Raw genomic sequence first — 54,975 nt, 5'->3', positions numbered from 1 at the left:
GTGTACGTTAGCGTTTGTGTGTATGCACATGAATGTGAGTGTATATACGTGAACGTGAATATATGTACGTGTCTGTGCATATGTGCATGCGTACATGTGGGTGTGTATATGAGGATATGTATATGCATACATGTGTGTGTATGTGCGTGCGTACATGTGGGTGTGTATATGTGAGCAAAAACATGTTTGGTTGGTTGGTTGGTTATTTTTGTTTTACGGCATATCAACCCTTTTCGGGTTATTTAATGCTGAATCCAAAGATTTTGAAGAAAAATTTTTTTAATAGAATATATTTGTTGTTTTCACGTCGGTTTCTATTTAACCCATAGTTGGGACCCTAACAGGTACTACCACTCCGGGTCAGAGTGGACCTGGGAGCAATGGTAATTAAAGGGTTGCTCCACACTCCCCAAAGCCCACAAGCTGGGGCCTCACCACTGGATATAGTTTAAGGTCATATCCAGGACCCCCATTGAGGGACTTTTACCCTCTGCAGGGGGGCAGTCGGCGTATTCTAATGCCCCACCGACAGGGCCCAAAAACATGTTTGAACAATATATAAGATAATCATGTTGGCACACCAGTTCTGGTTAGATCACCAAAATTAAGCAACGTTGAGCCTGGTCAGTACTAAAATGACTTTTTGGGAATTCCAGGTGCTGTATGTGCTCTCTGCTTATCTCGGCATTGTTTCCAGTTGCCTGGATTTCTCCTTGCCACTGGACTCAAACAGTGCCAATTCAGGAAAGGTACGGTTGGAAATTGTGCAACCTCATAATTACACGCATAGCTACTCTTATAGGGGGTATCCATTGTCTCTTGAGACTGGACCGAGACATCGAATTGAGCTAATTGCAACAACCATTAGAAAATGTTGGAAAGTAACATATTTATTAGTTTACAGTGCTAAGAAGAAAAGAAACTTATACATGCAATGAAGGTACACACTTATGAAAACATGAAATTTGATCATCCCCGCCCCCAACAAATTATTTGCCGTTTCTACTCCCAAGGAATTAATCATTTTTTTTTTTTTTTCTAAATTTTTGATATTGTACATCCAGGGCAACACCAGTCAAGAAAATATAAATTTTGTGTGTGCCTGTTTTGGGTTTTGAAAGTTTTAGCTGAACATACCAACACACAAACATATGCACATACAAACACACAGACATATGCACATACAAACACACAGACAACTGTATAATATAATAGATGCTCTATCATTCTAGTTATTCCATTTTATTCCAACTTAACTATGAATAGTCTTTGTCACTTGGTTATGTGGTTTGGTCTCTGCACTCTAGGACTTTTTTTAATCATTATTGTTACACTCTTCAATCGTTACCAGTAGTGTTTCACTGGTAGTTTTCCCTTGAAGTATAGCAACAAGTCTTCCCAGATTTTCAGAATTCTCTATTCCTATCAACTACCATTGTAATTCACTTGGTGTTCTTGCATCAGCCATTTACCAATGAATTTTCACTAATAATGATTGATTTTCCCTGTAATTTGAGTGACAATAAGTCAATGCAGGATTTCAGTACTCTCTACCTATCCAGTTAAGGTCTGGATGGTATTATTTCTTCCCAGTCTTGCCATCCTCTACGACTCCTGGTGGTCATTTTCCGTAGTACAAACTCGTGTTGGTGTCACTATGTTTTTTTTTTTGGGGGGGGGAATATTTTTCGTATATATTTAACAATTAAAGAAAAGCTCTACTGTTGGCCATGCTTGCAGTTTTACCTAAAATCTGGTTGACTATAGACAGATGTAGATTATAGCATTTATATAAAAAAAAAAAAAAAAAATGAACGAAAATAAAGTTCGTTTTTAATCTAGCAGCCATTTAAACAATTAAAAATACTTAAAAATAATTAGTTTATGTGACTTCATAATTACTATTAGTAAATCTTACAAAGGGAAAGGCATAAGAAATTAATTGAGGAAACCGAGTTAGTAAATGCTGTATTATATTTTTTGCACAGTATTACCACCACCACCACCACCACCACCACCACCACCATCATCATCATCGGTTTAGCATTGGTTTTATCTGTTGGACTTCAAAACTAATCTATCTCTGACCAGATCCTTATTTATCCCTTTTTCTCAAGTCCATCCTTATCTCTTCCACCCTGCAACTTTTTTACATCTACTAACCCAAGAGCTTTTATCCATTCTTTCAATGTGACCATATCATCAAAGTCTCCTGTTCTACACCCATCTCCTTATCCTGTTCACATTTAATCTCTCTTTGCGCTCATTAGTTCTAAGCCTGCAATACTCACATTACATGGCCATTGTATCATTCTCATATCAGTTCTCTCTATACAACGCATGTCCTCAATCCTCACTGACCAGGTGAGAAGTGACAGTGGCTCACTCGGGTTAATGGTGCAGACTGACAACCTGGGTGTACCAAGTTTGAGTCCAGTTCATTCCACAAAAAACACTTTCAATTAGGGATGTTGGCAATCTTCATGTGGTCTCTCCTGTGAATACCAGACATCATTTTAGAAAGAATTCTAACTAGAAAGATATCAGTGATACCAATGCCAACAACAGACTCATGATTCATATGAAATGAATGAACTTACTAGGTTTCACTTCCATGCATTATCACACTGGATACACATGCCTGATAGATTTTCTTTTTTTGTTTTTTAATGTTATTTCACCCCAAACAAGACACAGTGCCACTAAGTCGTATTTGGGACCAGATTTTTTTGGATACTATCTAGGGAGTTGGGCAGTGAGATGTCTGTTTATATTACACTTGAACTTCTACATGTCAGTAAAATCAGGAAAGCAGGAGCCCGAAAAGAACTTCCAAAGTTTAACAGTCGAGAGAAGTTATTTGAGTATAAGGCTCTTTGGCATCTACGGGTCACTAAAGGTGGGATTTCGCTGCTTGTCAGGTTTGTCAGGAGTACTTATGTCAAGGGGATACTAATCAGTGTTGGGAGGATTAATTGGAATCAGAATCAGGAATCGGAAAAATCAGAGCTTTTTGGTATATCGGAATCGGTATGGGAATCTGAAAAATTTTAGCCTATTTTCTGATGCCAAAAACCGATTCCTTAAATTATTACTTTTATTTGATTTTGGTTTAAGAAACATATTCCACTGCTTGTAATAATAAAATAATATTTATTTATTGATTTAAACCTCCAGCAAGACTAAAATCTCTAGATCACACTCTCACAAGTGTGTTTTTACGTTTGAAAAAATAGAGGCACATTTAAGATGTGTTTTTACGGTAATCGGGACAAAATAACAATTTTATGGTTAAATATTTAGAGAATTTATAAAGAAATCGGAATCAGAATAGGGAAAAATATTGGAATCGTCCCATCACTAGTATCAATGCTTTTAGTTTGTCAGAGTTTTTTCCAGTAAAGTATTTGTAAAACAGGTACAGTAGTACCACATTTCGATGATGGGACAGAAGTTGGAGTTTTGCTAACAGTGTGAGATCTCTTGGGTTGGCAACTTTTTTTTAACCTTGTCTAAGAGCAGAACTAGTGGTATATATGCACCAGCCCAGACGTGGCAACAATACTCAATGCATGGGCAAATAGTTGCTCAGGATACTATCAGACGTGAGTAACCTTTTAGCACAATAAAAAGCCCACCTTCCTCGCAGCAACGCTTGGTTTCCCTTAGTCAATGAAGTAGTTATAACGGCAAATTAATGAACCAACATATAAAAAACTTACAGAAAGAAAGGATTCATATATTTTAATTTTATTTGTGGAAGCAGTAGTTTGCCCTCTATGGCATAAAATGAAAATATTCAAAATTGTCTGTGTTCACGTGGCTCTGTGCATAGATCCACCAAAATTAACAAAAATAGATAAATATATTTTGAGACAATCAGAAGCGTCTCTCTGAAACTGTTGAATTTTCTTATTGAATCCACATTGAGCACATATAAAGACTGATTTTTCTTCAATCAATAAGCTTGAGCCAAAATCCAAGACTATATTACACTCAGCTTCAGTCGCTTCCTGGTGGGCTTTGGAAAGCTAAATTCAATTTTCAAGTCACACACATAGTTATACATATACACATTCTAACAAAAATGCAACACACGTATATGTCTTATTCTCTCATACTAACACATGCTGATATATACTCACTAAACACACACACACACACACACACACACACACACATGCATGTATACATATATATAAAAACATAACAGTATAGCTACATTCCAAGATCCAAATATTTATTTTTTTCATACAAAATAGCTCCTCCAGCATGTTAAACTTTCGGTACATTTTTTACAGATCTGTTTCAGAATGTAATTATACTCTTATTCTTTTATATATGCTCTGTTATATTTAACATACATTGAGCTTCCAATCAAAAAGGATTGGTATACACAAATTGAAATAAAATTGAAAAAACATTTTACCCCCCAAAAAAAGAAACACACACATACACACACACACATATATATATATATATATATATATATATATATATATATATATGATTTTCAGAATGTGAGAGATTGTATATAATAAATTCCACAGCCAAACAACGTCGCAGCCCACAAGAGCCATGACAGTCAAAGAACCGGAAGTTTAAGACTCGAGTTTTGTCCTCATTTGGGCTCATCAGTTAGACAAATCCGATGATAACTGATGAGCCCAAATGAGGGCGAAACTCGAGTCTTGGACTTCCGGTTCTTTGACTGTCAGGGCTCTTGTGGGCTGCGACGTTGTTTGGCTGTGGAATTTATTATATATATATATATATATATATATATATATATATATATTTACACACACACAGACACACTTATGAGGCGAAGTAGCCACGAAAAAGCATACACACATGCACTCCCACACAAGAAAGAGGAAAAATAAATAAAAAGAAAAAATGGAAAACAAATAACACCTACACACGCATGACACCAATTCTTACTCAATGATCCTGAACTGGCCCTAGCAAAACCAGGAGAGGCGTGAAACACACTTTAGTTTGAAAATGTTTAGGAACACATCCCATTTTTACTCCTTGGGAAGTGTGCTTATCCCCAAAATGGAATTTTCAAATCATCTAATTTTATAAAATTTCTGGAGAGAACTTTTAAAAAGACATAAGATCATCTGGAACTCATTAAAATTATTTCAATAATTTTAAAAATTTAAATATCAAATAATAAAACAAGTATATATAAAAAAAAATTGTTGTTGACCCCACTCATATATATATATATATATATATATATATATATATATATATATATATATATATATATATATATATATATATATATTTAAAGGAGATTAGAACAATAGTCTAAAGAGCTGAGTGTATTTCAATGTAACAGTGAAATTACTAGTTTAATTAAAATACAGGAAAGAGAAAGTGCTCTTGTAATTTAGATATATAATAAGCTCGATAGGTAAATATCCTAGAGCTAATTCAATATTAAGTAATGTGATTGATAATTTAAAATTTAAAAATCAAATTATAATTAAATTAAAAATCCGTTTCATAAGAAGGAACAACAACAAAATCAATTATCTGTACGATCGTTTCGGAAAACAGTGCTTTTTATTATGGTAGACAATTTATAAAACTCACCATATCTGTCTGTCGCCATATTTTCAAACTATCTCTTCCAAAACTAAAAGTCGTAGAGTGGCACTAGGGGCCTCAAATGATTGGATTTTCATTGACCATTCTTTTATAGGTCTTTAGGTATTAAAATAGTTTAAGGGGTGAAAAAGAGGTCAAAATTGAAAAAAATCGTTATACATTTTGTACATTCATCTTAGTTTATTTTTAATCAGCTAATATGAGTGTCACATTGGTACAGTTACGACGTCACCAGCTTTGAATGCTACAGTTTTGCTTTCCATTTCAATTCTAGCTGATGGCTCTCAAATACTTATTTTGTTACTTTTGAAATCACGACTATAATAATATATAAGAAATGTGGACAAATTAAAATGTCATATTCAAGTGTATTCTATGACCGGGCAAAGCTGCCCCACCCTCCCTGCTAGTAATTTATATAATTGAGCGGAGAATTTTGATTACGATTTCCTGACCTATGTAACACACAGCTCTTAAGCGATCCAGACTTCTTCGATATCTCAACTAATGAACACCCCTTATTTTTACAAGAACTTTAAAAATATTCATGAACATTCTATGTTTTTCTTACTGCTGTAAACTTCCATTTTAAAGATATATAAAATATCTCTTTTGTGAACATAATCCTTTTTGAACTCATTATTTTGTTTTGTTTATTGTATAACATGTCTCATTTCCTCACATCTAATTATAAAACCTGAAAAACCTTTTTCAATAAAGATATTTCTTCAAAATCTGCTCATCCCAAAAATATCTTGCCCAAATTAAAACCCCTAAAAAAAAATCGCTAAAACCAGAACACCTCCAAATCCCATTTTAAATCTATAAATATAAAAGCGAAAATGTATGTATGTATGTGTGTTCGCTTTTTCTGTGTGTCTACAAAAGGATTCTTTCAGAGAAGCGGTCGCTCGCTTCACAACTTCTTAAAACTTTTTATATCACATATAAATATCTCACAGTTAACAACGAAGCTCGCCTGTCTATTTAATTTGCTCAATTTCGGGAAGATAAATATTCAATATTTGTCGCTCGCAGCATGTGGGTTAGTCTTTTTCCTATAACATCTTGGGGGGGGGGGAAGCGTTCGTCAGTAAATGAAATCCCGCAGTCAAACTTGACCTCATTAACTCATTAAAACGAGCACCTGCTAAATCCAAGTAATTAAATAAATTCAAACGTGATTCTGTAAGCATGTTGTGGTGGGGCAATGGTTAACATTGCACTTTTTTTTTTTTCACAACTTTGCCTCAAGGGTTCAGGTTCGATCCTCATACTTACTTTTTTTTAACCCCCCCCCACACACACACCTCCAAACACCCGGGCAATGCTGGGTACCCCTCGCTAGTATATTATAAAATATCTCTTTTGTAAATTTGTGCTTTTGCATTTATTATTTTGTGTTTACCATATAAAAATGATATATGGTAAACACAAAATAATGAATTCAAAAGCAGAAATAAACTATACTGGGTTACATCGTGAAAATTTACCCAGTAATAAGTGTTACGAAAGACAAGATAATAGTACCTTCTCTGCATAAGCATCCAAATTTTCTAAGAAAGCAAGAATGTTGTCTTGATCAGCCATATTTAAATAAATGGAAACTCAATCCGAACTAACAAGATTCAAATAAGCGTTGTAATGGCTACGATTTACTATTAAAATCGCTAAAAATTGTAAAAAAATATTTTCTATATAAAAAAACTACTTGATCAATTTATATGATTTTTGGAATATGACATCTTCGTTATTGACAGTTATGTACATCATAAAGATTTTCTGCAATTTAGTTTTTGGTGCTTGACCAAAGAAAAGTGACTGATAGATTTAAAAAAAAAAAAAAAAAAGAGATTGCAGAAACAGGGGACATAACTCAGATTACTTATTTTAGAAAGTATTTTATATTACTTTCAAGTTTTGCTTATTGTTCATTAGCCTAAAACTATTTTCCTAAAAATATTTCTTTTAAATTGTCTCTCCCAAAAGTGATCTAAGTAGTGATTCCCTTGAAAAACATCCATCACATATACATTTTTGTTTGAAATTAAAGTGTCAAGAAAGTTAATGAAGTTGTAGTGTGGCGTCGTCCCTGACCTTGGTTGGACCATTTTAGATGACATTAACTTCTTTGGGTATTATCAAAAACCACACAACATTTAATATAACTTGGGTATAAAAGTTATGTTTAAATGGAAACAAATAAACATTGAGAGAGCAGAAGGGTCACCAGTTAGCAAGTGCTAACCAAAACATAAACATAGTTTTGTAAATGCAAAAATTGGGAAAGACAATATTTTATAACAAAACATTTTTAGACAAGAGATAAGAATATAAGTTATTTTCAGTCATTTATGCAAATTCATGTTTGGTGAAGAAAGTTGAGTACAAAGTAAGAAGAAAAAGTTTGGTAAAGAAAGTTGTAGTGTGAATAATATACTTAAGTAATATAATAATATATGTACATGAGTATTTGGCAGCGTGGCATTGTGTATGTGTGTGTGTTGGTTTACCTTGTTCTTGTTATTGCATGTAAAGCTGTGAGTAGTAATTCGTATTGCGCTATTGTGAGTAGCAATTTGTTTCTTTTCGCTTGATTGTCATCAGTGTGTGCTAGATGAAAAAAAGTTGGTATGTGAGTTGTTGAGTTCTTTGCGACTTGTCTTCCCCCCCCCCCAGCCAAAGCTACAGGGGGAAGGTTGTAAGAATATGTTCTTGGGGTCCTGTTCGATACGGCTAACTGGTGAAATCTGGAGAAAACTGATTTTGTTGATGCCATCTTATGTTAGAAATTATTTGGAAGGTTATTTCCAAATTGTACGGTAAAGGCAAAAACATTTTTGTTTAAGAAAAATCATCTTTGTTTTTGGATAAATTTAGTGACAAACTAAACAGGCAATTATTGCATTCAATCAAATATATATTACAATTCCAAATGCAACAAAGAGATACTTAGTCGGTTTATTGTGTGATTTCCAACAAACGGTTGTTCTGGAATGTGTTTTCCTTGTTTGAGAAAGTCAGTCTAGCAGAGGTGAGCTGCTCTTCTCTCTCTTTCTTTTTTTTAAATCAAAATTAACTTCCTCTAATATTTGAGAGTTCTATGGTGGTTACCATAATGTAACTTTTGTTGGGTAGGTCATCATTTCGGTGGGTCCCGCTCTTGGGGAGTCATTGAAATTAATAAGAAGATGGGAGTGTCGGAATGGTCTACAAACAGACCTGGGGATAATAATAACAAAGAAACAAAGCATTTCAAAAACGAAGCAGATTTATATGCGTTTCAGCATCCAAAGTTACAGTAAGCCTGTAAGTTGTATCGGGTCATAGAAAGTTCAGGATTTTTCATTTTGTGTAATGACTCGGGAACAACTTGTCTCTTCGCCTTGGTTTCAGCTGTCTTCCGCCTCGAATATTTTATATCTTCCCTTCTTTCCCTCCAGAACTGTCCTTCATCCCGATTGGCTAAAACCTCTGGTTGCATAGAGAGACAAGAAGGAAGGAAGGAAGGAAAATGGAAGGATTGAGAAAGAGAAATGGTGAGAGTATACTGTAATGATAGTAGTAATAGTAGTCTTGGCTTCACTACAGTTCCTTTTCTGGAAAGTTCTTTTGTGAGAGTTTATATAGAACCTCTCCTCTTAAATAAAGTGTGCAAAAGCAACATAAATTATAATAAACTCACTTGTGCAAATTGCTAAGCATTTTATTCAGAATATTTCCAACAATTATAGAAGGTTCTATGTTCGCATTGGCTAATTATTTTCACATGTATGTGTTGCATTTTGGGGTCTGAAACGATTTTCATTGGCTGAAAATAGTTTGAGTTAACACGTTCATATGAAAACTTACTTGGTTTTGGAAATGACAAAGAAAGCGAGAAAGAAAAAGTGTAAGCAATTATAGCCATTAGCTTTTTAGCATTCATAGGAATCACTTTTCAATTGAGTCACCACAATATTTTATTTTTCATTCATGCAGCGTTAACAAATTTTCCTCATATAGTACAAAGAGAAAAATTCTATTTATGGATTTTAAAGGCTGTATTCCGCCAATGAGCGACACGAAGTCGGGTTATAGACCAAAAGTGTTAAAAATATCAAATAACCCAAGTTATATTCATAAATGACCTCCCGACAAAATTTCCTCTGAGATGGGTATATATGCTGATGACACCACACTCTATAACAGACACGACAGGAAAACAAATGAACATATATCTAAAGAAATGGCAGAAACTCTAGAAGATGACCTCCAATCTGTAGTGGAATGGGGACAAAAATGGATGGGCACTAGGTTCATTCAATAATTACAAGAAACCTTTTCTACCACCTATAGCAATGGCCAACGACTCTTTATCTGTGAGCACGTCTTTCAAGCTCCTTGGTCTAATGTTCACAGGAAACATGAGTTGGAACAATTACATCGAGGGCATTGCCAGGGCCGCTGCAAGGAAGGTGGGTTCTCTCTACCATGCTAGAAAACTACTAACACCCGAAAGTATCCTGTACCTCTATAAGGCAACCATTCGCCCATGTATGGAGTATTGCTGTCATATTTGGGCTGGTGCATCGGCTACTAGTCTCTCGCTCCTTGACAAGGTTCAAAAGAGAGTCGCAAATCTGATAGGCCCTGAACTGGCATCTAAGCTTCAGCCTTTGTCCCATCGACGAAACGTTGCATCCCTCTGCCTGTTCTACAAGTATTATAATGGTGACTGCTCTGACAAACTGCAAGCACTTGTGCCCCCACGACGTGAACACCCTCGACAGGCTGCAAAATCCCACCCCCATATTGTAGAAGTCTCTAGATGTAAAAGATCCTTCTACTCCAGTAGTTTCTTCCCCAGAACCGCTAGACTTTGGAATTCCATTCCAGGTCCCTGCTTCCCCAACTGTACTGACGTTCAGAAGTTCAAGTGCAACGTGAACCAACATCTTGCTGCCCAAATCCCTACATAGTACCCCAGTAGTTGTTGCCCCTGTTAGTAGCCCCTACGCCAAAGTGGCAATGTGCCTTGTATGGGGTGAAAATGTAATTAAAAAAAAAAAAAAAAAGTTAAATTTTTATTTTGTCCCCCCCCCTCAAATTTTTCAGAGTGTTCACACGTAATCACTTAAATAAAGTAGAATCTTATTTTTGTCGAGGGGATAGCTAAGGGTCCTCATCTACAAATTTACCAAATATACTTAAAGATTAACAATCACTTCTATTTAACCTAGCGAACGAGTTGGTAGATTAGTCAAGGGTTATAGAACGACTATCAAGTTTAATTAGCTAAAGCCGGCAGAGTTATCGCCCTTGATCGATTGGAATTCTTCAGAGTCGTTTGTTTTCCGAACATCGGACAACATGGCCGTGGTTGATAGTTTTGATTTTTTATATTCGCAGTGCAAAGACATTTTTGCAAGCACTCGAGATTGGTTGGCCGTCTTTGGAGTTTATTACACAGGCAAGAAAACCTTAGGATTTACTTATTCGCTGCTCCGCTCTCTCCGTTGCCATGTGTTTAGTAAGATGCAACAGTCAGATTTTCGAAGTCTCTACGGCAAATGGGCAGGTACGTTGTTTATTTTTGTTGCCCGGAAAAAAAGAGAAATGTTTAAAACTATTTAAAAAATAAAAAAGAGAAAAGATTTGTATTACACTACACAGACGTACGAAAAAGTTGTCAAAAAAACAACAACAATATAACATCAAAGGCAAGATAAGTTATTTTTCTACCTAACTGGATAAGTTTTAGTGTTTTTATTTAATGTAAAATGTTTATTCGGTTCGAAAAATAAGTAATATTGGGCGCTATTGAGGAACAAGAAAAAATGGCTGCAATGTCTTTGAAGTTTCGACAAAGACTTCAGAATAAAAAATAAAACAAAATGACGATAGAACCCACCTAATAAATGCCACCGTGACATTTATTGAGTGTGTTTCTACCACCATTTACAAAATGGTTTATTTCTTATTTTGAAGTAATTATCGAGACTTCAGAGATGTAAAGAGACGCCATGGCCATTTTTTTCTTGTTCTCCGGTAGCATTCAATATTACTTGTTTTTCAAACCAGATAAACATTTTACATTAAATAAAAGCACTAAAAACTTATTGGGATTTGTATTACTATACACATAGATTCGAAAACGTTGTCAAAAAAACAGATACATAACAAATGTTATCAAAGGCAAGATAGTTAATTTTCTACCTAACTGGATATGTTTTAGTGTTTATTCAGCTCGAAAAACTGTCTATCGATGTATTTGAAAATTGCAAATGGCGGTTGCTCTCTCTTGAACACAAAGTTTGGGAAAACGAGTTAAAACAAAAAAACTATATAAAAACTGTTAAAACCCTACCGAATATATGTCAATAGTTTTTACTCATTTTCCCAAACTTACCGTGTTCAACAGAGTCCCCCGCCCCGCCCCCGCCATTTATAATTTTCAAACATCACTAAACACGGTTTTCCGAGTTGAATAAACATGTTACATTAAATAAAAAAACAAAACAAAAAAAAATCCAGTTACGTAGAAAAGTAACTTATCTTGCCTTTGATAACGTTTATTGGTAATCGTGAAGAAAGAGTCTGGTTCCTCCGTTTGACTATAGGTGGCGTTACTGTCTGTCCACCCAGTTACGGAAGCACAAAATGTATATAATGGCACACTTGAAATAAATGTTTTGTTATATTTTAATTTTATTTATTTATTTTGCAAACATATTTAAGTTTTATTTTTCCAAACATTTACGTTTTGTTTGTTTATTTTCAAACATTTACGCTTTTTTTTTTTTTTTTTTTTTTTTTTTTTTTGCAAGCATAAACTAAATGTTTATGCTATATTTTTCTTTTGAACATATTTATGGGTACAACCGTTTTTCCGCGAGTATTTTTTTACGCTCTTATAATAATTTAAAAAAAAAATCGGGTTTTTTTTTTAATCTTTTTTATGGACCCCCCCCCCTCATTTTTCTTAATTTTTCTGCACTTATGGGTTTGTGATTCGAAAAAGTTGTCAAAAAACAAATATATAACAAATAAATGTTATCAAAGGCAAGATAAGTTACTTTTATATAGGCACCGCCAAAAATGGCCGCAAAATCAAGTTGTTGTTGTTTTTTAAAACGAAATTACGTTTATTAAAATCCATTATTTCTGAGTAACTTTTTTTTTTCCAGAAAGATAAAACCCTGAATTTTATCATATAGAAAACAGAATAATGTAAAACTTTTTCTATTTTTAATTCAATTTTAAATGTTAAATTTTCCCAAAAAGTTAACAATTGACATTTTTTTGTCTTGCACAAAAAACGTACTTAAATATTTAAAAAAAAAGGGTTTTTGAAATAATTAATTTATTTATTGTCTAACTAAGGATGATTTTCTAAGAGAATATGCAAAAATATTATAATATAAGTACCTGAATTTCAAATAATTCCACTTATTCATATAGGTAATCAGATATTCGCGTTGACGTAGAGTTCAGATCGACTCTGTTTACGTTTTCGTCTGATAAAAAGCAAACTATGGAAGACCAAACAGGCCAAAAAAAACTTATTTTTCAGTGACGAAAATTTCAATGTATTATTAAGCTGAGGCTGGCCAGTACCAGATGGGTGACCATTTGTATGCGTTTGGTTTTTAATGTGTATGTGTGTGGGGGCCAGACTCCCCAAAATGGGGGGGGGGCAATTTAAAGCAGAATAAAAAAAATTATTTCAGCGCGTTTGGTCCACCATAGTCAAAGGCGGCAAACGTTTTCAAACGGGATCGAAAAAAAAGATGCTATTTTTAACACAAAGGGCACAATATTTATCGAATTTTTTTTTTTTGGTATCGATTATTCAAAGCATGCCCTGTTTAATAATGGTCCTGCATTATTCGGCTCGCTAAAAAAAAATTGTTAATTTATTCATCAAAAATTTTAAAATAGCTTTTTTCGTATAAATATTAAAAAAAATTTTTTTTTGTTTTGCTTAACTTAAATTAATTATTTTACTTAACATATTCACCGAATTTCACACTTCAAAACTCAAAAGCGGGATAATTAAACACAATCGAAGTTCTGATATTCAGACGTCAAAATAAGGTATGCAAACAATTTTTTTTTTTTTTTTTTTTTTTAATCTATAATTCTGTCCCTTACAACACAATATGTTGATTTCAGTCTCAGATGATTATTTTAAGCATATTTGTTCCCACTTCAAAACAAGGGGGGGTTTTGTAAGCAAAAAAAAATATATATATAAATATCGTTTATGAAAAATAAGTACACTGTTATAAAGTTCATTCTTCTCCTAATAATCGCTGAAAATTTCGTATTGATCGGATAATTACCTGATTTTTGGTAGATTTTTAAAAAGACGGTCCGTCAAAAAGTACTGACCTGCCCCCCCAGTTTTGGCGGTGCCTAAACCTAACTGGATATATTTTGTGTTTTTATTCAATGTAACATGTTTATTCAGCTCGAAAAACATGCAGTGTTTACCGATGTATTGGAAAATTCAAAATGGCGCCCAGCACTCTCTTTAACATGGTAAGTTTGGGAAAAGGTGTTATAAATAATAAAATAGACAAAATACTAGTAAAAAAAAACACCGAATATATGTCAACTTATGTCACGGTAACAATGAGCGAATTTCTAACAGTATTTTGTCTAGTTTATTATTTATAACATCTTTTCCTGAACTTACCGTGTTTAAGAGAGAGTCGGCCGCCATTTTGAATTTTCGAATACATCGGTAAACACTGTATGTTTTTCGAGCTGAATAAACATGTTACATTGAATAAAAACACGAAAAATATATCCAGTTAGATAGAAAAGTAACTTATCTTGCCTTTGATAACATTTATTTGTAATATATTTGTTTTTTTAACAACTTTTTCGAATCTGTGTACAGTAATACAAACCCGAAACGACTATTAAAAAATAGCGCGGTACAATAAGTGCATAAGAAACTTTTCAAAGAAAAATTATAGTTTATGCTTGCAAAAAACGTAAAAACAAAACGTAAATGTTTTAAAATAAACAAGCAACATAACGTAAATGTTTTAAAATAAACAAGCAACATAACGTAAATGTTTGGAAAAATAAAACTTAAATATGTTTGCAAAAACAAAATAAAAACATGTTTAAAATTAAAATATAACAAAAACATTTATTTTTATTTACAGGGTGCCATTTGTGGAAAAAAAACTATTTAGAGGGTAAAGTAGATTACCCGGTGATAGCGTAAGCTCCGAGGGGTTGCAAAGGATGCCCTATGCGACCCCCCCCCCTACTGGGTCGAGTAACAAGTTTTGTAGTACGGCGAGCAGCGAGTAACTAATTTGTGCCAACCGTTCACCAGTAAGTCGTTAACAGGACTAGTGCTAGTCAGAGACACAATTCTTTTATAACAGAAGAATAGTGCCTCCCCCTACTCCTCCAAGTCTATAAGAGACTCGTTCTCTCAACCACTCAGATTAGAATTCCGCCCTCGAGGCCGGCGCCACCAAGTAAGCAATCTCCTTTTTTTATTTTTATTTTTATTTTCTCACACACTCCCGACAAAAACGAGAAAAAAAAAACAAAAGGTAGAAGAGAGAAAAGAAAAAGAAAAAGTTACATAAAAATGACAGACCACCAAAATACTTAATCAAAAACAACTGTTAGTACAATATAGCAGTAGTCGATCAGTCCAGATATCAATCAAGCAGGCAGCAGGCTAGGTCTACCCCGTCGTTTTTTAAGGGGCGCACATTCTGGGCAATACCACTTTTGCCTGTTGGGAGGTTCTGAGTCGATACCGACACATCGGAAATGGTACCAATCGTCGCACGAGTCACACCCGATCATATTCTGATTCTGCTGCGGAGAGCTGCACAGGGGACACAACCAGACCTGCTTTTCAACACTAGGGGGTGAATCCAACGTCTCCCCTCCTTCCGCAACAGGAGGTCCTTCAGGAGTCCTAGAAAGCTCTAAGGGGTACAGATGTTTCAGGGAATGTACTTCCTCCAAGCCCTCCCCTTTTTGTACACGTGCTGCTCTAACGACACCATCATGGCCTGGAATCAGTTCAGTAATAGTTCCTAAGACCCAAAACGGTCTGGGTTTCAAAGGACTCTTAATCAGCACAACATCATCCTTCTGGAGGCGGGTTCTTGTACTGAGTCGGGATCGACCAGGAATCTTCCTTCCCAGCTCTAGCAGGTACTCCTCATACCATAGTTTGTGGAAATCTGTCAGACATTGGTCCCTAAGTTCCAAGGTTTGAATTAGCCTCTCCCTGCTGGGAGGCAACAAGGTTGTTCTATCCTCTCTATCCAGTCGTATCAATAGCCCGGGGCTCTGATTGGGCTTAAGGAACATATTAGGGGTAATTGGAGTAGCATTTTTGTCGGCTGACACCTGGTAAGTAAGAGGCCGGTTATTAACAGACCTCTGAATATCCGATAACACTGTCAGAAGGGTAAAGTAATCCAATCTACCCCTGCCAAGAATCTTAAATAGGCAATTCTTCATGGTCTTGATACATCGCTCCCATGTTCCTCCATACCAAGGAGAGAACAAGGGAATGGTTTTAAGTTTTAACTTACAAGGACCGTATTTTCTTTGATAGTCCGTAAAAAGAGAGAGACGATCGAAAATCTTTTCACTTCCTATAAACGTTTTCGCGTTGTCACTATAAAGGGTTTCGGGAACGCCATATCGGTTAGTAAATCGAACCAGTGCCTGGAAGAAAGAGGGTACGCTCATGTTGGGAACTACTTCAATGTGTATTGCTCTGATATTCAAACAAGTGAACAGGAGCAAGTACATTTTCGTATCTCGTTTCCCGTCACTCACCCAAAGATGGCCAGTAAAATCAATCCCAGTGTGTTGATAGGGGACTCTGAAATCGGTACGGTGCGACGGCAGGGCAGCAGCAGCATTCGGCGTCACTGGCGTTGAATTATAACGTTTACATCTGGCACAAACAGCCAGTACCTTATTCACAGCTTGTCGACCCTGCGGGACCCAATAACCGCTTCGCCTCAACTCCGCTAGAGTTGACCCAGTTCCAAGGTGGCAACACCTTTCATGACAATCTAAAATGATGAGTCTGGTAACAGGATGATGTTTCCCTATCAGAATGGGGTTTTTAACTTCATAACCAAAGTGGGAAGATTGGTTGATTCTTCCCCGAGATCGAATCAAACCGTCAGGGTCCAGAAAAAGATCCAGAGCACGAACCCTAACTGGCATGGGTTTACCACTCGGCTCCTTTAGGTACTCTACTTCCACGGGAAATTCTTGCCGTTGCACTGTCTTCATAAGGTAGATCGCTGCCTTAGAGTTGTAGTCCCATTGTCGATTAAATCGGATGGCTAGGAACTTAAACACCAAGGCAGTAACAGTCAGTAAACCAGAGAATGAGGAAAACCTCTGAAAAGGTATGGCCGAAGTGTACTCTTGATCATGGATCAAAGAACAATTTGCTGAACTGCGGGTCATTCGCTGGCATATCTCACTCAAACAGGGCATATCCTGTCCTGGCCATTGAGATATTCCTTCGCATAGCCAGGAAGGGCCTGAACACCAAAATTCCATCTTGGATTGGAACTTTCTCAATGTTAATCCTCTTGTTAACAAATCCGCCGGGTTGAGTGTACTATCAACATATCTGAAGAGAGTCTTCAAGCCATAGCGAGACTCCAACTCCACTTTCATCTGCAGAATGTCTTTAAGTCTATTTTTTGCAAAAACATTTTTGCTAGCCATGCTTTGAGATAAAATCCAGGACAAGACCACCTGTGCATCCGTGGCTATACACAAATTCTCGGGAACAAATCCTTCACAATTGTCCAGGATTGTGGGGAGACACTTGAAGGCGAGGAAAACGGCCATTAGTTCCAACACAGGCAAAGTCTTGTCCTTCATAGGTGCCACCTTAGCTTTCGCAAATAATAAGGATGACCGACCATTTAGTACGATATACACGGCAAACCCATATGCTTCCTTGGACGCGTCGCAAAACAGGTACATATCTCCAGGCAGCCCTGCCATAAGCGCCTTGCGCAAAAAACGGAAATCACTCAACCCTGAAAGGTCCCTGGCTAGCTCTCTCCAATCGCTCAAGATCGCTGGCTGGAGTGGATCATCCCAACCTGCACCATTCTTCCACATGGACCTGATTAGCACTCTACTGCGGATAGTAACCGGGAGACATAGGGACAACGGATCGAAGACCTTAGCTGACTCTGAAAGAACACCTCTCTTAGTTGTCACGTCAGGATTGCACTTTACCGGAGCGACATACAACTCCTCCAAATGTGGGGAGTATCGGTAGCCCAGTACTCTCTCCCACTCCTCTTCATGGATACTTAGAGTACCATCCTCCTTCATCCTATTGCGGAGCGCCTGACTGTTTGAGTTGCATGACTGGATAATAAAGCCCCCTTCCAGCAAACGCTCTCTAACAAGGGAATACAATGTAGTAAGCTCACTCGTGTCTGCCACGGATGCCACAAGGTTATCCACATAAAACCGGTCCTCCATCATTCTGCGGCAAGCATCTTGAGGGTATTTTGCCGCATGCAATTTTAAGATGCACCCCAACACAAATGGGCTGGAAGTAAACCCGAATATCAAGGTGGTATAGCGGAAGCAGCGCAAACAATTTCCTTGTTTAAGAAAAAAGCAAAACCGGTTCCTATCCGCCTCCAGCTTAAGCCGAATCATTAGGAAGGCTCGGCGAATGTCTGCTAGTAGCACATAATTGTTGGCTCTAAAGGCCAGCAACAACTTTAAGATGTCCCCTGTTAAGTTAACGCCAGAATATGCTGCTTCGTTCAGCGATAATCCATCTCCTGTCTTCAAACTACAGTTGAACACTGGTCTTATCCTGGTAGTTGCCGTAGGGTCCGACTTGAAAACTGGTCTATGTGGTATCCACACATATTTGTCGAACTCCTGAGGGGAGACAAAAATCTCTTCAATTATACCGTCCTCCTGTTGCTGACGAAACACCTCCAAATATTCATCATATATTTTTCTTTTAGTCAAGTTTGCTGCTACCCGGTCTAAAACATGCAAGGAAGTTGCATGATTAGAGGGGACTCTGGCTAATCTATCGTGATGCCAGGGGAGCTCCACATAATAGCTTCCATCCCGAAGCTCTACCGTTTCCTCAAATCGCTTCATCTGAACTTTATCGTAATCAGAAAAGTCCTCCTGACTGGGAAGCCCCAGAGATTCCAACGTAAACATTTGTTCTAGTCCTCTTTGTACCATACTGTCAGGAAAGCACTCCGCCATGGGATCCAGGTATGTTGATTGTGTTTCAAGGACAAAACATAAATGTGATGAATCGACCTGGGGGGTATGTTCCATTACCGAATTAAACGAGAGGTGAGTAACCTCAGAGAGGGGCTTATCTTCCAAGAAAAAAGAGTCCACTGCTCCAAACGGGACCAATCCAGGCGGGGTTGCAAAGGCCCATCCATTCAAACACGGGATCAGCTTTAATGAGTCCAGGTGTTCAATCAGGTCTAACCCAATTATTCCCTTGATCGGTATTAAATCCTTTCCGGTCTCAAACTGGCCGGCCAAAGCATATTTTGCATCCTGAAAGACACGCAATAGAGATTCCAGGTTGGCCTCTCGAACCGACAAGTCCATACCATCGGCTACCAAGACAGGAGATGTCACAGTCCTTCCAGAACCCAAGTCAACTCCCAGGACTACCTCTGTGAACCCACGCTGACACTCACCTAGAAAGGTAGACAATCTCAGCTGACAATTGACACCAAGGGTTTCGATTGGGCACAAAGTTCTCAGTACATCTGCCGCCAGATATGTCCGCCTGCTACCCGTGTCCAGTAGGCAATTCACTGACACTGTCTTTGGTCCACAAGAGAATGTAACTGAGAGAATGGGTGGCAACGTGCGGGAATACCCGGTTGAAGTTGCATTGTTCACATCCACATGAAAAGAAGGAGTAATAGCGTTCCCCCTACCAAACTTTTGAGACGTATTCTGTCTTACTGTTGATGTAAATGCAGAGACGCCCTTAATCTGCAATCTCTTTATTGCTTCTCCAGTTAGCCTCAATATGGAGGAGAAAGGTGGCACCCGTCTATTTGTTAGCGCTATTATCTCGCCTTTCAGTTCGAGAGGAAATTTCCTAAACAGAATCTTAGCCATCAGTCTGGCTCCGCCAGAATCGTCCACAGAAAAGTCACACGAAAAGGAATTCCCCAGCTCTTCCAACAGCGATGCCGTCCTGGTAACGAAGTCCCCCAGCTCAAAAAGGGCTCCACCTTTCTTTGGTACATAGTCCAGAATATCCTGGAATATTTGGTCAATGATTTCATCCAGGTCCAGATACTCCCTCTTCAGTATAGCCATGGCTTGCTGGTAATTGGTGTCAGTGCAACTCGGGTGATTTACCAGCCTCAAGGCTCTGTCTGAGAGTGAACACTTCAAGAAGTTCAACCTCTCGGCATCATTGGCCATGCCGATCACGCAGTTCTCAAACCTAGTCAAGAAGTTTCTGAAACTCATGCGGTCGGACTCCATTTCCTGTCCGCTAAATGTAGGCCCTGTGATCTGTATACGTGGGGGTTTAACAATGAAGGAAGAACCTCTCCCGGTAGTTGCAGAAGCCCTTGAGAACTCAAAGGCAGATTCCGAGTAAGGGCTGGGCTCTGGCTGACGGTATGCTTGATCCAAATCGCCCAAGTCTTCATAATAATCCTTTAGTTGAGGCAGCCAAACACCCTCAATCTCGGCAGGTGTACTCTCATCAAAGGAGCCCAACTCCAGCTGTGTGATACAAGTCTCTAACTCGACAATGAATTGTCGAATCTCCGTCCTTAAGAATGAGTACGCCGATGGCCTAACTCCATCACGACACATCTTCAGTCGTCCCTGAATCTTCTGAGTCAATGACTCCCTTCTGCGTAGGAGCTGCTCTTTCGTGACGTTCATGACAGTAGTTAACCGACGAAAGAGTAAGCAGCAAATCCTTTGCAAGATGTGGAAAAAAAACTATTTAGAGGGTAAAGTAGATTACCCGGTGATAGCGTAAGCTCCGAGGGGTTGCAAAGGATGCCCTATGCGACCCCCCCTACTGGGTCGAATAACAAGTTTTGTAGTACGGCGAGCAGCGAGTAACTAATTTGTGCCAACCGTTCACCAGTAAGTCGTTAACAGGACTGGTGCTAGTCAGAGACACAATTCTTTTATAACAGAAGAATAGTGCCTCCCCCTACTCCTCCAAGTCTATAAGAGACTCGTTCTCTCAACCACTCAGATTAGAATTCCGCCCTCGAGGCCGGCGCCACCAAGTAAGCAATCTCCTTTTTTTATTTTTATTTTTATTTTCTCACACATTATATACATTTTGTGCTTCCGTAACTGGGAGGACAGACAGCAACGCCACCTATAGTCAAACGGAGGAAACAGGCTCTCTTTCTTCACGATTACCCGTTTATTTGTACCTGTTAGGTATTTTTTTTTTTTTTTTTTTTAGTTTACTGACCCCTCGGCATTCACCTTAATTTGTCGACTTTTATAGGTTTTTCGAGTATGTTGAGAACGAATATCGCATTCAGTAGTTATCCATATTTGAAGACATTCAGTATCCAACGTAATCACTATTGTTTTTGCTAGCGGCCATTTTGTTTCCCATTTAAGAAAAAACGCCAAAAGGGGCCAAAACATGACCCAAAAAACATTTTTCGGCTTCAAGACCGAAATGTCCCCCCCCCCCTCCATGCACCCTTCCGGATATTTTTCCGCTTCCCTATATTCAAACGGACAATCTTTTTTTTTTTCACTTAATTATATTCATTTTTTTTCACTTTCTTACTAAACTGCGCGCACGCGCGTAGTTACTTGACGTTTCACAAGGTGCATGAATACATGGCGGACATTTTAAATGACAAGAAATATTTTTCATAAAATAAAGTTTTCACCTCATTTAATAGTAAAAATATTGCTGTCAGTAAGTTTTCACGAGCTGTTTACAAAAGCATATTTTATGTTTTTCGTTCTTTTTTTTGGAGGGGGTATTCAATTATAGAACTTGTGTAGTTTAACAGGTACTTCTGCAGTTTAATTAATCGTTTTTCCATAAGTAACGCGCCGACATTTACCGAGTAGAATACTGGTTAACATTTCGCAGAAATTCCGTGTTTACATTTGGGAAAGGAGGGGGGGCGGGTGTGTTGTTAGATCAATTAAAAGGGGTTAATACCATGCAAACCTTAAATTTGCGACGGATTTGATCATCAGATTTGTAGCCAGCAACATCGAATACCCTAAAAAAAAAAAACAAATTAGTGTGGTCGGTGTTGTAGAATGTAGCGAAAGATAATATTTACCTTTTTAATTTGATAAATATTACTCTCAATACTGCTTTTAATTTGTGGTCTTGTCTTTACGTTCTTTCATTTCGTTCAAGATTTCTTGGAATTTGTCCCCCCCTCCCTCCAATAAATTTTTTTTTTCTTTTTGCGCCCAGGCCGGTAATGGGGAAGAGGGGATTCGAGTTACATGTGGCATATTTAGCCTTTTTTAGCCTTTTTTCGTTATTGGAAAACAAGATGGCCGCCATTAAAAATGATAGATTACGTTGGATACTGAATGTCTTCAAATACAGATAACTGAGTGTTTGCGTGAAAAATAAATACGATATTCGTTCTCAACGTACTCGAAAACCTTTAAAAGTCGACAAATTAAAGGTGAATGCCGAGGGGTCAGTAAACTAAAAATTTACCTACACATAGATTTGAAAAAGTCGTCGAAAAAACATAACAAATGTTATCAAACGTAAGATAAGTTACTTTTCTACCAAACTGGATAAGTTGTTAGTGTTTTTATTTAATGTAAAATGTTTAATCGGTTCGAAAAATATGCTGTGTTTATCGGTATATTTGAAAAGGACAAATGGCGGTGGCCCTGTCAGTGGGACATTAGAATACGCCAACTGCCCCCCTGCAGAGGGTAAAAGTCCCTCAATGGGGGTCCTGGATATGACCTTAAACTATATCCAGTGGTGAGGCCCCAGCTTGTGGGCTTTGGGGAATGTGGAGCCACCCTTTAATTACCATTGCTCCCAGGTCCACTCTGACCTGGAGTCGGAGTGGTAGTACCTGTTAGGGTCCCAACTATGGGTAAAATAGAAACCGACGTGAAAACAACAAATATATTCTATTAAAAAAATTTTTCTTCAAAATCTTTGGATTCGGCATTAAATAACCCGAAAAGGGTTGATATGGCCGTAAAACAAAAACAACCAACCAAATGGTGGGGAGCTCACTGGTGAATACGTTAAGTTTGGGAAAATGAGTCCAAACTAAAAAATTATACAAAATACTGTTAGAAACCCACCGAATATATATCAGCCTATATATTTTTTCTTTGTTAGGTGAAAGTACAGAATAGTTACAAAAAAACTCCATGTTAGGAATGGCTTTCTAAATGTTATTTCAGCACGGTAAAATAAGTGCCTAATAAACAACAAACCGTACTTTAATTCAAATTTGAATAATTTCCAGTTCTGTTTTCTTACATTTATATTGACCAAAATTTGAAAAAAATATTTTTTTTTACTCTTGGGGATTAGTTTTCAATTATAACGTTCTACTAAATTGAACACGTACTTTGTAACTATCACCAAGGAAAATATTGCAACTCACGTGACCGGTGATTATTCCTGTCTAAAAAAAAAGGGGGGGGCATAATCTCCTAAATCAGTGCTCGGAAAAAAAATCAAGCTACCAGAAGTGAATTCGGTTGATTGTGTAAGACAACGGAACGGAGTCACTGAGACGTAAAAAACGAAAAATATTTAAAAAGATTACTTATTAAATAAAAAATAAAATAAAACGCATATATTATCAAATAATAAAACATATCTTCATTTTAATTTAATTAAAATATTTTTTATGATTTAATTAATACAAGAAGTATTTGTTTGTTTTTTTTTGTTTCGTAATAACATAAGAGTGTTAACACTAAAGTAATTGTAACAGCAATAACACAAGTGTAAAAATATTATTTCAAAAAGACTAAAGAACTATTTGTTTTATTTGAAGAAGTGTCGTTTGTTTAAAAGACATTTTTTTTTTTTTTTGGCTTGTGATAACACAAAAAATTCCAAGGTAATTAAGCAGAGAAGCCAACAAACTACTATACAAAAAAAATATATATATATACTAGCAAAAGTACCCGTCATTGACTGAGTTCAAAAACAGCCTACAGAAAATGGACTCTGATTTATGAAAGTATGATAGGTTATGAAAAGGAAGGGTTGTAAAGAGATAGCTTCGAATTTGGGGGTATCAAAACCAAAGCAAAATATGAAAATAAAAATAAAATAGATAAACCCCATACCATACCTGTTCACACTGAAACACTTATCACAATATTCTGTGGATCTATAAAAAAACCTTGTTAAACTTTGTGACATATTTTCATTCTATGGAGGTTAGACGCGAATAAACACCCCATAATTTTATTATACCATATTTCTTCAAACTGAAACATAATTATCAAAGTATACTTACGCCGATAGATATGAAAAGTCTTTAAAGTTTGTGCCTATTTCCATTCTATGGAGGCCAGGCGCGAACACAGACCCCACAATTTTATCATACCATCGCTATTTAAGTTAAAGCATACTTATCAAAGTATTATGTACATCTATATCAAAAACACTTGTAAACATTTTAAAAATTTTTTATTTCTATACTTTGTGGACCAGGCATGTACGCATACCCCACAATTTTACTGAATCATCATTATGCCAGATCAAACATACCCATTCCTGTGTCTCGATACATCTAACATTATATGTGAACAGTTTTCTATAATAGTCAACCATATAGGAGCCTATTCGTGACCAGACACACACACAGATGTTCAGCTTTATATTATAGATATACAAGAAATGTTACCGTAGCCAATAAAAGTTAATTTTATACCTACCTGGCTCATTTGTTTTGGTTTTTAAGTAGTTTTTATTGCTCTTAATTTAATCTCAAAAATGCAGTTTTTCCAAGCAGATTTGGAAAAAAAAAAAAAAAAAAAAAAAAAATGGCGACATTTTTTTCTTTGGAAGAAGCAAACCTGTCATTTTATCTAGTATCCATCAAAAAGTGTCTTCAGCAAAATATTGTTCTGTTGATTGTTTTTTTTTTTTTTTAACGATTTTTAAATCTAATTTAAGAGATTTTTAAATCTCGACTTGTATATAAACTATAGTATCCTTCTAAAAAATCTTTTTATTTTATATTTTTTTTGATTTCTGTACAATTATTTTTTTTCTTTCTTTCCCCAGTTGTGACTGGCAGCAGTGAAGGAATTGGCAAGGCTTATGCCCACGAACTGGCTAATCGTGGTATGAACCTGATATTAATCAGTAAAGGCGAACAACAGCTGAGAAAGACAGCAAGTACTATTAGTAAGTAATTCAATTAGTCCGTTTTGTACATAGAATAGTAGGGTAGACTGGATTGTTTACCTTTGATTTACAGCTAGTCTAAAAGAAAGACGAGCGTGATTTCAAAAAACCCAGATTGTTTGAGATTAACAAGTTCATATTTTATAAAGGAAGGTGATGGTAGTCTAGTGGTTAATGACACAGACTGATAACCTGGATGTCTCAGGTTCGAATTCTGTTTGTTCCATAAAAATCACTTTCGTTTAGGATGTTGGCAACCATCACATGTTTCCTCCCTTAAGTAGCCAATGTCTTTCTAGAAAGAATTCTGACTGGAAAAATATTGGGGGGAAACCAATGCCAATAATAGCAGATTATGATGATGAGTTTGATGATGATGAAGACTTGTATTATTCAGATTACTGTTCTTGTGAGTAGAGAAACCATTCTTGTAATAAAAAAAATGGGTAATAGTCAACTAAAGTCCCCTGACTATTTCTGCAAGCTTGTTTCCGGAAGCAGTGATGACTCAATAGTCTCTTCTGTTTTTTTTTTTTTTGTTTTTTTTTTAAATAAAAAAGGTTTCACTTCACGAAATCATGTTAACACTATTTGTATTTTGAAGCAATTTATTGAAAATGAAATAAGTAAATTATTGAAAATTATAAAAATAAAAATAACAAAATTAGTCTTTATTTGCACTTTCATAATAAAAATGTTTATGAAACGATTTTTTTTTTTTTTTTTTTAATAAAAGTTGACAAAAAATCTTTTGAACTTTTGGGTGTTTATGCAGTTTAGCAAAGACATTAAAAAAATGAAGATAAAAAGTCATTTAATTTGATCAAGTAGTTTTTTTGTTTTGTTTTTTTTTTACAGAGGAAGATCAAATTTTAGTGAGTGATTGCGACGCAGCCATCTTGGCAATTCCAGCTACAAGGAGGGTGGGCAGGGGAGATAACTCCATCTAATTCTTGAAGTTTGCCAAAATTTGACAAGATTATTTTCAGTTTTGAATAATTTTAATTTTTCTTTGTTTTTTTTTTTTGTTTTTTGTTTTTTTTTTCAAAAAATTGTTTCAAAATTTATTTAAAAAAAAAAAAAAAACTTTCTTTCTTATGCTACACGGCTGTCTCTAATCATTCGTGATGCGCGTTTCCACTAGTATACACACAAACATACATGAACTCTTCTCTCTTTCAACAGGCCTGTATAATCATCGTCTTTACACAAACACTTTCCACGACAAACCCGTTTCCTTATTCTTACTAACAAATAACCAATAAAGTTGTTATAAATGTTAGAATCTGACTTCTTTTCTTGTCTTCATTCATGCTGATGTTGGCTAATCATTGAGGAAGTAATTGACTCCTTCACATCTTGCATTACCAACGAGCTGCGTCCCAACTACTATTCTCCAGCATCAATTCAATCTTGAGTCTCTACCATCTGTCCTGTTTCAATGTCTTTGATGGTTTAGACATGCAGATCATCGCCCAGAAGAGAGCTAATTCGCAGTGTCATCCTACCTACCTTTCTGGCTGGTAGCCAGCTGAGGATTTGGTTAACAACCATGGAAGAACTTTAGAGGCAGCAATGAACGAGAGATGAAGGGAGCTGAGGTGGATGAAATGAGAACATAATAGGAAACACACGATTACTGATTTCCGTGCCAAAGATGAAAATATTAACTTTTATTACTGGAAAATACTATCAATTAAGCACTAAATTTTCAGGTTATAAATAAATTCCTTGTTCAATTATTAGAATCATACACAATTGACTTGAACTCTTATTGCTGTAAGATAAACCTTAAATTTGAGTTGATGTATTTGCACTGTAAAATGGTTGAATAATTTTTTTTTCATATTATTTGGATTTTTCAGACTATTGTTTTCATCTTTAGTGTTATTTCCCAATTCTCCTCTCCAAAATTCAGAAACGTAATTTTTTATTTTATTTTTGTTTTACAGCTAGTCAGTTCGCGGTCAATGTCATTCCAATCGTTGTAGATTTCTCTGTTAATAATCAAATATATGATAAAATTTGGTCAGTCATCAAAGACAAAGAAATTGGAATTTTAGGTAAGCAAAAAAAATTTTTTTTTTTTTTCATTCTTTTCTTAAGAGAGTTGGTATCTGTCTCTAGGTGAAACCGAAACTACTATTACTCTCTTTTAATGTTGAATACAGTTTACTATTTTTGACTGTATTATATTTTAATTCTCAGTTTTATGGGGAAGGAGAGGGGGGAGTCTAGTGTAGTATCTATTCTGTTCTCTTGAAACCATCTTCCCAGGCATTACTTCCTCCTTTCGGAGAGGTGGGCAGTGTAGCACATATTTATCATAATGCTGTATTCCAAGACTGTTATTCAGCAGTGCATGTTTTTACTTGTAACAATTTTTACAGTGTGCTTCAGACCATCACTCCCATGTTACAGCGATACTTTCTGAACAGGAATTCCAACTAGGGTATATCCGTGGCCTTCGTTATAAAGATGGCCGGCCAGCTGAAAAAATGACGTCATCGCCGAGGTCCCAACAAGCAAGATATGTGGAACTCTTGACTGTCAATAATGAACAGTAATTTTTACAGACAGCGTTACAAAACTTCAAAATTGGATTAAAATAAAGAAAGAACACGATGATTTATACTGAAACTCATCTAATATTAATAATAAAAAAATTAAAAAAACACAAGTTGTTTGTTTAAGTATTATAAGCAATTGAATATTTCGTTGTATTATAGATTTTAAAGATTAGAATGCGTTCTTTAATTACTTATAAATTACATTTTAAAAAAATGAAGGAACACGATTTGATTTGTAGTAAACTTGAAGTTTATTTAATATAATTAAATGTAAATTATGCATGTAAGATTATAAATATTTGAAGCAGAACACAAGCAAAACATTTGATGAGTTAAGACAATAAACAAATATTAAAATTAAATTATTTTTTAATCAAAATGAATATTTTTTTTAATCAAAATGAATATTTTTTTTAATCAAAATGAATATTTTTTTTAATCAAAATGAATATTTTTTTTAATCAAAATGAATATTTTTTTTAATCAAAATGAATATTTTTTTTAATCAAAATGAATATTTTTTTTAATCAAAATGAACAATATTTTTTTTTAATCAAAATGAATGTTTTTTAATCAAAATGAACCACAATCAAAAAAACAATATTTTTAAAAATCGAAATGAATTTTTTTTAAAATCGAAATGAATTTTTTTTAAAATCATTTGAACAATATTTTTTTAAATCAAAACTGAAAAACGAACGATGAATTAGTTTAACAACACTTTCACATAAGACATGCTTAAGGACAGAGTTTTCTAAACGCATTTTCTTTGCGTTAGGGGACTCTCTAAAAGTGGTTGATGATGATAAATAGAGGGACAGTTTGGTAGTATTCTAGGAATAGCACCATCTCTAAGACATGGATTTTTTAATTTAGCAGTGATTGACTTTCCGGTTTTTTCATCAAATGCTGTAGTCTCTCGCCGTATGTCTTCAGGTCGAAAATGAAGTTCACATACCTAAAGAAATAATTTAAAAGAAAACCGTACCATATGTTTGACTTTTACAAAAATTACGGGTTTGTATTATTGTATACATAGATTCGAAAAATTCAAAATGGCGACCGACTCTTAAGCACGGTAAGTTCGGGAAAAGGTGTTATAAATAATAAACTAGACAAAATACTGTTAGAAATTCGCTCAATATATATTACCGTGACATAGGTTGACATATATTCGGTGTTTTTTTTAATAGTATTTTGTCTAGTTTATTATTTATAACATCTTTTCTCGAACTTACCGTGTTTAAGAGAGAGTCGGCCGCCATTTTGAATTGTCCAATACATCGGTAAACACTGCATGTTTTTCGAGCTGAATAAATGTTACATTGAATAAAAACACAAAAAATATATCCAGTTTGGTAGAAAAGTAGCTTATCTTGCCTTTGATAACATTTATTTGTTATATATTTGTTTTTTGACAACTTTTTCGAATCTATGTGTACAGTAATACAAACCCAAAATTACATGACAAAAAAACGATAAGATAGAAAAATAATTATTAATGAACTTTTTTTTGTTGTTGTTGACTAAAATAGTCATAAACAGTTTTTGGTAAATATGAAGAATTACTTCACCTTGGAAAATTCCTTTATAATTCCTAATTTTATAGATTTTTGAGGTCGCTGTAAACAAAAATAACATTTAAAATTAAGGCAAGCGAGTAGTTTCTAAGAAATGTTAGTTAAAAAAAACGGGGGATCACTTTTCTATAATAATTTAACGTAAACTGACCATCCACTTTGTGACCACTATTTACCCTCGGAAAATCCTTTAAAATTCCAGGAAACAAGTAGTTTTTTTTTTTTTTAAAAGATATCTTAGAAAATACTCGTTTGCCTTAATTTTAAATGTTATTTTCGTTTTCAGCTCACCCGAAAACTTATAAAAGTGGTAATTTTAAAGGAATTCTCGAAGGTGGAGTTATTCTTCATATTTAACCATTTTTTTAAAACATTAATAAATTCATGAAGTATTGCTCAGTAAAAAAATAATTAACCTAAAGAAAAAATCATGTTTCTTATTTAAGATTATTTCACCACATAACAAAAATAACATGCAAAATCATTTTTTTATATCCATATTTTCAGTTTGTTAAAATACGTTAATAATATGAATTGTAACACCACGAGTGAACGCGCGTTTTTTTTTTTTTTTTTTAGTTTAGTTTCATATATATATATATATATATATAAATAAGTATTTTTAAAATTTTATCTTTCTAGCTTTAAAAAAAGTTTTAAAATTTTATCAGCCGGCATAATTTATTTTTAAATATTGAAAAATTTCAGGAAAATTAATTTTTGCTAGATTTTTAAAACGTGTGTCAACAGCTTAAAAAAATCGTCTGTTCAAAAGAATGTGTTTTAAAGAGTCGATATTGTAAATGTCTCGCATTTTCCTTAGTTTTGTATGCTGTAAAAAAAAAATTTTTTTTTAATATTAGCAATTTATTTGAATCTTCTTCTTTTGAATGGTAAAAAACTTAGGATGATAATCTTGAATTAAATTATAGTTACATCGTGTTAAATACAGGGGGGGGGAGCACGTTAAAACTTACTTTGCTGAATGGAAATGGTGTAAAATCTTTTCTTTTTACTGCATTAATCCATAGACAAGATAATTCTTTATCTTTCGGAAATGAAAATACTGTAACTTTCGGTCCTTTACGATAATTTCCTCTGCAATTTGGAACGATGCACCGTGAAGGCATTTTAATAAAAAAAGAAATATTACAATACATTATGACGATATCTACCGGTGACAACAGTTGGTTGCTTGAGTCAAGCAATGCTTGACACCGGTAAAGGGACTATCCGTGATGACGTCAGCAGATTAAATTATTTTTGCCCACCGGCCATCTTGTCTTTTAAGACGGTCTTGGTATATCCCAAAATTGTGTATCTAGTCTACTATACAACTCAAGTCATTAGCTTTCCAACAAGCCTTCATTTATTAAATTCTGATCAATAGTCGCTGAGATTTTGAACTTGGAAATTGCAAAAAAAGGTTGTGTGTGTGTGTGTATATTAAATGGGTTAAGAAAATCCGAGAGAAAGATGTATATTTAAATGAGGGGGGTCACTAACAATGTGTATTTTTTAACATTATTTTATTATTCAGTGTTTTGGTTTTTCATTGAAAATTATGTTTAGATCATTGAAATAGTTTTTAACACGTTTAAGACATTCTGTGAAGTGTCCTCTTCAGAAAGTATTTAAAATGTAAGATATTTAGAATATACTCAAGATGTGTTTAAAATGTAAAAGAGCATTTTCGTAGTTCATTTGAAATTGTCCGAGCGGTGGAAACGTGTGTAAATGATTCTACTTTTCATTTGTATGTTCAAATTTTATTACTGGTTCGTTGGGGACGGACTGCGGTCACTGTTGTTTTATGTTTCTCTCTCTTGTGTTTCTACTTATCTTTCTTTGTTTTTTCTCTTTTTTTCCTTTTTTACTCTTGAGTGGAGGTGAGAGCATGTTGGTACTTGGTCAACTGGGTGCGTAGGGTAGGGTGTGTGTGAGTTTTTTTGAATTGGTCTGTAGAATGTGTGTTCTGTTTTATAGTATTATAAAGTTATTTGCTTCCCTACGAAGGTAACTGTGATCCAATACAAGAAAACACGCACACACCCAGTTGACCAAGTACCAATGTGCTCTCACCTCCACTCAAGAGTAAAAAAGGAAAAAAAATGAGAAAAGATAAGTAGAAACACAAGAAGAGAGAGAGAAACATAAAACAGCAGTGATCGCAGTCCGTCCCCAATGAACCAGTAATAAAATTTGAACATACAAATGAAAAGTAGAATCATTTACACACGTTTCCACCGCTCGGACAATTTCAAATGAACTACGAAAATGCTCTTTTACATTTTAAACACATCTTGAGTATATTCTAAATATCTTACATTTTAAATACTTTCTGAAGAGGACGCTTCACAGAACGTCTGAAACGTGTTAAAAACTATTTCAATGATTTGAAAACATTACAATGATCTAAACATAATTTTCAATGAAAAACCAAAACTGAATAATAAAATAATGTTAAAAATACACATTGTTGGTGACCCCCCCCTAATTTATATTTTGAGATATATATATATATATATATATATATATATATATATATATATATATACACTCATAGCTAAATTGAAATGCTCATATCTTTGATTCTATGGGACGAAACTACATGAAAATTTGCAGGCTTTTTGAAGATTAAAATACTATTCTTAAAATTTTATGCCAATTGGTATAAAAGAATCTATATTTTCAAACCAATAAAATATGGCCAAATTTGCCTACATAGTGTTCTGGCCGACAGCTTCGGTTGTCTCCCCTGTGGCCTTGCCAGACTACTAATATATTTATTATACAATAAGAATTGATGATCTCAAAAGGATATGCAGACAACACCCATCAAGTCAAGGAATGATGGAGTAAAATTAGAAAGATTAACAAAATAATGTCGTTTTTCTCTTTCCTTTTTTTTTTTTTTTATATCCCCATTATATAATGCAAAACAATATTTCAAAAACATTTAAACACAAATGTTCAAAAAGAAAACAAAAATATTCAACAATTCACTAGGGATAGGATGGATTGAGGAGATGGGGGAGGGGGGAGGCATGAATGTAAAATACTTTAGTTTAAGAAACGGTATTATCCAAACAGATGAAATGTCCCAGAGATATTATTTTTCCTTCGAAGGTTTGCAACTGATTCCATATGTGATGATATTATCCAATGTGATTCCTTTATGGGTCTTAATGCTTCATGCATATAAACACATACCATCCAATTTGGTTCAAACTTTGGTATATTTCTTTAAAGGTTTTAACCAGTGTTTTGTTATATGGGAGAGTTTATGGGTGGATTACTTCCTTCTTGCCATATATATATATATATATATATATATATATATATATATATATATATATATCCATCCATCCACTCGCTTTCAATCATCATTTTCTTTGGAGTAATCTGCCCTTTAATTTGAAAAAAAGTTCATGTGTTGCCATGTTTGGCTCCATATATATATATATATATATATATATATATATATAAATATAAATATATTCTTTTTTTACATATGCTGCTAAATATATCTTCACTTTGTCATCTTTCATTTTGATGATCTGCCCTTTTCTGCTAGATTGGAGAAGTCTGTAGTTTATTAACCCTTTTCGTTGCAGTATTCCATTACGTGACACCTAATTTACCACTGTTGGTCATTTGTGGCTTGTAAGTGAGACAATTAGTTTTCTGTCTTCATCTCGAGCTTGGACATTTCTGACTGATTTCACCAAGTTTTTTTCACATTTTCTTTTTTTTTTTTTTTTTCTCCTGCTAACATTAATCTCTTTTGTGTTTTGTCCTTGCGGTGATGTCTGGCCTACGTGACACCACTGGGGCTGAGTGAGGTATTCATCTGCTTAACTTTCGCTCAGGCGTTATATGCATGAGCGTTGTCTGCTGCATACATACATGCATATAACTAACAAAGAGGGGGAACACCCTTTCTGGATTATTGCCCCACCCACTATGGATTCACGTCACACAAAAATGAGAGACATTGGGTATTTATTAATAAATTGCAGACATATAATCCTTTTTCCATTTTTTGTTATTCAATTTTCTTGAAAAAAATTTTCTAATTTTAAGTAGACTGAGATAAATAGAAGTGATGTACTAAAAATATTACCTATATTTTCTTCTAAAATATAAAATTAAGCCAGCCAGATTTTCAAAGTTGCCTATGACAAATCAATGTTTGATTCTGACTAACCAGCCATTTCAATAAATTTTCAGTAGGTGTTATTTTAATAAGAAATTAAAATAAGAATAGTGTACAAAAAATATTATCTAGAGATTTTTTTTTTTCTTTAGTGTGTTTAAATTTGAATTGTAATTATAAGTTTGTTTTTTTTTTTTTGTTTTTTTTTTAAGAAAAATTTGTCCATTCAAAATCAACTCAGTTTGAGGATATACGTCATTGTCATTTCTCTGCTTGATAATGGGTATCATTAAAATTAAGATTTTGAATATATAAATTTTTTTTTTCTTAAATTCTGTGTTGTATTGGTTCATTAAACTTACAAATTTCAAGAATATTATCTCTATTTTTAGTAATAAAATTGCAAGTATCAAAATAATACCTGGTAGATTTTTAATGCTGAACTCTTTTCTTCCTCCCCTCATTTGACTTCTATTACTATTACAAGTCCTGAATATTACTTTAAAATACATCTGATGGCAAGAGCTCTAATTTCGAAGACTTGTGGAGTATGTAGTCACACTTTATTCACCATTACTCTTAGGTTCCATATAATCTAGAATGATAGTACCTATCAAGGTCACATTGGTGAGGAAAATAAAATTTGTCTTGGAAAGGGTACTTAATTGCCTTGGACACCCTTGGACAAGGTGTTCTCTATCCCATTCTGAAATTTGCTTTTCTCAATCATTTGTTTTTGGTCTATCCTATTTTCCAACCCTATCTACTGTCAAAAATTGTTTTAACCGCAATGAGTAGCTTGTAGATCAGAGTTGGATCAGGTGTAAAAAGTTGCAAAATATCGATAAATTACGCCCCTCCCCTCCCTCCAACTCTATCAGGAGTCAAATACCAAAAATGATTATGACCTTGTTCGCAAGAACTCGCAAAAATGTAGCAGTCGGCAGAATTTTAAAAATCTATCCACCTCGCTCTCAGAAGGGGAAAGTACTCTTAAATAACCAGTTAGCTAGTGTGGGTTTGGCAAGGGTCACACTGAGTACATGTCACAATAACTCATCTACAAAGCAATCATTCTCATGATTAAATTAAGGATGGTTGGCATGAAAGGTGAAAATTAAGTGGAAGTAGAAAAGTTACACAAGAGGTATGAGTTGAGATAGCGAATGGCGTCACGTTTTTCAAGCTGAGAGAAAAAGGGTTTCAAATCGGTCTCAAGTGAAGGTTTTTTGGCAAACTTTCCAGGTCAAAAAAATAACCATTGTGTAATAATTTGCTCCCGCCGAGTCAAACACAATAACTGCAACAGTTTTTTTTTTTTTTTTTTTTTTTTTTTTTTTTATCTGAGATTTGTTGTGCAGTGACTTTTTTTTTTCTTTACAAAAATCGTTAAATTTCTCACAAACCTCCTGTATCAATGTTTCTTTTTTTTTCTTGCATATTTACCAAACCTAAGATGGTGGACACAGCTCTCCTCCTCCAAACATACTTTGTCTGGACAAAATTAAGATAAATGCAATCTGATAGGTTCTGAACTGTCATCTAAACTTCAGCCCCTGTCCCATCGACGAAATGTTGCATCCCTCTGCCTTTTCTACAAGTACTTTAACGGTGAATGCTCTGACGAACTGCAAGCACTTGTGCCCCCTCGACGTAAATACCCCCCGACAAGCAGCTAAATCCCACCCCTTCACAGTAGAGATCCCTAGATGTAAGAGAGCCTTCTACTCCAGTAGTTTCTTCCCCAGGACAGCTAGACTTTGGAATTCCCTGCCGGGTCCCTGCTTCCCCAACTGTACTGACTTGCAAAAGTTCAAGTGCAACGTGAACCCACATCTTGCTGCCCAACTCCCTACACAGTACCCCTGATGCCCATGTCCCTGATAGTAGCCCCTACAACAAAGTGGCAATATGCCTTGTTTGGGGTGAAAATGTAATAAAAAAATTTAAAAAATTGGATAAACATTTCCTTTTCTTCCTTTTCAGTAAACAATGTTGGTGTTACGTATGATTATCCACAACTTTTTCTGGAAGTACCTGAAGAAGTAAGTAGTTTTCGCTTTAATTTATTCATCAATTTTCTTTCTATTGTCTCTCAAAATTAAAAAAAAATTTTTTTACTTATCAGTTTGTTCAAGCTGGGTATGAGGCATCCTACCAGATGCCAAACATTTACCCGCTAACTCAGATATACTAACCAAGAGATCTTTTTAAGATTTTGATCATCCCTTTGAGCGCAGTTGTTTGAAAAAAAACTTTTAATAGATACCTACATTTGAACCGTGTTACCTTGATATCTTTACAGTTGAAATTTGCATAGAAATAGTTGGAAATTGATAACCACAAGAGTCATTGTCGCAATATTGATTTATTAACTCAATTAAAAAAAAAAAAAAAAAAGTCATCCAGTTTGTTGTCAAACTTCAGGTCTTACAGATGATAATGGAGAAAAGCATGTAGTGCAACAAGATGAAATGAGGTTTAAAAACAACAATCACTACATTTTGATTACAATTATTTTATTGTGTAGATTAGTAAAATTGGCACAAATATGACAACCATACATTTTAACTTATGAATGAAGTGTACAGTTTATAAATGTTCCCATGTAAAAACCAGAATTAATTGTTGATTCTCTCACTTTATATAGTTAAGATCCATTGACCTTGAGAAGGCATTTGGTGTCCATACTACCAAGATGCCAAGGGCATCTATCACAATAGCCAGAGCTTAAAAACCTATATTTGCAAAAAGATCATTTTTATATATATATATATATATATATATATATATATATATATGTGTGTGTGTGTGGCAAAAGGGAGTTGCGCCACCAAGCTTTAGTTATAAGAACTATATGCACTTCTACACTATTGGGACAGTATTTAAAAAAATCGTAAAACTGAATTTCACATGAAAACAATGGTATCTACGTATTCCTCATATTTCTAAAATGATTATATCAAAAAAATTATGAAAATCGATAAGGCAGAAAATTATTTGTTAAAGAAAATAGACTTTGAAGAAAACGATTGTAAAACACAGTTCAAAAGGGAGGTAATTTTCTGTTTTGATTCAAACAAGATGGCAATAATTTTTCACCCGCTAACACAATGAAAGTTGCAGTAATATTCAGGTAATTCCGACTGCATAATTTGGAAGTTACCATTGTAACTTATTAGAATTGACAAAAAAAATCAGTTAAAACCATTTTTTTTAATCTGAAAACTCCATTTGTTGACTACGAAATCTCGTCCCAATAATGTAGAAGCGCCAATCTATGTAACCAACCATCTTCATTAATTGTGTGTGTGAGCTTCTGCTGATACCAGAATTTCACAAATCAATTTTCTACAAGCATACCACATTATACATTTAACTGGTTTTATATTTTTTTTATATTTAAGTTTGTATTGCTAGATTTGAAATATAAGCAGAAAGATGAATAAATAATATGATGAATGTTGCTTCCTTGGTCATCACATTACATAGAAATAACGATTACATATCTTTCTTTTTCTTTTTTTTTTTAACCAGCGACTTTGGGAGCTCATTAACGTCAATATAATGGCTACAACAATGGTGAGTATTGCTTTACATTTTAATATCGAAAAATGACATTAATCAAAATGTATGAGTTTTTTGTTTTTGTATTATTGTCCGGGAACCAACACAAAGCAGACAAAGAATAGAAAATAACTTTAACTCATTTTAAAAAAAATTTTTTTATATTTATTTCCTCATTCTCTTGTTACCGCTGTAACGTCCCGTGTGTGATCGTCTTAAATGTGTTCTGTTTTTATAGTCTCTTTTTTTCCTTACCATGATGTCATTTTGCTCACAGCTTGGTATTTGCATATAGCTGTCTGCTCTCTTACATTTTGGTCGTTTCCTACTCTCCTCCCTATCCTTCTTCTGAAACAATGTGTGGGACACTGGTTCTGAAACAAATACTGCCTATGCAAGACAATTCACGGTCTTTTATCCCCCACACCCCACATGTATACAAATGAGTACAAGCCATGCTTTCGGTGCAGTTGTGCATGCACAGTGCCATTTTTGGGGCTAGTTCTCAGGATCCTCTCTCTCTTTTTTTTTTTTTTTTAAATAGTTTACAAGTAGTTTACTGTATCTTTCGGCCAACAAGGGAAAAGAGCCCTAATTTTGCTGGGCATCTGGTTTTTATGAGATCACCATTTTCTCTTTTCTCCCTCTCTTTCTTCTGAGATCTCTTTTTCCCAAAAAATCGGTTCTTAGCTATATTATATTTTTACAATACTGTTCTAGCATCATTTAAATTATTTCTTGTTCTCATGTCAACTTTCTGGGAGGTCTCCCATTGATGTGTTCACAACCTCCCTATCAACTCTTGACCTAAAAACGTAAACATGCCATTTTTTAATTTTTACTGAATCCATTATCAACAAAAAGCATCATTTAGTTTTACAAATAGAAAACAGATGACCGGCAGTTGACAATCTTTCTTGCCAATACCAACTAGATTAATTCAACAATTGTTATTTGTATTTATCATGGGGACATTCCTTTTTCTAATATCTCATCATTCCTTCGGTCATCTGGGATTTTTTGACAAAGTGTCAACCCATAACATGACTCGCTGAGTTTGCTTAGCAAGGCAACCCAGCATTGTTCAGTACTAGAAATAGTGTTACATGAATAAAAACTGTTGTATTTTAAAATATTTATGTATTTAGATATGAGTTTTTTGCTATTGAGCAGAATTCTGCATTTTTTTTATCCCCCCCTCCCCCCCAAAAAAAAAACAAATAATTTCTGCAAAGATTCTTGTATGTAAAATTTAATTTGGGAAATTGAAATTTGTTTTTTTCTTGTTGTTCTTTAATCTTTCTGCTTAATTACCAAAGCCCTACTTATTTTTTCTCTATTATTTGGCCAGATTATATTTCTCCTTCAGTCTCATTTTATCTTTCCTTTCTTTTCCTCTTTTTATTTTCTTTTCCTCTCTCTATCTTGTATTTTCTTACCTTCCTTTTGTCCCTCATGAGAGTTCTCTTTGAAAACTGAAAATGTTAATTTTACCGTAAAAGCTAAGGTTTTAAATGATTCATGATGAAGGTAGAAGCGTTAGACTTCTTCCTCCACATGTGCATTTGTTACATTTCTCTTAATTTGAAACTGTTCGGAGTTGTTTCGTAAAAAAAAAAAAAAAAAACGGAAAAATTTTTCTGTCAGCTCAGTTAATTTGTCAATTAATTTTCTAAATTTGTCTGTTTCTTTTTCTTTTTTCACCAATATTAATATTTTTACTCATGAAATACTCAAATTATTTCAAATGTATTTTTAACTAAGAAATAGTTGAAACTATTCAGAGTTTAAAAAAAAAAAAAAAAAAAAAAAAATCCTGAAAAATTTATCTGTCAGCTCAGTTAATTTGTCAATTAATTTTCTTCTAAATTTGTCTGGTTCTTTTTTTTTTTTTTCTTTTTCTTTTTTCAACAATATTAATATTTTTACTCATGAAACACTTGTTAAATTATTTCAAATGCATTTTCACTTGCATATCCTCCAAGTTGTTTTTAGTTTCTCAATTTTTTAGATGAGCATTGTTTGGATTATTTAAACTGTTCTCATCTTGAGTGTCATTCTCAGAATTTCGGTTAGTGTAACTTCGACCTTCTTTAGGTAGAAATCTTAAATGATTTGCAATTGTATTCTTAGTATCGCACACACTGAGGATTGAACTTTCAACACTCGGAAGAGTGTCACTTAGAACTGAATTTTACTTAGTATTTTATCCGTTATGCCACAAGGACCCACGGCGTAATGGATAATTTACTAAGTAAATTCAGTTCTAAGTGAGGTAAGACTTTTGCCCGGTCATAGTTGATGGAATGAGCTGTGGACTAAACAAAGAGTTCCATTTAAAATTCCATGCAGATTCCAGAATTCAACAAAAAAAAATTTCAGTCAGACAAGATACACCTGAAGAAAGAAACGTTTTGCGAATTGCACTTAAGAGCAGTAATCCGAATAATCCAAATAATGCAAATTGTTTTTCTTGAGTTGCCTCCTCTCTGTACGCACACACACAAGTGCCATGCACCCACCCCTCCAAAAAAACAAAAAAACGATTGTAAAAGTCATCAGAATTTCAGCTTTTCTTTCCAATTAGCTACTCACATCCCTGGTTATATTTATTTTCCTTCAGTTTTTTGTCAGATTAATTGAAATGATATTTAAGAATAATTTAAAAAAAAAAGAAAGAAAAGATATTTGAAATATGAAATAAATTCTATCCCCTTTTTTTTTTTTTTTTGCTTCTTTCAGATGACCCATATGATTCTGCCACAAATGGTGAAACGGTAGGTAAACAATTTTATTTCATTCATTTTGTTTGTGAATTTTTGTGATGAAGATTGATAATTTTAGATTATTTAGACTACTGTTCTCATCTGGAACATTATTTTCACAATATTTTGGAAGATGTGACCTGATCTTCAAGTGTATCGCGTTGAACTCCGTAATTTTTCTGCCAAATTCGGAAATCTGTATCAGTTGTACAAGATACACCTGAAGGTTTAAGGTTATATCAGCCGAATTGTTATTCATAACACATAGCATTCCAGATGAGAAGAGTAATGCAAATAATTCAAATAAATTATTGCCTATTATAATCTATTATATGAAAGGCAAAATGTATATTAGTACGTGTGTGTGTGTTTGTTTGTATGTCTGCCAAAAACTTTTGACACACGCAACAAACAGATAAAATTGGCATCGTTAGAAAGATCAATGTCTCGGACAACAAATATCCAAAAATTGTCCGAAAACATTAATTCTTTGACGGTCAACTGGAACGTTTTTTTGCAAGGTGAGGTCACTTTTTGCGTCAACATTTTTGCAAGTCATTCACGCCTAGCAATTTCAAGACAAGTTTAAAAGACATTATTTTGAAGGTCGTGATGTCACAAGTGCGCTGTTGGTGAGATGGCTAACACATTTGCTTTTTTTCACTTTCTCTTCCTCTTTCGCATTACAGGTTCGAGCCTGGCTACTGTGGCTAATTTTTTTTTTTGTGGTCACACAAGCACTCACTGCTATTTTGATTGAAACTTTTTTTGTCTGGGTTGCTCAATAGCCTTACTGTACCACTTCTCAACACCTGGGCAATGCCGGGTATCCCCCCCCTCTGCTAGTCAATTATAAATATAGTTTAATTTAGTCTAAATACTGTGAAGGCATTCACTATTTATATTAAGAAAGTTCTTGCAGAATTTTGAATGTTGATTTCAAATGATGTTGATTTTCAGATAAGCTTTCATTCTAATACTTTGTCATTTTAAAGAGTGTTTTTTGCTCTATCTAATCATTTAAATTACAATCGTTTTAAAACAGTTGTCTTTTCAGAACGTTGAATACAAGATGGAGAAAAAAAAAAAAGCAAGTTTGCGCAATTTTTTAAAATTTCAATTCAAGCTAGACCGAAAAGCTGCTGAAACAGCTCACGATATCAACAAAGTGTTTGGCCCAGGAACCACTACTGAACACACAGCACAATGGGGGTTCAAGAAATTTTGTGGTGACAACTCTTGAAGATGATGAGCATAGTGGTCGGCCATTGGATATTGACACCGATCAATTAAGAGCCTTAATCAAATCCAATCCATGCACAACTGTTTGAGAACTTGCTTCTGAATTAGATGTAACGTATACAATGATTTCCAACCACTTGAGAGAGATTGGAAAAACAAAAAACTTGATAAAAGGGTGCCGCACGAATTGAACGACAACCAAAAGAAATGCTGTTATGAAGTGTTATCTTTCTGTCTTTTACACAAGAACTATCCGTTTCTTGATCAGGTTGTGACTTGTGATAAAAAGTGGGTTCTTTACAACAACCGGCGACCTTCTGCTCAGTGATTAAACATTGACAAAACTCCATGATGCTTCCCGAGGCCAGAGTTCATCAAAGGGAGATCATGTTGACTGTGTGGTGGTCTATGACTGGTTTCATCTATTATAGTTTTTTGAATGCAGGTGAAACCATTACGGGGAAGAAGTACTGTCAATAAATGGATGAAATGCATCAGAAACTTTGGTAACAACACTTAGTATTAGTCAACAGAAAAGGCCCAATTCTCTTCCACAACATTGCTTGACTGCCTGTTGCTAAACCAACCCTGCAAAAGTTGAATGAATTGGGCTACAAAACTTTGCCTTATCAGCCATACTCTTCAAACCTCTCATCTACTGATTACCACTTTTCAAGCATCGCGAAAACTTTCTGCGTGAGAAGCACTTCAAAAACCTAAGCGATATCAAAAATGCATTCAGAGATTTTATTTCCACCAGAATGCAAGAATTTTATATGACTGGCATAAATACACTTGTTTTGCGTTAGCAAAAGTTAGTTGATTCCAATGGTGGTTATTTTGATCAATAAATTTTTGTTTGAGCTATCTTCATCTGAATTTAAAAGTTAAAAACCTGCAAGGACTTTCTTGTCAACCTGATATTTGAGATGAAATCAAAAGCATTTAAAACAATTTAAAAACACCAAAAAATGATGCAGATATTATTGGCTATGGTAACATTTATTTGTTGCATATTTCATTTTTCATCACTTGTTTGAGTCGCTGTGGATTGTAAAACAAATCCCAAGAATTTTGTCTGAAGAAGGCTTGAAAAACTTTAAAAGCCTTGAAAAGTCCTTGAAAATGGACAATGAAAATCTGTATGAACCCTGTTCTCCCTCTTCGTTCTTCACAATTCTTACTCTGTGCTTCAATTTTTGAAGGTAGTTAAAGTAAATTTTTACCGCCTAATTTGTATTAAATTTAGTTGCCATTTGGATGTTGGAGAGTCAACATTCACCATTTGCAGCTCACGTTTGTATATTTGTTCAACCATTTATGGTGGGTTTCACCCCCAATGCTATAATTCATGTTGAATGATATGAACTTAATTTATGGAATTCCATTTAGTTGAAATTGAATGTTAATTGCTATGTAAGCAACAAGTGTGCAAACCAACAACTAAGAACTCTTGAATTATCAAATTTCTATTTGTTAATCATAGACCTCTACCCAGTGAATTGACAGTTGTAGAAATTTACCAGGCTAAATATTGCCATTCTAGAGCCTATTAATTTGGAATATTTTTAACCTGTAATTTTCAGTAACCCAGGTAGGTGTTTGAGGCTGTTTGTTCTGTTCATCGTTAGTAAATCAAGAAGAAGCACTGGATCTAAGAGTCTTTCAAGACGAGAAAAAGGATTTACACTAGAAACATCAATATACACAAATAATCTTTAAATACAGGGGAAAATAGCTGATGCATAAATGAACTATACACCCAAAGAAGATCAGTTGGAATATGCTGTAAATATTAATCAATAGTCCAAAGAAGAGTCGTGTTGACATGTAACAAAGTTTGGCAAAGTCGCTAAATCATGGCGTGAGTGTATTGCAAGATAAAAAAAAATTCTGTGTATGCATTGAAACAATTTTTTTTTTTTAATTAAATATTACATGAGGAATCTTTTTGAGTTAAAATCTATTGAGAAATACACATTTTGTATTGAGAAATAGACACTTTAAATATGTAAACATTATGTAAAATTATCCAATATTGTTCAAATGGATGGCCATTTTTTTGGATAACTTGTTATTCTTTACCTAATGTTTACATATTTAAAATGTGTATTTCTCAAAAAAAAATCTATATTTAACAACAAAAAAAAACCCCTAATGCCTACAGTTTTTTTTTTTCTCGCAATAAACTCATGCCATGATTTAGTGACTTTTCCCAAAGTTTTCCTCAGTTTTTCTTGATGAATTCAAACTGAAAGTTTCCAAAAATGTATAATTTTTCTATTTTGATTATTTGGAATACTGTTCTCATCTTGAGTGTTGTTCTCACAATGTTTCGGCCAATGTAACCTAATCTTCTTCAGGTAAATCTTGTTGAACTTTTGGAATCTGCACGGAAATCCAAACGAAATTCTTTATTTAATCCACTGGAGTACCATGCTTTCATTCCGTCAGCCATGACCAGGTAGGACTCTTAAATAATTCGCAATTGTATTCTTAGTACCTCTTGCATTGAGGATCGATCCTTGAATCATCAGAAGAGTGTCACTTAGAACTGAATTAAATACTTTATCCGTTACACCACAAAGAAAATCATAGGTTATATCGACTGACATGTAAGATTAAAACTCAAATTGAGAGCAGTGGTTTGAGCAATACAAATTATCAATCCTCATCATTCAGAAATGTAATTTTTTTCTTTTAATTTTGTGTTCATGTCGCTAATGCTTTTTTCTTTTATCTTGCTAGTGGCCGAGGTGCTATTGTCACGATGTCATCAGCTAGTTGTATCAAAATCACGCCGCAGATGACGGTCTATGCAGGCACCAAGAAATATGTTGACTATTTTGTTCGGGCCCTCAAGTATGAATACAAAAACAGTGGTGTGATCATTCAGAGTTTGACCCCACTCTACGTGGCCACGCGAATGACTCAGTACAGTGAGACTTTATCGAATCCGAACCTGCTAATTCCTTCAGCTAGCGTCTATGCTCGGAATGCAGTTGCCACACTTGGATATTCAGCCAGGACCACAGGCTATTTGCCACATTCCATTATGGTGGGTTCTTTTCAAACATTTATTCTCTAATTTTTAGTCGTATCTAACGAGATTGTTCTTGTTAATATCAGGTCGATGAAAAAATTTTAAAATTTCATCTTGGAAATGGAAACCTGTGATTTTGAAAATCTAGCGGGACCTGTGGAAATTTCACAGCGGCATCTTTCATATATAATATATTGCTACTGGTCATTCTGTGAACATTTGAAAATAAAAAAAAAGTTTTTGAAAATCTTTATTCATATCATTAACAACCTTTGCTTTCTATAATTTGATTCCATCTGTCAATGAGTTTATAAATGCCTCGCTTTTGAATTTATTTATTTTTTTTTTTTTTTTTACTTTGATGTGAAATACGAACCTAACTTGTGTTCAATTTCCTCTTGTGATGTTAACCTAAGACCGTCTTTGTAATCCTAAAAAATAAGTGATAATCTGAGGGAGCATTTGCATTCTTCTTACACTAATTTATCATCATTTTTAATATTTCTCTTCTATTTTTCTCTTGATTTCCATTTGATATACTATTTAATCTTTTTTTTATTTCTTATCCATTTCTCTCTCTCTCTTCAGCTATGGTTGCTAACAATGCTTCCAGATTCTTTATGGATGTGGGGTGCTACTCGCCTCAACAACGGACTACGGCGACGCAGAAGACTTGTTTCTATGGGAAGAAGACCTGGTACTGTTCGATCACCGGAACAATGAGAGCAGCTTATGAAGGGGTGGGGGGCAGCAATTAAAAAAAAAAAAAAAAAAAAAAATTTTAAATATATATATATTTTTTTAAAGTTTCAAGTGTTTACTCTCTTTTCTCAATTCCCAAGAATAGTTAAGCTGGAAGGTTTGGCCTTTAATTAGCAGTTTTGTTTTTTTTTTAACATGAAAATCTGATGGAAAAACTTGTATAAAAATTGAAAATATGGTTCTTATTTAGAATTCAACCTAATTACAAATAAAAAAAAAAAAATGCAGAAAATCTTTATATAACATGAGGTGATATGATTTGTCCAGAATTCTTGTACGTTTAAAAACGAAAATCCAGAAAAATCTTTATGATCTATGTACCAATCATGGAATGAATATGTCGTATTCAAAAAATCGTCTAAATTGATCAGGTAATTTTATTTTTAACTAAGAAAATCGAATTTTATGCATATCTTAAAAGTAACTGTCTATTATGAAAAAATAATTGTCAAGAAACCAAGGGAGATAATACAACAATAATTCATAGTTACTATATTTATGTTATAATGTGGATAAATTCTCATTCTCTTAAAAATGGTTTTCTTTATAAAAATAAAACTACTTGATCAATTTACGTGATTTTTGGAATATGACATTTCTGTTCCATGTTTACATCATAAAAATTTTTTTTTTTTTTTTTTTTAATTTGGGGTTGAATTCTAAATAAGAAACAAAAATATTGTAGCAGTAATAGCAACAACAAAATTTTTTATTTGTTGTCTTTGAAATGATACAGATTGATAGTTTAGCATAGTGATTCCCAATGTGGGTAATTGTACCCAGAGTAAAGTACAGAATAGTTAACACTCGAGTATTTGTAAATGAAAAAAATAAGAAATAAAACCAACAAATAATTTCTAACAAAATGCAGTAAAATTAAATTTTCTACCGACCCATACACTTTTAATGTGTGGAAACCAAGATTTTTTTTTTCTTTTCAGAATTTTATTTGAATGAGCATTTTCTTTATCAACGCACAAAAACTAAAATGGTGACTAAGGTGATGGCTTGATTTCAGTTAATTTCATACTGAAAAATAGTAAAAAAGAAAAAAAACTTACCCTACCTCTAACCCTAAGTCCGAATGGCAAGCCTTCAATCACCTCAAACAAAAACTTTCATAAAACCACACTTAATCGCCCAAGTTGTTTTTTGTATGTTTTTTAGTAACCTTGTTAAACCTTGGGAGATTAAGTATAGTTTTATAAGCGTTTTGTTTTGGGTGGGAGTATGAGCTTGCTACTCTGACTTGGCGTTAGTGGTAGGGTAAGTAATGTTTTTTAAGTCTTAAGTCAAGCCATCGCCTCCGCTGCCATCTGTTATGTTTTTGATAAAACATTTGTATTTAAATCTTTTTTTACAATTTCTCAACTGTTAACTAATCTGGACTTTTCACTTGGTGCCTCTAAGATTGTCCTATGAGCTCTTTAGCTGCTCTAGATTTTGTTTTTTTATTTCTTTTTACTATTGAGTTACCACTTATCAAGGACAAGAATCACACAAAGACAAAGGTCAGTAAGATGGAATAATTGCAGACTTTCAGGGTCACTATAATTTGATATTCTCAAAGTGCTTTCAAGGAAATTTGATTACCTTCAATTTGCTTAAAGATGGTGTTGATGGTAGCAATTGAAATGAGACAAACTATTTTTTTTTGGGGGGGGGGTGATTTAGATTTTTTTTGGCTATTGAGTTACCACTTAGCAAGCCAAAAATCACTCAAGAATAAGGGTCAGTAGGATGGAATAATTGCAGAGATGCAGAATACTATATAAGTATTAACATTCAGCAAAGGTGGAAACTGCATTTGATTATTTGTGTCAGTTTGTAACAAGATCTATTTATATTGAACTTGAAAACAACCCAGTTGTAATCAATAAACAGGGGAAGCAATCCTGCAGTAATAAGTTCCACAGGAGGGAAGTTTGAACATATAAATATTAATACCACATTTCAGAAAATATCGTGATTGAACATTTTTATCAGTTATATTTTTACATTTTCTGCTATGTCTGTCCCTATAATCTGTAATTTTTTTCTTGCATCACCTGTGTGCTTGCTACTTTTCTAATACAATTCTGAAATATTTGATTTTTTAAATTTTTATCAATTTTTTTTAATATATTATATTTTATTGGTTTAATATCATTATAAACCGTTTTATACTTTTTAAATATACTATTTTTTATTTTGATATTTCTTTAATAACATTTTTTCTGATAAATTAAAATGAGTTTTTTAAGTATCTGCATATCAGATGCCTTTTTTTTATTTTTACAATTAAGATAAGTTATTTAAAAATAAATTCTATATTTATATTTATCAATTTTTTGCTTTTGTTTTAAAAACAAATCATTATTTCTAATGTTCTAATTTACATACCTTTGTTTTATCTAGGGCTTTACATCTTATTTTTAAAATGTGAAGAAATTTCATCATTCTAAACCGAAAGGTATAAATGTAAAAAGTTGAGAATATCATTTTTTTTTTCAGAACATTCCATTGAATTTAAATTTGAGAAAATAGTTTTTTTTTTTTTTTACTTTATTGAATTATGATGTAAATGTTTTTGAGATTTCTCAGAGTTCAAAAGAACATTTGAAATTTATTATAATTACTTTTTAAATTGATTCATTAATCTTTTTTATTTTTTTCATATGAATGGGCTTTCATTTGTATTCCATTGAGTCTTTAATTTTTAAACATTATCTTTTCTTAAAAAAATAAAAAAATAAAAAAAAAAATAACTTTATATCAGGTCATTTCTGGAGCCAGTAGCTGCAATTTTACACATTTCATTGTCCTATTTTTATTTTCTCTAAACATGCCAATTTTTTTTTTTTATCAAAGTTATTTTGATATTAGTTCTATTTCTTTTTTTCTTATAACAATTGTAATGAAGCTTGTCAATTTGAGAGGAAATTGGTTCACAACGTAATCCTCCTTACCTCTGCCTTGATGCTGCCAGTGTAATGGTTTAGGCAGTTGAAGACATGAACGACATTCAATAGGGAGGACTAGTTTGACTTCTCAGATCTACAAATGGTCAGTCTTGTGCAATCTTGCTTAGGAATGCTATACACGGCTGCCATGGTTTGGGATGTGGTGCAGGCGAGGGAAGAAACTGACTCAACCCAGCTGCAGTGAACACTGTTGTAACAACATAAACAAGAGAACTGCTTTCCATAGTTCATGAGATTTTTTAGTTTGTGTTGAAAGTAAGACAAAAAGTCATGAAAAATAAACACATTTCATTTGTTACTAGTTCGCTATAAGCAAATTATAAAGATGGTAAATGAGACCTATTAGATTAAACACATTGCTGAGCATAACATTAAGCGCCTTGCTGAGCATAGATTTAAGCGCCTTGTTATTCAAATTCTGTTCCCAAAGCTATTCCTAAGCAAGGCAAAAGCTTATATTTTCCCATGACATTTTTTATTCTGTGTTTCTAGCAAACAAATAAGTCTTATAACTGACTTTTGAGTTAGTCGAATTATTTGCTCCATAGTATTAAATAAGTGTTACTTCAGAGTTTTTTTTTGTTGGGGGGGGGGGGGGGTAAGATTAGTTTTCCTATTGAAGTTTCTGAATTCAATTGTACTCAACTATTTACGCAAAGCTGAGAAGGGAAGAGTATTAGTGAAAGTATTTTACAACTTTTGATAGACATAAAATATGCAAATTATTCCAGTAATAAAACTGCACGACTTTGTTACTAGTTCGCCATAAGCAAATTATAAAGACAGTAAATGAGACATCAGATTAAACATTTTGCTGAGCATGACATTAAGCGCCTTGTTATTCAAATTCTTTGTTTCCATTATCAGAAGAATTCACAAAGCTATTCCTAAGGAAAAAACTTATGACATTTTTATTCTGTGCTTCTAGCAAACAAATAAGTCTCATAACTTATTAGTGAAAGTATTTTTACAAATTTTGATAGACATAAAACATTCAAAATCGACAATCTTATTCCGATAATAAAATTGCACGACTTCCACAAATTTTACTTTTGATATTCAAATTTTTCTGAAGCATAAATTGTTATAAATATCTGCAAACAAAAAAGCATTTATCATTTAACAGATTTGTTAAAATATGTGCATTAAAAGTTAGTATTTCTTACATGATGTCTTTGTTTCAATATTTAATCATTTTATTACAGTCTGTGGGTAAACATGTCTCTGTATTTTCCTTCTAATTCTTAGTGTTGATATCATAAATCAAAATATCCCCAGGCCACACGACTAGCTGCTAAATCTTACCCTTCACTGTAGAGAACACCTGATGCTAGAGGATTTTCTACTCCAATAGCTTTTCATGGACTGCTTACCTTTGGAATTATTTCCCTGCAGTGCCCCTCTTCCTACTGTACTAACATGCAGAAATTAGGACCATATAAGATTTTAAGCATCCCAAAAATAAGTAACAACTAAAAGGACATATCTTATGAGTAACACCAAATTTTTAAACTTTTATTTCTGATTGAGTTGAATCATAAATAGAACAATATGCAGTTTTATAACTTTTAAATCATGGATTTTTATTAAAGAAAGTTTTTACTGTTTAAAAAAAGGTTTTATTTACAAGCAGTTTTATTTACAATTTTTTTTTTTTTTTTTTTTTACTCAAAATGTGCATACATGTTCTTTCACTCCCTTAAAGTTAACAATGGAAAGTTCTTAACACTGCTGTCGATAAATCTATTATGGTGTTCAATAAGGTGTTTAATTTAATATCGTCTAGCTGTAATATATCAATAATTCCCCCTACTCTTTATCTGTACCTAAACGTAGATTCCTTGAACAAAGCTTCTTTCTTAGAACTGCACGCCTGTGGAATTGTCTTCCGTTTTCCTGCTTTCCGGCTGACTACAATATGGTTGTCTTCAAGTCTAACATAAATAAGTTCTTGATGAGCCGTTCCATATAAGTTATCAAATTTACCAAATTTTCATTACTAATGATTACTATATTGTCCAATTTCTACTGTACACTCTTTAACCCTTATCCTTGAGTGGCCTCTTGGCCTTGATAATGTGGTGATGCCTATGTAAAAAAAAAAAAAAAAAGTCTCATTTAGTCTCTACAGCTTGCCATAGACAAACTATTAATAAATGAAATGTTGTTGTCTCTCATAACTGTCTTTTACTTTCAAAGGGATTCTCATATTTAGCAAAACAAATCCAAAACATTAGAAATTACATATTAAAAAAGGTTTTTGTAAATTAGATATTCCATCCCGTTTGTGAACTACTGTTTTGAGTGTATATATATTTTTAACTAATGAGGCATTATTTATCATGGTTTAAAAAAAAAAACACTAGAAGAGAAAAGTTTTTTGTTCTTGTTTTTGTTTGTTCTTTTTACAAGGGAGTTATAACTTATCAAGGCCCAAAGGTCATTCAAGGTGGTTAATAAGTGAAATTGTCATTTGAATGATGAAGAATATTATGAAATGATTGAAAATGACAAATGAAAATAACAAAATTTGATTATTCATGAGGATGTTTTCTAATAAGTGTTTCTTGATATTTGACTTGAAGATGACAATGTTGTAGTTTGCAGGAAAGCAGTTCCACAGGTGCGAAATTCGTTTAAATACTAAACGTATGTAGTGTGATATCGGCCAATGTCATGATAAATAATATAAGACTATAAAGACTTAAGATTTTAAATCAAAATGTTTCACAACTTTTTAGATGAGGATTGATAATTTGGATTATTCGGACTACTGTTCTCATCCTGGATGTTATTCTCAACATTTTGGCTAATCACAAGGTGTGTGTGTGTGTGCGCATAGATAATTAAGAGAAAGGCACCGGCATAAGTGTCAATCCAAACCATAAACCTGCAGTATTAAAATTATGTAAATTTAACTGTTTACGTTATTTTATTTTATTTTTTTTTATTGTTGTTGATCAATCTTGTTCAGGTATCTCTGAAATCTGTTGAGAATTTTGAACAGAACCTTTATTTAATCCATGGTGGTAGCTTTCTCTTGTTCCATCAGCCATGACCAGGTTGAGGCCTTAAGTAATTCACAATTGTATTCTACTGTCAAAACAAGAGCAAGCTAATATCATGGATTAAATAAGGTATTTCGTTCAAAATTCTGATTCCAGAGTTTGATGGGATACACCTGCAGAAGGTCAGAGGTTATTTTGGCCAAAACTTTTTGAGAATATCCAAAATGGAATCATTAGTGAGAAAGATTTAATAACTAAGAGTATTGTTGTTATATACGAGGAGTATTCCGAAAGTAATGCCTCCTATTTTTTTATTCTGCTCGAATGGATCAAAGAGGATTGCAAATTGCTTTGTTATGATGACTAAACTTATGCATTCGTGACCTGAAAGTTTCATCTCTCTGAGACTCCAAGAAAGCAACTCCCGTCATGGACGCATGTCAGAAACAGATGCGCCATTGAATTCCTGGCAAAAGTGCATTGAGAATAATGGTGATTATGTGGAAAAATAAATTTTTGCAGCACAAAAGGTTTCTCATCGTTCTAATGATACTACTTCCATCTTTGTAACGCTTCAACTTTTTGAATTAAAAGAAGAAAAAAAGAGGCTTTACTTTTGGAACTACCTTCATATTCTATTCAGTCATGGCTGACAGAATGAGAGCAAGTTACCACTGTGGATTAAATAACGGGTTCTATTCAAAATTCCATACAGATTCCTGAGTTTGACAGGATATACTTAAAGGTCAGAGGTTACTTCAACTGAAACCTCATCAGAATAACATCCAAGGTGAAACCTATTAATGAGAATATGACGTAATAACTTGGAGTTATTTCACAAGTCAATGTCTTTGTTGGAAGCAGGCATAAAAATCTCAATAAGGTAGTGACGCCTTTCAAGTGCTTGTATGTATCTCATATGTCAGTACTGTTTTCCTATTCATTCACTTACTCCTCTTATGATCAGCCGACCCACATAATAGGTGCATTTTCTCATCCTTGTCGTTGCCAACACGACAAACAAGTTTTCACACATTTACAAACGTATGATCGTCAGTAATTTATTTTTTTTTTTTTGTCTGACTTCTGTGTCTCCAATCTTCCCTAATCTCCAACTCCATTATGTACTCTTTGAATTGGACTCAAGGCTATACAGTATAATCAAATGGTGAAATAGGTAATAGTATAGTTTTGGTCTACAGGCAGACATCAAATCTCCATTACAATAAGATGATGACTAGAACTTTGATAGATCTCAAACTCATTACTTACCCTCCACATTTCTTTACTGATACATAAGCAAAGTAAATGAGTCCCGATGGGAAGGCATAAAAGAAGCGGATTGCTGATCTGCCCTACCGCTAGTCCCTTGTTCTTGCTAGTTCCCGTGGAGATCCTTCCTGTCTCAACAACATTAAAAGATAATCATAAACAGTTAAATTTACATAATTTTAATGCTGCAGGTGTAAGGTTTAGATTGACACTTATTCCGGTGCCTTAATTATGTGTGCACACACACACACACACATTGTGATGAAATAATGGACTGCTTTTGGTGATCAGTATCGATAAGACTCATGTTTTTTTGTTTTTTTTTTAATCCAACCATATCAGTAGGATGTTTGAAATATGGAACAGCATTTTTTTTAACATTTCTTGTCACATTGGAATTTTTTTTTTCCTACAAATTTTTTTTTTTTTTTTTTCCTACAAAATATTTCAAAACTTCATTGAGCATTTAAAATGGGAACATCTTTTTAATTATTCATTTTTTTTTTTTCCTCATGATTTCTGCTCCGTGATATGCATCTTCCATTATTCATTGGACCGAGAAGGCCTTAATTAAACCTTACGTATGTGACACTCTGTTGCTCCCTTTTGAACTCTCCCCTCCCTCACATTCTTTCTCTTTTGTTTGAATCCCGTTCTTCATTTTCACTTTTGTTCTGTTATTAAAAATAACATTTTGCATTAACACACACACACACACACACATATATGTGTGTGTGTGTGTGTACGTATCCATATTTTATTTTTAGTTTACAAAAAAGATTTTACAAAATTTTAATTAAAATTGCAGAATTTATTCAAAATTTATTTAAAACAAAAAGAGTAATTTTTTTGCCATACTCTATATTGAAAATAAAAGATTTTTTTATACAAATATTTAAGTATTTTGCACCTGGCTTCTCGATTAATAATAATAATAAAAAACTTAACTTTTCCCTTCTCTAAAACAAAAAAAGAAAGGCAAACAATTTTTTTTCATATTCGACTTTTCTTTCAGTTGAATGTATTGTCCCTTTCATTGCAACCAAGTAACACCATTTTTTTTTTCTTTGGTTTAAAATAAAATTAAAAAAAAAAAATTTTTTAATTTTTTTTTTTAATACAATTTATACAAAATTTTAATTTAATCCTTCCAACCCTGCACGGTTGATATATTGGCCCTAGCAACATAGCTAAAAAGACATGGCCAATTATTTCAATAGCTTTCTAATAATGTTATCAAATAATTTTTCTGATTGCCTATTGTCTTTTTGGCTAATTATTGCTTAATTGGGCCAGGATCCAAAGGGTTAAAACAAAACAAACACTTTTTCGTTTTCTGGTTCAACTTTTGATTTTTATCTGAATTGATGTTGGGTTTAAATGTTGAACGTTTTTTTTTGGCTGTTGCTTAGGAAGTAGGAGTTTGTTGAGAAAGGTTTCTTAGTTTTGTTAGGGAAGCACTGCTGTGATCAAATGCCATGTAAATAAATATCCATCCATGAAAGGCGCTGCACACGCATAATGCGAGTCAAAAATTCATCTTGGTAAAAAAAAAAAAAAAAAGATGGTGCAATAAAAAAAAAAAAAATGAAATTGAAAATAAAAAAAGATTTTATAACAAAAAAAAAAGTGTTGTCTTTCTTTATCATATTTTTTGTAAAATGCATTTAAAAAAAAAAAAAATTACCATTTTATACTCGCATCAACTGTGGGGAGGTAACAGTCGTTAACAACAGACTGACAACTTGGATGTACCAAGTTAAGAGTTCAGTGCGTCCGATGGAAACACTTTCACCACAACATGTTGGCTACCTCCATGTGGTTCCTCTCGTAAGTACACTATCTTTTCTAGAAAGAATTCTATGTGATACTAAGAAGATGATCTATGGTCACTAAGTGCTGAGAGGGGGGAGACAACAAAGAAATAAGAAATGGCTTAGAATAAATGAAGAAAGAGGAAGTAACAAAACAATGAATCTGTAGGTATTTTTAGATTTGATGAATGACAATAGAAACCTACAGAACAGATAAAGAGAACCACCGACACTTGACAGGGATATCGATGAGATGCTTAGAGAGGGAAAGGCAGCTTCCGGGTAGCTGGGGTAGGGGACTTGATATCACAACGCCGGGTGGTCCTGAATATGACCTTAAACTATATCCAGTAGTGAGGCCCCAGCTTGTGGGCTTTGGGCGAGTGTGGAGCCACCCTTTAATTACCATTGCTCCCAGGTCCACTCTGACCTGGAGTTGTAGTACCTGTTAGGGTCCCAACTATGGGTTAAATAGAAGCCAACTTGTAAACAACAAATATTCTATTAAAAAATTTTCTTCAAAATCTTTGTATTCGGCATTAAATAACCTGAAAAGGGTCGAGATGAAACAACCAACCAACCACAACGCCGGGTAGTCGGTAGTTGACAGCTAGCTGGGAGTTTGTAGTTCAGAACGGTTGGACAGCTTTTAGAGCTGACAGCGAAACAGATTGAGACAAATTGCGACTGACAGACGATCGTAGCCAATAGAACATGGAGAAGACACACGCACTCACAAGTCCAACCGCCAAATATATGTGAAACATTGGCGTTGTTTTTCGTGTTTTGTTTTAATATTTCTTTTGGTTGTGGACCCACGTGTGTTCCCATCGACAGTTGCCAGTGAGAAAATGACGATCTGGTCATAAGAAGTTGACGAAAAATCCGCGGCACACACGATGTTTGGGGTTTGGGGTCGGCAGTCTGTTGGGGGTCACACGTGTTGTCACATCTAGCTAGAAAGATATCAGGGAAACGAATACAGACAAGACTACTCTGATTCCTTCAAAATGAATGAATGATACTCAGTGGCATCATTAATCATGCACGGGACTTGAAAAAAAGTGGATCAATAAAATTTGATCTTTAGATGGAAAAGACAAACACAATTAATTCCTTAATTTGGAAAAGAATCCAGGTTGTCCTCGACGGTTATACATCTAAACAATATGATATAAA

The 54,975-nt window shown here is 33.9% G+C and overlaps 1 protein-coding gene across 1 annotated transcript; it reads left to right on the top strand.

The window, feature by feature from the left end:
• Nucleotides 1-10,933: 10,933 nt before the first annotated feature.
• On the top strand, nucleotides 10,934-44,837 carry LOC145293222 (inactive hydroxysteroid dehydrogenase-like protein 1). The gene is made up of 8 exons (XM_080139763.1): nucleotides 10,934-11,185; nucleotides 24,929-25,051; nucleotides 27,004-27,114; nucleotides 35,347-35,405; nucleotides 36,898-36,942; nucleotides 39,670-39,704; nucleotides 43,683-43,992; nucleotides 44,566-44,837. Exons 1-8 carry the CDS (start codon nucleotides 10,978-10,980, stop codon nucleotides 44,698-44,700), a joined length of 1,026 nt encoding a protein of 341 aa, XP_079995889.1. The 5' UTR covers nucleotides 10,934-10,977; the 3' UTR covers nucleotides 44,701-44,837.
• Nucleotides 44,838-54,975: the final 10,138 nt, after the last annotated feature.

Source organism: Euprymna scolopes, chromosome 14 (genome assembly GCF_053919585.1).
Source record: "Euprymna scolopes isolate OS-2025 chromosome 14, ASM5391958v1, whole genome shotgun sequence".
Lineage (NCBI taxonomy): Eukaryota > Metazoa > Mollusca > Cephalopoda > Sepiida > Sepiolidae > Euprymna > Euprymna scolopes.
The sequence above is the reverse complement of the archived record's forward strand: the minus strand, read 5'-3'. Positions and strand labels throughout refer to the sequence as shown.

Excerpts from the sequence above, each read along its gene's own strand:
- LOC145293222 (XM_080139763.1), top strand. The coding sequence starts at position 10,978 with ATGGCCGTGGTTGATAGTTTTGATTTTTTATATTCGCAGTGCAAAGAC. Across the intron at positions 27,115-35,346 it reads CAAAGAAATTGGAATTTTAG|TAAACAATGTTGGTGTTACG; the intron begins GTAAGCAAAAAA and ends CTTCCTTTTCAG. Across the intron at positions 35,406-36,897 it reads TTCTGGAAGTACCTGAAGAA|CGACTTTGGGAGCTCATTAA; the intron begins GTAAGTAGTTTT and ends TTTTTTAACCAG.